The sequence below is a fragment of the Callithrix jacchus genome, chromosome 11 (assembly GCF_049354715.1).
Source record: "Callithrix jacchus isolate 240 chromosome 11, calJac240_pri, whole genome shotgun sequence".
NCBI classification, from domain to species: Eukaryota; Metazoa; Chordata; class Mammalia; order Primates; family Cebidae; genus Callithrix; species Callithrix jacchus.
In genome coordinates this window covers 77,325,042-77,397,130 of record NC_133512.1, presented here as the reverse complement: position 1 = coordinate 77,397,130, position 72,089 = coordinate 77,325,042, and the positions used below count along the sequence as shown (strand labels likewise).

At 39.6% G+C, this 72,089-nt stretch overlaps 1 protein-coding gene across 3 annotated transcripts; it reads right to left on the bottom strand.

Annotated features, from left to right (window-relative positions):
• Nucleotides 1-22,017: 22,017 nt before the first annotated feature.
• PIK3CG (phosphatidylinositol-4,5-bisphosphate 3-kinase catalytic subunit gamma) lies at nt 22,018-66,274 on the bottom strand. Of its 3 annotated transcripts, none has more exons than XM_078342096.1 (11): nt 66,150-66,274; nt 62,016-64,022; nt 58,994-59,059; nt 58,657-58,882; nt 56,803-56,906; nt 52,636-52,782; nt 50,148-50,238; nt 49,204-49,334; nt 48,106-48,217; nt 46,083-46,240; nt 22,018-26,666 (listed from the first exon to the last, which is right to left on the bottom strand). In XM_078342096.1, the coding sequence occupies exons 2-11, from the start codon at nt 64,008-64,010 to the stop codon at nt 26,388-26,390; spliced, it is 3,309 nt and encodes a 1,102-aa protein (XP_078198222.1). In that variant the 5' UTR covers nt 64,011-64,022; nt 66,150-66,274; the 3' UTR covers nt 22,018-26,387. The 3 variants fall into 3 exon arrangements, with proteins under 3 accessions (XP_078198222.1, XP_078198223.1, XP_035109965.1); XM_078342097.1 differs by having other exon boundaries at nt 66,226-66,274; XM_035254074.3 differs by lacking the exon at nt 66,150-66,274 and having other exon boundaries at nt 62,016-64,025.
• Nucleotides 66,275-72,089: the final 5,815 nt, after the last annotated feature.

The window sequence follows — 72,089 nt, the reverse complement described above, 5'->3', positions numbered from 1 at the left end:
GTTATCTTTATAGCCCTTTCCTTCACACCTTTCAGTAACTGGTTTTAGATTTTTAGAAGGCTGCGTGGTATTCAAAGGCCATGTGTGGTGGCTCACGCCTGTAATCCCAGTACTTTGGGAGGCTGAGGCAGGTGGATCACCAGGTCAAGAGATTGAGAATATCCTAGCCAGCATGGTGAAACTCCATCTCTACTATAAATACAAAAATCAGCTGGGCATGGTGGTATGCGCCTGTATTCCCAGCTACTCAGGAGACTGAGGCAGGAGAATCACTTGAACCCAGGAGGCAGAGGTGGCAGCGAGCTGAGATCACCCTACTGCACAGCCTGGTGACAGAGTGAGACTCCATCTTAAAAAAAAAAAAAAGGACTATGGTATTTAAAAATCTGCTGGTACCAAAGTGCTAAAGGCAATAGTCAAAAAGAAGTTAATAACCTCAAATTAAAGCACATAAAAACACCCATGGAAAGAAGAAAGGACCTTTTGGGTCTGGCAATATTGTAAAATAGTAGTCAATATCATACCTTTTTTATTTTTTTCCGAGATAGAGTCTTGCTCTGTCATTCAGGCTGGAATGCAGTGGCACCATCTTGGCTCACTGCAACCTCCACCTTCCAGGCTCAAGCAATTTTCCTGTCTCAGCCTCCTGAGTAGCTGGGATTACAGGTGTGCACCACCACACCTGGCTAGTATTTGTATTTTCAGTAGAGACAGGGTTTCACCATGTTGGCCAGGCTGGTCTCAAACTCCTGACATCAGTTGATTCACCTGCCTTGGCCTCCCAAAGTGCTGGGATTACAGGTGTGAGCCACTGCATCATACCATTTTTGAAAAAGATGTTGTTGATATTGAGCAATACTTTTCTTTTTGTATATGAGCTTATTTACCACATCGTAGCCCATGAACTTGTTAGGATCAGGTGATTTCATTTTAGAAATCACAGCAGAGAGAGATGAAAGCTCGGAGAAATTAACTCATTTGTATAGCATCACATTTGTCCAAATTAAGATGTGAGACTGAATCAATACTTGCTGTAAGTTAAGACCAGGGGAACAGAGGCATATTAATACCAGAGTCTTAGTTTTAGAATAGAAAGGGAAATACCCAGAAAAATAGGCAATGGTAATTACTATATTAATCTTTTCTTCTCAGGGACAATTAATCTTAGCTTACAATCTAACACGAGGTTGGTCTTAGGGAAGACTTGGTTGATTGAGGGAGTTGTTGAATTGGAATGGTTTATTGAAGACCTGATGGATTCACTTTTTCTTAAGGGTCTGCAAACAGAGCAGATTTTCATCTAGTGTTACTACATAGAAGTTGTACCTGAAAGCAACAAGGATAAGTTAACTTAAATTCTTGGTGAGTCTTCTGATCTTAGGGTTCAGTGGTAGAAGAATTGGTATTTCCTGGTATTGTCTCTGATTTACTTTAAGAAGAAAAGTTTTATTAAGATATAATTCATATACCACTCTTCATTTAAAATGAAGAGTTTTAGTGTATTCACAGAGTTGTGTAACCATCACAATCAATTTTAGAACGTGTATTACCCCTAAAATAAACCTCATAACCATTAGCAGTCACTCCCCATTTCCTTCCAATCACCCCCAGTCCCAGGCCTAGGCAAGCTCTAATCTACTTTCTGTCTATAGATTTACCAATTCTTGACATTTAATGTAAGTTGAGTCATACAACATGTGGTCTTCTGTGACTGGCTTCGTTTACTTAGCATATATTTTCGAAATTCACGGTGTAGCATGCATGAGTACCTCATTCTTTATTAATGAATATTTCATTGTATGATTATACTGTATTTTATTTACCCATTCATCAATTGGACTTTTTTGTTGCTTCCAGCTTATGTCTATTATGAATAATGCTGCTATTACTGTACCCGTTTTTGGGTGGACATAGGTTTTCATATCTCTTGGTATATATTTAAGAGTGGAATAGCTGGGTCACATAATAACTTGATGTTTAATCTTTTGAGGAGCTTCCAGACTGTTTTCCAAAGCAGCTGTGTCATTTTAACATTCCCACCAGCAGTGTATGAAGATCCCAATTTCTCTACATCTTTGCCAACACTCATTGTTCTCTGTTGACTACAGCCATCTCAGTGGGTATGATGTGGTATGTCATTGAGAGATTGATTTATATTTCTCTGATGGCTAATGTTGTTGGGCAACCTTTCATGTGCTTCTTTAATACTTTCTTTTCCTTTTTTTTTGAGACAGTCTTTCTCTGTCGCCCAGGCTGGAGTGCAGTGGTATGATCTCAGCTCACTGTAACCTCTGTCTTGTGGGTTCAAGCGATTCTCCTGCCTCAGCCTCCCAAGTAGCAGGGACTACAGTTTTACGCTACCATGCCTTGCTAATTTTATTGTATTTTTAGTAGACACATGGTTTCACCATGTTAGCCAGGATGGTCTCGATCTCCTGACCTCATGATCCGCCTGCCTTGGCCTCCCAAAGTGCTGTGATTACAAGCTTGAGCCACCGCACCCGGCCCCCGTGTGTGTATTTAATACTTTCTATGGAGAAATGTCTATTCAAATCCTTTGCTCATGTTAAAATTGAATTTTTGGCCAGGTGCAGTGGCTCACTTTAAAAAATATATATATTAAAAAATATATATATATATTTTGTAGACATGGGGGGGGTCTCACCATGTTGCCCAGGCTGGTCTTGAACTCCTGGCCTCAAGTGATCCTCATGCCTTGGTCTCCCAAAGTGCTGGAATTACAGGTGTGAGCCACTGCACCTGGCTTTATTTCTCTTTTTATTATTGAGTTATAAGCATTTTAAAATTTATCCTAAATATAAGTGTCTTATCAGATATATGATTTGAAAATATTTTTTTCATTCCGTGTGTTGTCTTTTTAATGTTCTTGATGGTGTCCTCAGAAGCAGAAAAGTTCGTAATTTTGATGAAGTTCAATTTATTTTTTTCTTCTGTTGCTTGTTCTTTTGGTATAATATCCAAAAACCCATTGCCTAATCCAATGTCATGAAGATTATATCTAACTTTCCTTCTAAGAGTTTTATGATTTTAGCTCTCAGATTTAGATCTTGTATCCATTTTTAGTTAATTTTTGCGTATGGTATGAGGTAGAGTCCAACTTTACTCTTTTGCTCATGGATATCCTGGTTATCCAGTTGTCCCAGCACAATTAGTTGAAAAGATTGTTCTTTCTCCATGGAATTGTCTTCGCACCCTTGTTGAAAATCACTTGATCATAAATGTAAACATTGACTGGGCACGGTGGGTGACTCATGCCTGTAACCCCAGCACTTTGGGAGGCTGAGGTGGGCGAATCACCTGAGGCCAGGAGTTCGAGACCAGCCTGGCCAACATGGTGAAACCCCGTCTCTACTAAAAACACAAAACTTAGCTGGGTGTGGCGGTGGACACTTGTAATCCCAGCTACCACTGCATTCCAGCCTGGGAGACAGAATGAGACTCCATCTCAAAAAAATAAAACAAAATAAAATAAAATAAAATAAAATAAATGTGATTGTTTATTTCTGGACTCTCAATTCTAGTCCATTCATCTGTGTGTCTGTCCTTATGCCAGTACCACATGGTCTTGATTATAGTATCTTTTAAAATAAGTTTTGGAATCGGGAAATTTGAATTCTCCAGTTTTGTTTTTTGTTTTTGAATATGCTTTAGCTACTCTGGGTCCCTTGCATTTCCATATTAGGATCAGCGTGTCAATTTCTGCAATGAAACCAGCTGGGATTTTTAAAAAATGGAAATTATGTAGAATCTGTAGATCCTTTCGCCAAGTATTGCTACCCTAACAATATTGAGTCTGATCCGTGTAAATGAATGTCTTTTCATTTATTTAGGTATTTATTTCAATAATATTTGGTGTTTTGCAGAGCACGTTTTGCACATCTTTTGTTAAGTTTATTAAGTATTTTATTCTTTTGACTATTGTAAATGAAATTTTTTAAAAATTTCTTTTTGAAAAATTTTATTTTCAGATTATACAATGCAAGTCTATAGAAATATAATTGATTTTTCTTGTTTGATTTACTTTTACATTAAGGTAATAAGCTGGTAACAAAATATCTAGCTGCAAGAAATACTGTTTGTTCTATATAGATTATGCTAATGATATAGAATATTATAGCATAAACCGTAGCTTTGTTTTGCCCTAAGGATGAAAATATCTCACTAAAAAGCAGATACATAATACAAAGACATTTAAATAAACTTAGCAATCCCATAGATAGCTTTTAATGTTCAAGTACTCCAGAATATGTGAATAACATAGTCTGTTTCTTTATTTACTTTATTTTTGCCAGCAGCAGTTAATAATTTAACTACTGGCACTCTAATTCTCTTCTTTTTTTTTTTTTGAGACGGAGTTTCGCTCTTGTTACCCAGGCTGGAGTGCAATGGCGCGATCTCGGCTCACCGCAACCTCCACCTCCTGGGTTCAGGCAATTCTCCTGCCTCAGCCTCCTGAGTAGCTGGGATTACAGGCACGCGCCACCATGCCCAGCTAATTTTTTGTATAGTAGAGACGGGGTTTCACCATGTTGACCACGATGGTCTCGATCTTTTGACCTCGTGATCCACCCGCCTCGGCCTCCCAAAGTGCTGGGATTACAGGCTTGAGCCACCGCGCCCGGCCTCTAATTCTCTTCTTTCACTCTCACCTCAGACATCAATTCCCCAGAAGGCCTTTACTGACTCACCTGTGTATGGTCGTGTTCCTGTATTTACTGGGTAACACATCATCTATTTCTTTAATGACACTTATTACAATCCGTAATTATCTTGTTGGTTTACTGTCTCTCTCTCTCCCACAGAGTGTAAGTCTATGAGATGTTTGTTGACTTCAGAATCTCTACTGACTGGCACACAGTGATCACTTATAACATTTTTTGTTATACAAGTGAATAAAGTGATTTTCCAACTACAAAACCATAAAAAGAAAACTACCTAACATGGCATAAAAATACTGACATCACACTTGTGTCTGCTTTTGATGTAACGACTTACATCAAAGTTTACAAGTTTTCTAAAATATGTTTTGCAATTATGTCTGGAGAAGCCAATTGTGTTTCTCATTTTGTTTTTAAACGGAGCCTATCAATTTATCACAGCCTAAGTTTACATATTACTTGACTCATTCATCATCACATTAAGTAATCTGAAAACATTTGAGAGTTACAACCAGAAGCCTCTAAAAGAAGCTTTGCCTCTATAATACAGGGAGAGCTAGATCCTTGGCACATTCAGATTTAAATGGTGGAATATTGAATATGGCCACAGACTTGGTCACATCACATATCTGAGCCAATGCTAAATTTAATTTTATATCTATATCTATAATTTTGGTTGATAACTATCACAACCTAAGTCTTCTTTACTTTTTACTTCCCACCCCAAGGACTAGTGTTTGGTATTCTTCAGGTGGCAATTTTTAACTTTAAAAATCCCAATTAAAAGACATTACTTCATGAAAAATGAAGTACACTCTAAAGAACTGTAGACAGATGAATATGATGGGTCAGGAAGACCCCTTCATTACCTAAATGCCTCAGCCCAACCCTCACATCAGCCTCAAAGCCTCGATTCAAAGTTGGTTTTCTTTAAAAAATGATCAGTTAGTACTAATCATAAACCTTCAGATTTGCTCTTCACTAGTTGGGTCTTGGCTGTTAGATCTGCAAGTGTCTATGCTGTACTTTGTGGTTGTCTCAGGGATGTTAATGAAAGGCTTTTAAAAATCGACATATATTTAGATTCTAATAATTCTAATTGTCATAATAATGTTAATATTTAATTATTTAGTCCAATTAATTAGACATCCAGAAATCTTTCATTCTATTTCATAGTTTCTATATCTAGATCTGTATAACTTCAAAATATTCTCAAGTCAATTGAAAAACTTAGTAAGCCAAGAGTGGTGGCTCATGCCTGTAATCCCAGCACTTTGGGAGGCTGAGGTGGGTGGATTGCTTGTGTTCAGGACTTTGAGACCACCCTGGACAACAGAGTGAGACCCCCATTTCTGCAAAACAACACAAACAAATTAGCCAGGTCTGGTGGTGCACACCTGTGTCCTAGCTACTCAGGAGGCTACTCAGCTACTCAGAAGGTGGGAGGATAGTTTGATCGCCGGAGGCAGAGGCGTCAGTGAGCCGAGATCCTGCCACTGCTCTCCAGCCTGGGTGACAGAGCCAAAACCTGTCTCAAAAAATAAAAAAAAAAAACACCTTAAAAAAGATCTTAGTAAAGACAAAATATTTCAAATATTCAACATATGCCTTACTTACATATTTACCCTACCATAAATATATCATTTTAGGAGCATTCCAGAAATTTTGAGAAAAAGGGAATGCAGCTTTTAGTTATGAACCAACACATTTCTTAATTGTGATTTGCAGACACAGAAAATTGGATTTAGAGGGCAGAGCCACTAACAAAATAATAAGCCTTCACTGATCTTTGCAGGAGAGTTGATGGCAGTTCTTGCTCATACAAATCCTATGTTAATTTAGATCTCTGGCTTTACTTTAGTGCTAAGAAAACCAAAGGCCAGGAAGGATAAGAATCATTCATCAGTGCTAAACACTGGAAGAACCTGAACTCTTGTGTTTTAGAAAAATTTAGAAAGCCAAGTTTATTTAAGAAAGTTTTTCCTAAATAACATTTCATCTAGACTAATTAGGGAACATGATTAAATTTTTCCTAAAAGTGAGCCAGGAAAAGATACAAGTAGAAGATATAAAATTACCCTATCTCTGAAGAAATTGTGTGTTATTAATTCTGAATTCCAAAGATTCCATGGTGTCTGGCATAGAAATGTTTGAAAATCATATTGAAAGAGAAGGGAGATTATTCTGAAAGTAGACTGGGTACTTTCAGCTTTGACCTCATGGCATCCTATGTGTTAAGGATAGTTTCAAGTGGAAACAGGGATGATGTTTTGGAGGCTTTGATTAGTAAGGGAGACTGGAGTAAGCATTGCTTGGGCTATGATTTCTTTCCCTGCCTATCCAAGACTTGTCAGTGTTACAGTTGTACTACCTGTTCTGATCTATTAAATGAAGTCATGCAGTCTCTTCCATATCTTACAATGATACCCCCTTGTTTTGTGTGATTTTCATCTGCTATATTGATGTTGGGCGTGGGAGAAGACCTTGATACAAAGATATAGGAGTAATGCCTCAAAATAGCAAGAGTTTCCAAGGAAGAAATAACATGGACTTTCCAAGATAAGCATCTTTAAATTAGAGGTTAGGATCACTGAGGCAGGCTGATTTCTTCCTGATAAAAACCCTGAATGTTATGGAGATGGACGTGAGGAAGAAACAGGAAGATGACTGTGAGACACTGCACTGGAAGAAAGGGTCCTAAATGTTCTGAACTAAATGCTTACATCTTCCCAAAATTCATATTTTGAAACCCTAATCCCCAGTGTGATGATTTTGGAGATGGGGCCTTGGGAGGTAATTAAGTCGTGAGAGTGGAGCCCAAGTGAATAAAATTAATACCCTTATAAAAGAGGCCCAAGAAAGACCCCTTGTCCCTTCTGCCATATGAGGACACAGCAAGAAGGTATTGTTTATAAAATAGGCCCTCACCAGACACTGAGTCTGTTGGGGTCTTGTTCTTGGACTTCCTAGCCTCCCAACAATAAGAAACAAATTTCTGTTGTTTGTAGATTACATAGTCGGAGGTATTTTGTTATATCAGCCCAAATGGACTTAGATGCTTATATAAGCCTGGTTGTGTATAATATTCTTAACCTAGCTCCCTTCGCACTTTGGGAATTAAGGAATCAATAATCTCTGAAATTCTGCAAACCTGATAGTTCTTTGCCTCCTTCCCTCCCTACCTCCCTCCCTTCCTCTTTCTTTTCTTTGTCTCTTTCTCTATATCTCTTTTTCTTTTCTTTCTTTCTGTTTTTTTTTTTTTTGAGACAGGATCTCGCTGTGCCACCCAGGCTGGAGTGCAGTGGTGCAATCTTGGCTCACTGCAACCTCTTTCTTCCAGGTTCAAGCAGTTCTCCTACCTGAGTCTCCCAAGCAGCTGGGACTACAGGTGTGTACCCCTACGCCTGGCTAATTTTTGTATTTTTTGGTAGAGACAGGTTTCACTATGTTGGCCAGGCTGGTCTCAAACTCCTGACCTCAAGTGATCTGCCCGCCTAGGTCTCCCAAAGTGCTGGGATCATAGGCGTGAGCCACCACACCCAGCTCTCTTTCTTTGTTTTCTTCTCTTCTCTTCTCCTCCCCCTCCCCCTCCTCCTCCCCTCCCCTCCCCTCCCCTCCCCTCCCCTCCCCTCCCCTCCCCTCCTCTCCCCTCTCCTCTCTGCTCCTCTTCTCTTCTCCTCTTCCCTCCTCCTCCTCCTCCTCCTCTTCTTCTTCTTCTTCTTCTTCATGTTCCTTCTTCTTTCTTCCTCTCTCTCTCTCTCTCCGCCCCCGCCCCCCTTTCTTTCTTACCTTACCCAAGACTCTGTAAGGTCACATCTATTGGAAAAGGCCCTGAGAGACCTGCCCTTTTATTCTAATCTGCAATGAGGTCTGAACATAACTGCACTGAGAATTCAGATTCAAATAATTTTTAATAATCAGTGAGCTATCTCCTCTTATTCCCTGAGAAATCCCCATCACCCATTCTGATATACACTATAGGACTTCCTCTGCTTCTCTTTGATAAGCCAAAACTTGCAAATGCTTCAAAAGATGTCAAAAGCTACCCGAGCATAATTTTCTCATTGAACAAGCTGCTAAAGAGAGACTTGACATTAAATAACCTTAAGCAAAATAAGCCCAAGCACTGTTCCTGGAGCTACAACTGAGGAACCCTGACCTTGACCCTTTAATGGACAGCCTAGGGCAGGGAGGAGTCCCCAGGCTGCAGCACTTGCTTCTTGAGAAGGTGCATGTGCAAACTCTTTAGAAAAGGTTTCCAGGGAAACCATATAACTTGTTTTTCTTTTCTGAAATTTATTAAGCACTAAACGTGCCTGCTAGTGCCTGGAGTTCTCATTTGAAGTCAGAAGCTGCTGAAGAAAAGCGTTTGCATGAAACACACCCACATACCCAGAAATCATTTTTATGCTTCCTTCACTAAATGTCAGCTGCATACTCCGCTGGGGAGAACTAACGACCTGAGTTCACTTAAGGGGTGAAAGAAAAGAGGATTAACTTCTGTTAGATGAATTGCTTTTCTTTTGTGTCATTGTGATGGCTATTAATGAATGATAGTGCTGTTCAGTTTGAGCAGTGGCGTCTTCCCAGTGAGACCCTATGTATTTAGGCTATGCAGAAAATGTGAATACCAGCGGAATGTCTTTTTTTTTTCAACTTGTATTTTAGATTCAGAGGGTACATGTTAGCTGAGTATATTGCATGTTGCTAAGGTTTGGTTTATAAATTATTCCATCACCCAGGTACTGTGCATGGTACCCAATAATTAGTTTTTCAACCCTCCCTCAACTCTCCTCTCCAGCTTCTACTGTTGCCATCTTTATGTCCATGAGCACCCAGTGTTTAGCTTCTACTTATAAGTAAGAACATGCAGTATTTGGCTTTCTGTACCTGTTTGTAATTCACTTAGGATAATACCCTCCTCCTGCATCCATGTTGCTGCAAAGGACATGATTTCATTCATTCTTTTCTTTTTTTTTGAAAGAGTCTCACTCTGTCACCCAAGCTGGAGAGCAATGGCACAATCTTGGCTCACTGCAACGTCCACCTCATGGGATCAAGCAATTCTCCTGCCTCAGCCTTCTGAGTAGGTGGGATTACAGGCATGTGCCACCATACCTGGCTGAGTTTTGTATTTTTATTAGAGATGGGGTTTCACCATTGGTCAGGCTAATCTTGAACTCCTGACCTTGTGATCTGCCCACCTCAACCTCCCAAAGTGCTGGGATTACAGGCTTGAGCCACCATGCCTGGCTGATTTCATTCTTTTCTATGGCTGCATAGTATTCCATGGTGTATATGTACTGTTTTTTAAAAATCCAATCCAGTCATTAGTACCTAGGTTGATTCCATATCTTTGCAATTATGAATAGTGCTGTGATGACCATGTGAGTGCATGAGTCTTGTTGGTAGAACAATTTGTTTTCTTATGGATATATACCCAGTCATGGGATTGCTGGGTCAAATGGTAGTTGTAGCTTAAGTTCTTTGAGAAATTTCCAAACTGCTTTTCATAGTGGTTGAACTAATTTATATTCTCACCAACACTGTATTCCCTTTTCTCTGCCTTACCAACATCTGCTGTTTTTTGAGTCTTTAGTAACAGCCATTCAGATGTGCGAGATGGTATTTCATTGTGCTTTTGATTTGCATTTCTCTGATGATTAGTGAAGATGAACAGTTTTTCAGGTGTGTTGGTTGCTTATATGTCTTCTTTTGAGAGGGTCTGTTCATGTCTTTTGCCCAACTTTTAATGACGTTGTTTGATTTTTGCTTGTTGAATTGTTAAAATTTCTTCTAGATATTAGATCTTTGTCAGATGTCTAGTTCGTGAATATCTTCTCCCATTCTATAGGTCGTGTGTTTACTGTGTTGATAGTTTCTTTTTTTTTTTTTTGAGATGGAGTCTCACTTTATCACCCAAGCTGGAGTGCAGTGGCGCAATCTCAGCTCACTGCAACCTCTGCCTCCCAGCTCAGCCTCCCGAGTAGCTGGAATTACAGGCACCCGCCACCATGCCTGGCTAATTTTTGTATTTTTAGTAGAGACAGGGTTTCACCATATTGGCCAGGCTGGTCTCGAACTCCTGACCTCAGGTGATCTGCCTGCCTTGATAGTTTCCTTTGCTCTGCAGAGGCTCTTTAGTTTAATAGGTCCTACTTGTCAATTTGTTTCTGTTGCAATTGCTTTGAGGACTTAGTCACAATTTTTTTCCCAAGCCCAATGTCTAGAATGTTTTGAGGACTTAGTCATAAATTGTTTCCCAAGCCTGGTGTTTCCTCTAGGATTTTTTTTTTCTTTTTAAGACAGAGTCTCCCTCTGTCACCCAGACTTGAGTGCAGTGGTGTGTTCTTGGCTCATTGCAACCTCCGTTTCCCTGAATCAAGTGATTCTTATGCCTCAGCCTCCTAAGTAGTTGGGACTACAGGTATGTGCCAGTGCACCTAGCTAATTTTTTTGTATTTTTAGTAGAAACAGGGTTTCATTATGTTGGCCAGGCTGGTCTCCAACTCCTGGCTTCAAGCGATCCTTCACATAGGCCTCCCAAAGTTCTGGGATTACAGGTGTGAGTCACTGTGCCTAGCCTAGGATTCTTATAGTTGGAAGTCTTACATTTAAATCATTAATCCTCTGTGAGTTAATTTTTGTGTATGGTAAAAGGTGGCATCCAGTATCATTCTTTTGCATATGGCTAGCCAGTTATGCCAGCACCATTTATTGAACAGGTAGTCCTTTCCCTATTGCTTAGTTTTGTCACCTTTGTTGAGGGGCAGTTGCCTTTAGATGTGCAGCTTTATTTCTGGGTTCTCTGTTCTGTTCCATCGCTCTATGTGTCTGTTTTTGTAGCAGTACTATGCTGTTTTGGTTACTATAGCCTTATAGTGTAGTTTGAAATTGGATGATGTGATGCTTCTGGCTTTGTTCTTTTTGCTTAGGATTGCTTTGGGTACTCATGCTCTTTTTTGGTTCCATATTAATTTTAGAGTAGCTTTTTCCAATTCTGTAAAAAATGATGTTGGTAGTTTGATAGGAATAGCATTGAATCTGTATATTGCTTTCGGCTTTTTGTTTGTTTATTTAGAGACAAGATCTTACTCTGCCATGCAGGCTAGGGTGCAGTGGTGATATCATAGTTCACTGCAGCCTTGAACACCGGGGCTCAAGTGCTCTCCAAGCCCAGCCACCTGAGTGGCTAGGAATACAGGTATGTGCAACCATGCTGTTAATTTTTTTTTGTAGTGATAGGGTCTGGCTCTGTTGCCAAGGTTGGCCTCAACTCCTGGCCTCAAGCAATCCTCCTGGCTTGGCCTCCCAAAGTGCTAGGAATAGTCATGAGCCACTGCTCCCAGCCCCAGAGAATAACTTGATGTACATTTTTTTTTCTTTTTTCTTTTTGAGATAAGGTCTCACCGTGTCACCCAAGCTGGAGTACAGTGGTGATCACAGCTCACTACACCGTCAACCTCCTGGGTATAAGTGATTCTCCTACCTCAGCCTACTGAGAGCTGGGACTGCAATTGTGTACCAACATGTTCGGCTAATTATTAGAAATTATTTTGTAGAGACAGAGTCTTACTGTGTTGCCCAGTTTGATCTCAGACTCCTGGGCTCAAGCAATCCACCTGCCTTGGCCTCCCAAAGTATTGAGATTATCGGTGTGAGCCACCTGTTGTACATCTTTTTAATATGCAAAGAAATATTTGAGTAAGAAAATGACAGACAATTAGGCTGAAATATTTCTATATCTACATATCTGCATTAATGGCCAGACTTTGAGATATTTTCATCCTTTGGTATCTTCAGGAGTTTGGTTCCAGGACCCCCTGCATAACCAAAATGTGCACATATTCAAGTTCCACAATCAGCCCTGCAGAACATGGGTACATGAAGAGTCAGCCTTCTATATTTGAGGATTTTGCATTTGTGAATACTGTTTTGTTGACAAAAAGCTGCATTAAAGTGACCCCATGCAATTCAAACCTATGTTATTCAAGGATCAACTGTACTTGGTCTGCCATGTTTCCAGTGCCATGGGGTAGATGGCAGTGGCCATGTCTCTACCATGTGGTCCCACATCCCTGATCATAACAGATGGCCCTGATGTGGACTTGTTACCAAAGCTCAGCCAATGCCATTGGAAGTCAAACACAAAGATTCCGGAAGTTTAAACTAGATAATCAACCCAGAGGAGAGCTGAGAGGCATCCGTGCTTAACCACCTACTTACCCAAAGAAGGAAAGCTGATATGCAGGGATAGAAAGAGATTAGATTTCACACAGAGAAAGATACAGCAGAGGAAGGGAGAGAGAGAAAAGAGAGACTGGAAGAACTTGTGTTGGCATTTTTTTTTTTTGAGATAGAGTTTCGTTCTTGTTGCCCGGTGCGATCTTGGCTCACTGAAACCTCCACTTCCTGGGTTCAAGTGATTCTCCTGCCTCAGCTTCCCAAGTAGCTGGGATTACAGGCATGCGCCACCATGCCCAGCTAAGTTTTGTATTTTTAGTAGAGATGGGGTTTCTCCATGTTAGTCAGGCTGGTCTCGAACTCCTGACCTCAGGTGATTCACCCTCCTCAGCCTCCCAAAGTGCTGGGATTACAGGCATGAGCCACTACGCCTGGCCTATGTTGGCTTTCTAGTCCCTGTTTCTTTGCCTGGGTGTACTCTCTGACACAGATTTTGTGAGACAGATTGATATCCTCAAAATAAATCCAGCTTTGTTCTTCATTAGAGTGATTTTCCATTACTTCCAACCAAAAGGCACCTCATAAAAACACAGCTTTGCTGGAACCATCCTTTACCCCATTTCTTTCCAAATGGGCAGGGCTTGCTGGTTGTTGGGCCTGTCATTTCGGAGCTAAGCTGTGCTATGGTCCATGTTCTACGTTATGGGACTGCAAGGGCAGTGTCCTCCTGCACTGACCATCTGAGGGGTGGGTGGCATAACTGTGGCAGTGCTCTTCACACTGGAGGTGGCTGGTGACCTATCTAGGAATGCTGCTCCTCAACCATGTGGTATTATATTTTTCTGATGACAGTTACCATGGGGCTTTTTGTAGAACTGACAGAGCAGGCCGGTTAGACAGGGAGACAGAGTGGAGGAGATTCAAAGTTTTCCCTGTGAGGGAGACTCACAGGTTTTGGGGAACTTTTGGGTTTAGAATCACCAAATGGTATACAAGAAAGGAACCTTTTGCAAGGTCCAGCTCTACTTCTTTTTCTAGATAAGAATTAGGAAGCCCAGGATGCTGGCATGTCTTGCCCCAGGATGGAGCCAGGACTCCCTATGTCCCAGGTTCTCTCCCCATCCTATCTGCTTCTAAACTTTCTTAATGAAAAGAGAATCCTGCATTCTTCCATTTTGAGCTATGAGAGTAATATACAGAATAGAATTACTGTGTCACATATATGGCTATGGATTTTATAATCCTCGTGTTGAAGTTTAAATCATTTCTTTTTAGAGCAAATTGAAGAGAAATGTGAATCCACAGGTAATATGAAAGAATAATTGTGTTTTTCTTTTCTTTTTGTAGACCTGTATATACAGTGTTTATCTAACTTCAACCCAAGTTGTCTTAGGCTGTGCTTGTTCTGATAGCCAGTAAACCATGACAACCCATCAAGGTCCCCCGAATTTAGTTAACATGGGTAGAAACATGCTGTATAAAAGAAATCTAAGTTTGGACTTTGTACCATATAACCCCCCAGATCGTATTTATTACAAAGATGATTCCCAACTCTACTTCTCTCTTGATCCCTAGACACTCTGTGTGAGGACCTGAACAACTATTTGGTCCATGCCATGCCCATGCTCCTGTCCTGATTCATACCATTTTGTCTACAAAGAGTTTTCCTTGTCTCTGGGATTGCCTTCTCTCTCTATTTTCTTTTCTTTTTGTTCCTTTTTTTTCAGACAGTCTTGCTCTGTTGCCCAGGCTGGAGTGCAATGGCACGATCTTGGCTCACTACAACCTTCGCCTCCTGGGTTCAAGTGATTCTCCGGCCCCAGCCTCCTTAGTACGTGGGATTTTAGGCATGTGCCACCATGCCCTGCTAATTTCTGTATTTTTAGTAGAGACAAGGTTTTGCCATATTGGCCAGGCTGGTCTCAAACTCCTGACCTCAGGTGATCCATCTGCCTCAGCCTCCCAAAGTGCTGGGATTACAGATATGAACCACCACTCCCAGCCTCTCTATTTTTTTTAACAGATTGCCTCTGGAATTTTTTTTTTCGATTTTGTAATGAGCAGTTTCTTTTGCCAGATTTGGAGCCATTTCTTCTTTGAAAACAGCACTTAGATTTTCCTTTAAGTATCACCCCCTTCCTGCTGTAAATGAGTGAATGGGGCTTCCATGGTGCTGACTCTACTCTCTGTTTCCAAGGTTGGGCAATGTATTCCCCTGGCCATGGTGTTCATATTTGTCCTGGGTGACAAAAGTTATCACGTGAGACTCAGCCCAGGCTCTTGATGGAACTACTGGGGAAGAAGCAATCTCTTCTCTCAAGGGAGTCTAAGCTGTTAGGATTTAAGCCTCAAGCTGTTGATTTGCCATCTTTGCCACATCTTTGGCAAGAACTCCCTTGAGAAAGAAATCAAGAAGAGGAAAGTAGAACCGAGAGATGACATCATTTATTCCTTGGCATCCGTTGAGCCTGGAGCCAGATGCATCTCTGAACTCTCCAGTTAAATCAACCAATACAGTCTTTGTTGCTTAAGCCAATTTGAATTAGGTTTCAGTTACTAGCAACCTAAAGTGTTCTTACTAATGGACGGCCATATCACTGTCATCCTTAACAATTATTCATGCCTTTCTATGACATGCAGAATAAATCCAGCCTCCTCTGCTAGTTTCAAGGCCCTGGTATCCTTTGCTTCTAGCCTTTGACATTAAGCTGGCCTTCCTGCCATAGTACCCTGTCGGTATTTCTGACTCACCTTGCATGTTCGCCCCTTGCTGCCTTTGTCTTGCTGCTCTCACTCTCACCCCATTTGGAATGCTCTAACCCACATGTTGAGATCCTACCCATACCTCAAGACCTACCTCAAATGTCACTTTCTCTAGGAAGCCTTTCCTGCTCCCTTAGTTGGAAGAACCCTTAACACCACTGTAATTTTTGGGGGGTCTTTATTTATACCTCGAATATAACACATCACGCTCTGTCTTGTGTTCCTAGTCAAGAGGTCATGTTTATATCCCTGTCCCCATGCTCAAGCCTAGAACAGAGTGGGCATCAGTAGATCATGATTTATCACAGATTTTCTTCTATTTTCATCAAGTGTGCATGAACCTGTTCCCTCCATCAGACAGTGCCTGACTTATTTTTGTTTCCTAGTTTTTGTTACACTACAGATGCCCTAGTGTAGGCCACATGCATAATAAACACTGAATAAATGTCTGCTGAATGTGGATTTGGTTTTAGAGGCTTTCACAGTCATTTTCATAGAGGTTTTGGTGGTACTGAGCCAGTTTCAACTACTGGTTTCAATGCTCACATCTGTGACTTCACTCTAGCCCTCAGTACCACCTTATTAGTTACCCTAGCCAGTTTTAGCTGCCTCTGAGTGATCTGTGGCAGTGTTTGCTAAAATCTAAATGAAGGCAGAAGCAAAAGCATGGCTAACATTTATTCAGGTCTTTCCAGGGCTTCTGCGGGAGCTGTCTGAATGCTGATCACTTTTTTCTTTCTAGATGAGGATGAATGGCTGTTATCACTCTTAAGAGAGTAGCAGCTCTAAGCCTGGGACTGACTTCCCTTAAATGTTTCTTGATAGTTTCCATTTGGCTTGATGCTTGCAATTGAACTTGCTTCTTTGAATAAACTAGAAGGTAGGAGAGGGAAAATGAGAAGAAAAAGTGGGATCATCATTTTACAAAACACAGCTGAGTGGGAGCTCCCCTTCCATCATCATCATCATCATCATCATCATCATCATCATCAATCTCATCATCATTGCCTGAGTGCCTGCTGGGGTACTAGATCCTGCTCTAAGATCTAGGAAAAAAAATCTTACATTTAAAAAGTGGGTTTGTCTACATGCATGTAAAATGATTATGGCCATTTAATTGTTTCTTGGTACTTATTTGTACCAGTCAGACTTTTGGGTCTGAAAGTTTCCTGACAAGGGGAAACTAGCAAACTATACACATGGATTATCCTTAGTTTACTGGCTGCAGGTGCTGTTTACAAGTCCTGGTGATGTTTGTGACTCGGCTGTTTTTAGATTTGACTGACATTATCAAGCAACTACCCTGTGCTAGCACTATGCTAAGTTCTATCACATACATTAATTCGTTTGTCTTCTTTAATCTTCAAAACAACTCTGAAATGTATTAGTTATCTATTGCCATGTAACAAATTATCCCCAGACTTGGTGGCCTAAAACCACAGTATTTATTATCTCAAAATTTCCATGGATCAGGAATCCAGGGATGACTTAGCAGGGTGAGATGGCTCTGGATCTCTTCCGGGTTCAACTTGAAAGGATACCCACCCTGACTCACCCATGCAGGTGCTGGCGGAATTCTATTCCCCATGAGCTGTCGGCTGGAGACCTCCCTGGGTTCATTGCCACATAGACCTCTCCACAGAGCATCTCACTACATGGCAAGGGCTTCCATGAAGCTGAGCAGGTTTGAAAGGAGCTAGAGAATGCCTGCAAGATGAAAGTCACAGGCTTTTATAACCTAATCTTGGAAGTGACATTGTATTGCCTTTGCCATGTTTTATTTGTTAGAAGCAAGTTGACAGGTCCAGTTCATGTTCAAGGGAAGGGGATCCCACAAGGGCATGAGTACTGGGAGGCTAAATCAGGAGGACCATATTAGAGGTCTACCCCTCACAGAGATAGGTATTATAATTCCTATTTTGTGGCTGAGAAAACTGAGGTGCAATTTGGAAAAAGAGATTGTTGATGTATGTATATGTAAGGTTCATCATGTATGATGAAGATACATGTCTCTGAGTAGTATTGCTCAACCACAGATTGGTACATATTTTCAGAGCTCTTGTTGATTTGACTTTCCTTACTCACTGAATCTGCGTCTGCTATGCAAAAGAGCCTTGCTATGCAAAGTGTGGCCTGGGGATGACCAGCATTGGCTTCACCTGGGAGCTTGTTGGACATGTAGAATCTCAGGCCCCATGCTAGATCTGTGGAATGAGAATCTGCAACCCCAGGTGATTCATGTGCATGGCAAAGTTTGAGAAACTGCTCCAGAAGGTCTCTTTAAGGCTCTCTGCTGACTTCAAGTGTTCCTGTGCTTTTCCGTCTGCTGGCCCTGTAAGGGGATTTTTTTTAGCAGTAGTGAAGGATGTGTTCTATTCTTACACTATTTTAAAACCAGAGCAGAGCCAGGCGTGATGGCTCATGCCTGTAATCCTGACACTTTGGGAGGCCAAGGTGAAAGAACTGCTTGAGCCCAGGAGTTTGAGAACAGCCTGCACAACACAGTGAGACCTCATCTCTACAAAAAATAAAAAAATTAGCCAAGTGTGGTGGTGCATGCCTGTGGTCCCAGCTACTTTGGAGGCTGAGGTGGGAGAACTACTTGAGCCCAGCAGGTTGAGACTAGAGTGAGCCATGATCACACCACTGCACTCCAGATTGGGCTGGAGCAAGAACCTGTCTCAAACCAAACCAAATCAAACCAAAGCAAAGCAAACCAAACCAGAGAAAATAAAGCCTCTGAAATGAAATCTTCTAATTGCCTACTGTTAACGTCTTGTATAAATAGCAACAAGGTAAGTGTAATAATAATGAAGTCTCTTAATACACTAAAATAGAGCAGGAGCCATTGGCATGGCTAATCATACACAGCAGATAATTAAAAGTGAAACTTGGCATTTGGCTCTAGACTGCAGCAAATCTGTCCAGAAACTGAGCCTTCCTAAATTATATTTTATTTAGGCAACATAGATGAATCTCAAAAGCATTATGCTATGTGAAAGAAGCTGGGCACAAAAGATCACATATTGTAGGATTCCATTTATATAAAATCCTAGAAAATGGAAAACTATAGTGATAGACAGTAATTCAGCAGTTTTTAGGGGTTAGAATTGGCTGCCAAGAGGTATGAGAGAACTTTCTGGAGCGATGGAATTGTTCTTTATCTTGAACATAGTGGTAGGTGCATGGGTTTATATATTTATTAAAACTCATCAAATTCCACATTTAAAATTAGTGAAATTTATTCATGCAATCTTCCATAAAGCTGATTCAAAAAACGGGAGTTGGTAGCATTGCCAATTGATTCTAGCTTCTCTAATTTTCTTTAGGCCAAGAACCCAGGAACTAATTTGCATTGATTAGAATAACTCATCAGAGAAGGATGCTATTTAGAAGATTCCTTGGTATCTGATGTTGACAGAGAATGAAAATTATTTCTCCTTTGAAGTCCTACTGAGGAGATACTGTACTTAGAAAATTGTTAAGATTTTTATCATTTACTCCTAAAAGTCACACTCCAAGGGTGATGCCATTGAACTTTTGGCTTTAATTTCTTGAGGTTTTTTTAGCCTTCTTTAAAAATAATATAGAAATGATAGTGATCACTTTTTTTTTTTGTTTTTTTGAGACGGAGTTTCGCTCTTGTTACCCAGGTTGGAGTGCAATGGCGCGATCTCGGCTCACCGCAACCTCCGTCTCCTGGGTTCAGGCAATTCTCCTGCCTCAGTCTCCTCAGTAGCTGGGATTACAGGCACGCACCACCATGCCCAGATAATTTTTGTACTTTTTTTTAGTAGAGACGGGCTTTCACCATGTTGACCAGGATGGTCTCGATTTCTTGACCTCGTGATCCACCCACGTCGGCCTCCCAAAGTGCTGGGATTATGGGCATGAGCCGCCGCGCCCGGCCAGTGATCACTTATTGAGCATTAACACTTGGCCAGAATTCTGCTTAATGCTTCGCTTTCATTATTTCAATTAATCACAGTAATTCTGTAAAATAGGTACTATACTGTCCTCCCCAGTTTACAGAGGAGAGGGCTGAAACTCAGATCAGACAACTTGTTCAAGTGACAACCGATACTTGACTTTGAAATGATCAAGTGCCAAAGCCTCTGAAACCACTCTTTACTTCTATCTTAGCTATTCTCAAATGCTCCTGCAGTGTCTTGCTCAGGCTCTAAAACAGATTTTCCCCAAGTTGTTGGCTTAAGGTCATCTTGTGTCCACAGCCACACGTGCTCACTCTGTGTTTTCTCCAGGATATCGCGAGTCTCAAACGCCTTTACATCTGTACAGATTAAAGTAATCAAATCCATCTACCTGCTGAAAGACTGGAGAACGTGCCCTGCCACTTTTAGCAAGCAGTGTCTGAGCAAGGATTTGCTTCAAAAATGAGGAACTGTCTTCTCTGAACTATAGATTGGGAAGAGCAGGTTCTGGGAGAGGTCGGGTTTTGGCAGTGATGTGTGGCCATGGGATTAGCTGAGGACGTCCTCAACAGTAACGGCTGTTTTGCTTGTTTGTTTTTGTTACTGTTGTTGTTGATTTTGTATAACAGGGTGCTTAGTGATGCAAAGGAGAGGTGCAGAGTAGAAGGTGCTGGGGACCAGTATAGCTTTGGCCACCATACACATCTGGTAATGGGAGGTGCTGTGTAGCCACACACCTTGCACACAGTAGTGGTAATGATGGGTGGATCTCTGCCAGATAGTAAGGACCCATTTTAACTCTTACGTGTAATTAAAAGATTCTGAGTTTGATTCTCTGAGTATAAAACTTCTCAGATGGCTGCTCATCTGCTGTGAGAGGCAGAGAATTGTCACTGAGGTGCTGCAAATGGACTCTGTGTTCCTTGGTATATCCCCGTGCCCCAAGATAGATGCCAAGTGCATTATGGACCCAGACTCAGAGTACAGCCCCAGAGGAAAAGTCTTACCCAAGCAGCAGGCAGTGAGCTTTACTCACTCATACTAATGAGCAAATGCTTAGAAAAGAATCTGACATTCATAGGAAGTGAAAATGAGGCTGTTTGCACCTCCAAGGGGGACCTCAGATGTGAGCTAGGGAGCTCAGCATGGCCAACTGGCTGCATGAGCTCTGCAGAGCTGAGAAGAGTTGCACCAGCCAAGGTATCTCAGACATCCTTAGAGGCCCTCCTTCTCCAAAAGCATTGCTATTTTAGGGGAAAAAATCAAGGCCAGCCTTAGTAGTACAACAGAACAAAACCAGGTGTGGCTGGGAAAGCAGGAAACTTTTACATGGACATTTGTACATCAAGAAGTTCTGACGATAGCTTTGATGACACTATGTACTTTACTTATTGAAGTATTAGTCCTTTTTATATATTAAGAATATTAGCACTTCATCACATATTTTGCATGAAATTAAATCTTTTTGTTAATAGCAGAAAGGAGATTGACTTACATAAACTCTGTGATCCTTCTGCTAAAAAATAAAAGCCTCCACAAAATTTCTGGTTATTGACACTATTTTAGTTCCCTAGGGATGGCAAAACAAAGTGCCACAAACTGGTGGCTTAAAACATTAGAAACGTGTTCTTTCAATTCCAGAGGCTAGAAGTCCAAAATCAAAGCACTGGCAGGGCGTGCGCTCTTGGAGCCTTCTAGGGGGGATCCTTCCTTACTTCTTCCAGCTGCTGGTAGCCCCAGGTGTTCTCTGGCTCGTAGATGCATCACTGCCTCCTAACATGGCACGCACTTGGATGTTACTTGGATTGGGGCCATTCTCATAACTTTGCCTTAACTTGATTATATCTGTGATAACTTTATTTGGAAAGAGTTTCCAAATAAGGTTACATGCACAGGCACCAGGATTGAGACTTCAACATATCTTTTTTGGGGACACAGTTCAACCCACGACAAACATCCACCCATTATGAAGTACCAGCTATCATTAGCATATTAGAAACATGGTATGGACTGGGATGAGGTCAGTCTTGCTTCATATTTGAATCCCCAGTACTTAGCACAGTATCTGGTAAGTAGTGTGTCCTCAATAGAGATTTTTTTTTTCTTTTGAGACAGGTTCCCACTCTGTTGCCCAGGCTGGAGTGCAGTGGCATAATCATACCTCACTCCAGCCTCGACCTCCTGGGCTCAAGCAGTCCTCCCGCTTCAGCTTCCTGAGTACCTAGGCCTACAGGCATGGACCAGTACACATGGCTGATTTTGTACTTTTTGTACAGTGTTTCACCATGTTGTTTCCTAGGCTGGTCTTGAACTCCTGGGCTCAAGCGATCTGCCTACCTTGGCCTCCCAAAATGCTGCAATTACAAGTATTAGCCACCATGCCTGGCCAAGGTGTGTGTTTTATGTTCCCCAGACACATGTCCTGAAATGAATCTTTGAGAATATGCAGACAAGCACCCAGACTACAACCAAATTTATTTACCAGAATTATTGGGTTGGATGAAACAGAAAATAAGCCAACAGAACACTTAAAAATACAAATTTATTTTCTTCATATTGTTCAATCTAATTATCAATTTATTTCAAAATCATGAAAAGCAAAGCCTGGCACACCAAATGCTAGGTCAGATTTGCTCTGGAGACGTACTTTCTAGATTATTTTTTGGACTTAACTTAAAAAATAATTAATTTGCATTAATATAGCACTACTACAAATATATTTGTGGTATAATACAAATTATACCACAGAATTCCTACAGGTAAACGTTTTAAAAACATAATTCATCACCTGAAAAAGATATATTCATCACCTGAAAAAGATATATTTATTACAGTTAAGTTTTTAAGTCAAGAGTTTTCTCTGAGAGTTGATATATTTTTTCTATAATGTCTCCACTTCCCCTTACTTTCATCGAAGTATCACTAAAGCCAGTCAAATGCAGTCCTGTGGGGCTAGGTCTACAACATCTGCTTAGGTTTATTTTAGTGGCCATAGTTCCAATCTAAGAGCAATGGGCCACTGTTCAGGTCCTAATGTACAGCCATAGAGATGAGGTATTTCGATTTGAACAGAAGCAACATTTCGACCCAGGCACTATATTTGCCACTCATGCAGACGTGGTAGACCATGTGTGCTAAAATGAGCATCAGAGCCATCATTCAGATGCACACAGTGCTGGTCTCATGGACCCATGCAGTCACACAGAGCCTCATGCTTGGAAGGGCACTGTGCTTGGTGTGACAACTGCTGTTGCCATCTTGAATTTCTTAATAACTTTTGAATGATGGGCCTGCATTTTCATTTTTCACTAGGCTCTGCAAATTATGTAGCCAGTCCTAGATACACACAAAAGTTGCTTGGCCTGATTCAGCTAACTTGGGATCTATGTTTTCATTTGGCATTGAAGGCAGAGCTGTGGGTAGTTCCCAGCAGCAGGATGATTCTAGTTCTAGAACATTTTTAAACGTATGGAAGTTGTTGGTCATGTAATTCACTGGGAACAGTAAAGGAAGGAAGCCCACAAAGATGATTTTTGTTTATGTGTAAGTCTATAGAAGTGAAATTATACTCCTTGGAATATGGAAGAATCAAGCCCAACTGTGAGATAGACATATATATATATATACACCTCCAGGTACTCAGGAGGCCATATATATATATATATGAGGCTGAGTGTGTGTATATGAGGCTGAGTGTGTGTATATATATATATGTATGTGTATGTATGTGGGGCTGTGTGTGTGTATATATATATGTATGTGTATGTATGTGAGGCTGAGTGTGTGTATATATATATATGTATGTGTATGTATGTGAGGCTGTGTGTATATATATATGTATGTGTATGTATGTGAGGCTGTGTGTGTGTATATATATATGTATGTGTATGTTATGTGTATGTATGTGAGGCTGAGTGTGTATATATATATGTATGTGTATGTATGTGAGGCTGTGTGTATATATATATGTATGTGTATGTATGTGAGGCTGTGTATATATATATATGTATGTGAGGCTGAGTGTGTGCATATATATATGTATATGTATGTGAGGCTGAGTGTGTGTATATATATATATATGTATGTGTATGTATGTGAGGCTGAGTGTGTGTATATATATATGTATGTGTATGTATGTGAGGCTGAGTGTGTGTGTATATATATATGCATGTGTAAGTATGTGAGGCTGAGTGTGTGTGTATATATGTATGTGTATGTACGTGAGGCTGAGTGTGTGCATATATATGTATATGTATGTGAGGCTGAGTGTGTGTATATATATATATGTATGTGTATGTATGTGAGGCTGAGTGTGTGTGTATATATATATATATGTATGTGTATGTATGTGACGCTGAGTGTGTGTTTATCCTCCTGAGTACCTTGGACTACAGGCACACAGCACTACACCTGGCTAATTTTTTTTTATAGAGATGGGGGTGTCACTGTGTTGCCCCAGCTGATAAGGGTGTTTTTAAAAAAAGTGTCCCTGTTGATTCTTCTTTGCAGCCAGGCTTAGGAGCCACTGAGATTAACTACAGGTAATTACAGGTGCCTAAGATAATATAAATAATTCCTCCCTAATCTATTTTTTTCATCATCAAGAACTTATTTCAGCAATTCAAATAAAAAGAAGAATCTGTACAAGGTCTGAGTTTGGCTATTGTTTATCAGAATAACGAAAACATTGTCTTCTGAATTAGAAAGCACTCTTCCTACCTTTCTTCAAAAGAATGGTAGGTAGTAGTTGGTCCAGAAGTGCCACAAAATGTCTATCTTCCATTTATAAAGAGGAATAAACATTTCATGATAGGGCATGGTCCTCTGTACAGGTGGATAGAGTGTGTGATTTTAAAAGGACAGGTTGCCCAAGAAGAGGAGTTTTTTTCTAGATACCTGTGAGACAGGGAAAAGCCCAAAGGGCAAAGAAGAGTCACCTAGACCTTCAAAGGCCACATAGGGCTTCCAACTCTGGCTGTGAATTAGAATCACCTAAAGTATCTAGAAAAAATATTGACATCTGGGCTTCATCCCACAGCAGTTAAATTACAACCTGGGAATGGAACTCAGGGAATGGTGTTTTTATTTTTTATTTTTATTTTTTGAGACAGGGTCTTACTCTATTGCCCAGGCTGGAGTGTAGGGGCATGATCATGACTGACTGCAGCCTCAACCTCCTGGGCTCAAGTAATCCTCCTGCCTCAGCCTCCTGAGTACCTGGGACTACAGGCACACACTACTACACCTGGCTAATTTTTTTTAAGAGATGGGGGTCTCACTCTCTTGCACCAGCTGCTAAGGGTGTTTTAAAAAAGTGTCCCTGTCGATTCTTCTTTGCAGCCAGGCTTAGGAACCACTGAGATTTTGCACACATTTAAAAAAAAATCTAGACTACCTCAAAGTCAAACAGGTATCTGTTTTGAAAATTTAAAAATTAGGTATATATTTATATCTGATTATATTTAAACACAGACACTGCTAACATAGTTTTTTCTATGTATGTAATGTATTAACTACAGGTAATTACAAAGTATTTTATAAATAATTTAATGGTCTCTGTCTCTCTAAGGTTGAACAATACCTCCAATAAATAACAAGACATTTAAGAGATAAAAATATTTTTAAAGTAAGATATTTCAATTATTTTTAGGAAATCTGAAGGATGTGTCAAAGTTTAAAAGTCCTTTAAATGGGAAATGGATAAGGCAAGTAGTGTCTTCCTAACTTGGAATATTTTAAAGATATTAAATATCTTCTTCCATTAAAAAAAGAACTGTTAAGGCCAAAGTTTAAAATTAAGGCATTTGGAAGCTAATTCATATTTTCTAGAATGCCTCCTTTAGTAAGACACTTCTAAAAAAGTCACTAAACATCTTTACAAAGAAGTACCTAAGAGTCTAATAATTCTTGAGAAGTAATTGTTTTTCAACGGATTTTTGAGTTCTAGAGTAAAGGTGTTCTTGGATATTTCACAAGTCTGTAAAGAGCTGTGGAAGCATCACAACTGATGAAAAAGAGAGGCAGGGAGAAAGGAAAGGAAGAAATGTACAGGCATAAAAGAGGCCCTGCAGTTACTTTCTGGTGCCATGCTGGAGAAAGCTATACTAACTAACTGTAATGGATAACTCACTCTTGTGGACAGAATTGACACAAAAGGTCTCATCTCTATTTTTTCATATTCATAACCGTGGAACCAGACCAGCAGAGTATGGTCAAGGCACAACAGTTCAGATTTCCCAGTTATGTTTGTGTGTCTCAGGTGTACATGACAAAAGAATGTAATTGCCAAAGACACTGAAAAGACTGACTTGCTTTCCTAGCTTTTAGCACACCACTAACACCTGCAGACACTAAGGGGTGTTTGGAAGCATCATTTAAGGAATGAAACAAAGTTTACAGTGATTACATCTTTTTCTTTAAAGAGCTTGAGGAACAAAAAGATAACCAAAATTGAGAGTAAACCCAGATGAAAATAGACGTCACCAATTATTCCAAAGAATTTCAAGAAGCACTCAACAGAAAGATAGTAAAAATATCAGGGACAATAAGGAAGTCAGTAGTCTGTTTAAACTGAGAATATTCTCCAATGCCACAGACAAATGAGAAAAAACAGACCTGCAAATAAGCCTAGTACTGAACATTACTTAACCGACCAATCAGGAATGCCAATATTATTTTTTCTCCAGGGAAGAGTTCAGCTAAGAAAAAAGGTATACTTCTGAAATGCCAGCTTTCACAATGTCTACTGCATTTGAAATCCAAGTTTGATGACTGATATGCTAATTTAAACCATAGGACACGAATTTGTTTTTAATTCTAGCCTAAAGTATTAGGCTGAATGTTTCTCTCCTTGTTTGATGCCAAGAACAAGATGTAGAAACCAATTAAATTGCACAGTCCATCCTTTGTCTCTGCAAACTTCGATCTGATCAAGAAAATACTTTTTAGCATCCTCCTCATTTTTCCCCACCGTGAGGGCATCCCGGATATATTCAATGTCTTCTTTGCTTGTTAACTGGGGCATTCCTGTCATCAGCATCATGGAGAACAGGATGATCAGTAGGTTTGTGTGATGACGAAGGGCTAGATAAGCCTTAACACAGATGTCCTGGATAAAGGAGAAGAGAATGCTGTTACTGTTGTTATGGTAACTAACACGTAGGCTGAAGACCACAGGCATATACTGAAATGTACATAGCATTACCTGTCCATGAGGAGAAACCACCACAAACAAGGTAGGTCCCTGACTTAGACAAAAAACTTGATGAGAAATTGTTTTTATAATCTCTTCAATACTTTAGTGTAGTCGCATATATCCGGGGAGTGTGTTCAAGGAAAACTAATTGATACAGACAAGTTTCATCTTATTTCTTACTCTACCTTTTTAATTCAGTTTCTTTCCCAAGAGATTGAGGGTAGAAATTTCTGTAATTTCTGAAGAGCAATTTGTCAGTTTTTGAACATCATACTAGAATCAATAAACTTTATGTAAGTGTAAATAATGTCTGCCAAGAGCTAATAAAGTCCAAAGAACTGAAGAAAATGTGTTTGAGATTTCATTTTCATCTTTATTTTACACTCTGTTCAATTCTAAGAAAACAGATGAATTAAGTTTTTACTGCCTGATTCTCAAAATTGCTGAATGAATTGAAATTTAACACAAATTCTGAACACAGAATGAGAGACAGGGCTTTAAAAAATGCTATGGCTGATGGCTCCCCAAAAAGCTTTGGAGCAGGTGAGTTAAGTCTGCTTATTAAGCAACAGGTATGATTATGCCATTTAAATTGTTCCAAAGCACAGAAACAATGCAAGGGTCTCAATTTTTACAGCATGAGAATAACCCAACCTTAATACCATAACTTGACAAAGATAGTATATTAAAGAAAACTAGTTAGTGATTATATATATACATATTTCAAATAATATTGAGTATAATGTTAAAAGAATAATATACCATAGCCAAATAAGGTTTATGCCAAAACTGAGAGATTAATTCACCATAAGGTACTGTATGAATATCTTTGATTTAAAAAATATATGACTTCATACGTCATTAAAATGTAATAATATGAAGAATTATCTGAAATTATAAAAATAATTTGACCCAGCAATCTCATTACTGGGTAAATACCCAAGGGATTATAAATCATTCTATTATAAAGACACATGTACATGTATGTTTACTGTGGCACTGTTCACAATAGCAAAGACTTGGAACCAACCCAAATGCCCATCAATGATAGACTGGATAAAGAAAACGTGGCACATATACACCATGGAATACTATGCAGCCATAAAATGGGATGAGTTCATGTCCTTTGCAGGGACATGGATGAAACTGGAAACCATCAATCTCAGCAAACTGACAGAACAGAAAACCAAACACTGCATGTTCTCACTCATAAGTGGGTGTTGAACAGTGAGAACACACGGACACAGGGAGGGGAACATCACATAATGGGGCCTGGGGGGTGGGGACTAGGGAGGAATAGTAGGGGTAGGGGGACTGGGGAGGGATAGCACTAGGAGAAATACCTAATGTAGATGACGGGGCAATGGATGCAGCAAACCACCACCATGGCATGTGTATACCTATGTACCAAACCTGCACAATCTGCACATGTACCCCAGAACTTAAAGTATGATAAAAAAAATTCTAAATAATGAAGTAACAGAAAACCAAATGAAGTATAAAATCAGAAAAGTGGGCCAGGCATGGTGGCTCACACTTGTAATCTCAGCACTTTGGGAGGCTGAGGTGGGTGGATCACTTGAGGTCAAGAGCTCAAGACCAGCCTGGCCAACATGGTAAAACTCTGTCTCTACTAAAAATACAAAAAAATTAGCTGGGCATAGTGGTGTGTGTCTGTAATCCCAGTTACTTGGGAGACTGAGGCAGGAGAATTGCTTGAACCTGGGGAGGTAGAGGTTGCCGTGAGCTGAGATCACACCACTGCACTCCAAACTGGGCGACAGAGTGAGACTCCATCTCAAAATAAATAAATAAATAAATAAAAATAAAAATAAAATAAAATCAGAAAGTGATGGTAAACTTATTATTTACAAATGACCTAATTGTCTTGCAACACTGAAGGGAAAAGGTTAAATATTACCATAACTAGTTTTTAATAAACTGGCTTTTTATAAAAATTAATAAAGAATGCTGTAAATAGGAGCCATAAGTTGGAAAGTAAAACGCAAAATCAGATGCTATAATCAATAGTAACAATAACATGATTCCTAGAATAAACACATAAAACATGCAGAACCTATGTTGTTATAATTTTTATAATTTACATTTATAATTTTTATAATCTTAAAAATTATAAAACTTTAATCTCTGAAGAGCAATGAGCCAGGTTTTGAACATCATACTGGAGTCAAATACACTTGAGTCATAAAAAAGAAAACAAGTACATGGAGCAAAATAGCATGTCCCTCAGTGACAAGACTGCTTATAATGATAAAAATATTCTTAATCTATAAACACAATTTCAACATAAATTCTTATTGGGTGTTTAAACTCAGGTATTGTTTTAAGTTCATCTGAAATAGAGTCTGAGAGAACATTTTGAAAAAGTATAATAATGAAAACTAGTGCTTGTCAAACCAGATATTAAACCACTATATAAAACTACATTATTAAAAACAGTGTGAACCATTATCTATTCTTTTCCCAAAAAGACAAGAAATTTTGTGGAACAGAAGTGAAACTTCAGAGACATACCTAAGTATATAAATATGATATACAATACATGTGACTTCTCAGATTGAGGGGGAAAAGATCTATTACTTGATAAATTGGACCAGGACAAGTGGCTCATCATTTGGGGGAGAAAATAAAATTCTACTCCATGTGATATACCAAAAATAAATTCCCAATGAACTAAATGTAAAAAGGTAGAATATTTAAATAATCATGGAGTGGGAAGGGACTTTATGAAGATGACTTCCATGGTAGACTCTATGAGGAAGAGATGGTGAGACTGCAGAAACTTAAAAATTTTGAGGAAAATAAAAAGCTATACATAAAAGAGGATTAATGACAAAAGAAACTGTGTTTGCAACATTCAGATCACTCTTTCAACCTCAGCTCCCTAATATTTCTTAAAAATCAGTAAGAAAGAGATAAATGGTTAGCTAGAAATACAGGCCAAAAACATAAGAAGATTCACACTGTAAGACATAAAAACAGATAAACCTAGAAAAAATGCAACCTCATTGATATTCAAATAAATGTAAAATGAAATGGAAATATTTACCTACAAACTAGACTTCTTTTTAGTCTTTTAAGGCTAATACCCAAGGTTCACGTTTTATAAGCTGATGGTAGATGGGCATACACATAATGTTACCAGCAGACAATTAGATTAACATGCATCAAAAGCTTTAAAGTGCTTATAAATGTTATATAACTTAATTGTGGTGGTGGTGACCTGACTGATGTATTTGTCAAAATTCATAAAACTGTACACCTAGAAACGGTGATTTTATACCTCCAGCAAGCTGCAGTAGACTACAGGCCCACAGCACAGACCCTCCACCCTGGGCTGATTGCACTGAGCCACAGCTGACCTGCATCTCTCTGGGGTAAAGTCCCCAGGTGACAAGCAAATGACCCTTGGCCACAACCACTACCAAAGTTCCTTCCTCTACTGCCTCCAAATTGGGGAAGGAACATAAACACTGAGATTACCTGAGAGCTGCAATGGGCATCCCAGGAGTGCCAAGTCATGATCTAAAGCCAGCACTCAAGCGGGAGAGAAACCCACACTTTCAGAGCATTGAAAAGGAACATAGCTGCAACTGTGAGGAAACATGGGGAGCATACAACAAAGCAAGAGTCTACCAACTGACCAATAAGCCTAAGTGCCAGCTGCTGGATCATACCCCAAAGCTTCAACACCAAAAATGCATCACTAATATCCTCCCTCTGAAACCAGGGACAAGAAATCAGCTTCAAATAAAGACCTTGCACAAAGCCTTGGCCTGATGAAAACATCCAGAAAATAATTCTATTATTAGCTGGGAATAGTGGAATATGCCTGTAATCCCAGCTACTCAGGAAGCTGAGCTATAAGAATTGCTTGAACCTAGGAGGTGGAGGCTGCAGTGAGCCGAGATCATGCCACTGCACTCTAGGCTGGGTGACAGAGCAAGACTCTGTCTCAAAGAAAAAAAAAAAAGAAAGAATTCTATTGACTGTACTCAGTCTATACTGTGGTTAAAGGAGCATCCACATGCAGACATGAGAAAGGACCAACACAAGAACTCTGGTGACTCAAATGGTCAAATTCTCATATGTCCAAACAATCACACCAGTTTTCCAACAAGAGTTCTTAACCAGGCTAAACTGGCAATAATGACAGACACAGAATTCAGAATTCAGCAACAAAGATCATCAAGATTCAGGAGGACGGCAAAACCTAATCCAAGGAAAGTAAGTATCACAATGAAGTGATGGAGGAACTGAAGGATGAAATAGCTGGTGTGAAAAAGAACCTATTGGGTCTGACAGAGCTGAATAATACAATACAAGAATTTCACAATGCAATCACAAGTATTAATAGCAGAATAAACCAAGCTGAGAAAATAAGCTCAGAACTTGAAGACTGGTTCTCTGAAATAAGACAGTCAGACAAAAATAAAGAAAAAAGAATAAAAAGAAATGAAAAAAAAAAGACAACACCTCTGAGAAGTATGGGGTTATGTAAATAAGCCAAATTTACGAATCACTGGTATCCCTGAAAGGGAGCAGGGAGAAAGCAAACAACTTGGAAACATATTTCAGTATATTGTCCATGAAAACTTCCCCAAGCTTACTAAAGAGGCTGATAGTCGAATTCAGGAAATACAGAGAACTGTAAGATTTTACACAAGAAGATCATCCTCAAGATACATAATCATCAGATTTTCCAAGGTCAAAATCAAAGAAAGAATGTTAAAGGCAGCTAGAGAGAAAGGACAGGTAACCTACAAGGGAAACCCATCAGGCTAACAGCAGATTTCTCCACTGAAACCCTACAAGCCAGAAGAGATTGGGGGTCTATATTCAGTATTCATAAAGAAAAAAATCTTCAACTAAGGATTTCATACCCAGCCAAACTAAGCTTCCTAAGTGAAGGAGATATAAAATCCTTTTCAGATAAGCAAATGTTGAGGGAATTCATTCCCATCAGACCTGCCTTACAAGAGATCTTGAAAGGAGCACTAAATATAGAAAGGAAAGGCCACTATCAGCTAATACAAAAACAGACTTAAACACACAGACTGGTGTCACTGTAAAGCAACCACACAAACAAGCCAACATAATAACCAGCTAACAGCACAATGACAGGATCAAATCCATACATATAAATACTGATCTTGAATGTAAATGGGATAAATAGCCACTTAAAAGACATAAAGCAGCAAGTTGGATAAAAAAGCAAGACCTGATGGTATGCTGTTTTTAAGAGACCCATCTCATGCATAATGACATTCATAGGCTCAAAATAAACAGATGGAGGAAAATATTCCAAGCAAATGGAAAACAGAAAAAAAGCAGGGGTTACAGTCCTAATTTCAGACAAAACAGATTTCAAACCAACAGAGATCAAAAAAGACAAAGAATGGCATTACACAATGATAATGGGTTCAATTCAACAAGAAAACTTAACTATCCTTAGTGTATATATATATAAACTATTCTAAATATATATATATATATAATCCAAATAAACACAATTAGAAATGAAAAAGAGAATGTTACTACTGACCCCACAGAAATAAAAACAACCATCAGAAACTACTACAAATACCTCTATACACACAAACTAGAAAACCTAGAAGAGATGGATACATTCCTGGACACATACACCCTCCCAAGACTGATCCAGGAAGAAAGTGATTCCCTGAACAGAACAATAAGAAAACCTAGAAGAGATGGATACATTCCTGGACACATACACCCTCCCAAGACTGATCCAGGAAGAAAGTGATTCCCTGAACAGAACAATAATGAGCTACAAAATTGAATCAGTAACAAATAGCCTACTAACCAAAAAAAAAAAAAAAAAAGTATCTAGGACCTGATCAAGTCACAGCTGGATTTTACCAGAGGTACAAAGAATAGCTGGTACTCTTCCTATACAAACTATTCCAAAAAACTGAGGAGTGACTCCTACCCCGGCTTGTTTTATGAGACCAGTATCATCTTGAAACCAAAATCTGGCAGAGACACAAAAAAAGAAAAATTCAGGAAATATCCTTGGTGAACATCAATACAAAAATCTTCAACTAAATACTTGCAAACAGAACCCAGTGGCACATTAAGAACTAATCCACCATGATCAAGTAAGCATCCCCAGGATGTAAGGTTGGTTCAACATATGCAAATCAATAAATGTGATTCTCACATAAATAGAACTAAAGACAAAACCACATGATTATCTCCACAGATGCAGAAAAGGCTTTTGATAAGATTCAACACCTCTTCATGTTAAAAATTCTCAATAAACTAGGTATTAAAGGACATACCATAAAATAATAAGAGCCATTTATGACAAACCCACAGCCAACATTATATTGAATGGACAAAATCTGGAAGCATTCCCCTTGAAAACTGCAAAAGATAAGGATGCCCTCTCTCACTACTTCTATTCAACACAGCATTGGAAGTCCTGGCCAGAGGAATCAGGCAAAAGGAAGAAATAAAGAGCATCTAAATAGTAAGAGAGGAAGTCAAACTATCTCTGTTTGCAGAGATGACATGATTTGATATCTAGAAAACCCTATAGTCTCTGCCCAAAAGCTCCTCCAGCTGATAAACCAATTTCAGCAAAGATGCAGGATCCAATATCAGTGTCCAAAAATCACTAGCATTCCTATACACCAACAACAGCCAAACCAAGAACCAAATCAGAAAGGCAATCCCATTTACAATTGCCATGAAAAGAATAAAATACCTAGGAATACAGCCAACCAAGGAGGTGAAAGATCTCTACAATGAGAATTATAAAACACAGCTCAAAGAAATCAGAGAAGACACACAAATGGAAAAACATGCCATACTCATGGATAGGAAAAGTTGATATCATTAAAATGGCTATGCTGCCCAAAGGAATTTACAGATTGAATGCTATTTCTATCAAACTACAAGGAAGATTCTTCACAGAACTAGAAAAAACTATTTTAAAATTCATATGGAACAGAAAAGAGCCCAAATACCCAAGGCAATCCTAAGCAAAAAGAACAAATCTGAAGGCATCATGTTACCTGACTTTAAACTATATTACAAGGCTATGGTAACAAAAACAGCATGGTAATGATGCAAAAACAGGCATGGAGACCCGTGGAACAGAACAGAGAGCCCAGAAATAAGACCACATATCTATGACCATCTAATCTTTGACAAAGCTGACAAAAACAAGCAATAGGGAAAAGACTCTATATTCAACAAATGGTGCTAGGATAACTGGCTAGTCATATGCAGAAAACTGAAACTGGACCCTTTCTTTCCTTATGCCATACACAAAAATCAACTCAAGATAGATTAAAGACTCACATATAAAACCAAAAACTATAAAAGCCCTGGAAGACAACATAGGCAATATCATCCTGGATGTAGAAATGGGCAAATATTTCATGATAAAGACACCAAAAGCAACTGCAATAAAAGGAAAAATTGACAAGTGGGATCTAATTAAACTTAAGAGCTTCTGCACTGCAAAAGAAATTATCAAGAGAGTAAACAGACAACCTAAGAATGGGAGGAAATATTTTCAAACTATGCTTCTCACCAAGGTCTAATATCCAGCATCTATAAAGAACTTAAATTTAAAAGAGAAAAACACACAATCCTATTAAAATATGGGCAAAGGACACGAACAGATACTTCTCAAAAGAAGATATACATGCAGCCTATGAGAAAAGCTTAACATCACTGATCATTAGAGAAATGCAAATCAAAAGCAAAGTGAGATACTATCTCACACCACTCAATGGCTGTTATTAAAAAGTCAAAAAATAACATGCTGGCGAGATTGTGGAGAAAAAGGAACACTTATATACTGTCGGTGGAGTGTAAATTAGTTCAACCATTGTGTAAGGCTGTGTGGTGATTCCTCAAACTGCTAACAGCAGGACTACCATTTTGATCTAGCAATCACATTGCTGGGTATATACCCAGAGGAATATAAATCATTCTCCCATGAAGACACATGTACAGAAATATTCTCTATAGCACTATTCACAATAGCAAATACATAGAAGCAACCTAAATGCCCATTAGTGATAGACTGGATAAAGAAAATGTGGTATATATACACCATGGAATACTATGCAGCCCTAAAAAATAATGAGATCATGTATTTTGCAGGAACATGGATGCAGCTGGGGGCCACTATTCTTAGCAAACTAGTGCAGGGACAGAAAAGCAAATACTGCATGTTCTACCTTAAAAGTGGGAGTTAAATGATAAGAACTTATTAACACAAAGGAGGAAACAACAGACACAAGCCAAAAATAAAAGTTAGAAGAAAGGGTGATTTTACTGTATGTGAACTATGCCTCAATAAACTTGGCTTTAAAAACATCTATATCCTGTACCCAGCATCTTCCATGCTAGGAATCTACCTTTAAAATTACTTAATAGGCTGGGTGCAGTGGCTCATGCCTATAATCCCAGCACTTTGGGATGCCAAGGCAGGCAGATTGCGAGGTCAAGAGATTGAGACCATCTTGGCCAACATGGTGAAACCCCGTATCTATTAAAAATACAAAAATTAGCTGGATATGGTGGTGCATGCCTGTAGTCCCACCTACTCAGGAGGCTCAGGCAGGAGAGTCACTTGAACCCATGAGCCGAGATGGTATCACTGCACTCCAGCCTAGGGACAGAGCAAGACTCTGTCTCAAAAAAACCTCCCAAAACTGAATAATTTTTCAGTGATTTATCTACAAGGATGTTCATTAGAACATCGTTTAAAACTGTGAAAACTTGAAAGCAATCTATTAATAAATGCCCTATAAGACTGATAAAAAATACACTGTGGAAGAATATTTAATAAACATATAAAAGTGTTTATGTTAAGAAGCAGGTACAAAACAACATATCCCATTTTGGTAAATTAACACAAAATACTTATATAGAAAAAATAGATACATTTATAGGACAAAATATTAATAGTGAGTTTTCTTTTGCTTTTAGCTACTATTATCCGTGACATCTGTATGTGGCAGAGTAGCTGCAACGCTAATTGAGGTCAGGCTTGTATTATTCTGCCTGTCAAGGCTGGGCAGGGTACACATCACCCTGTGCAATATAAAAGCCCATGTACTATTCTGGCATTTTCTAAGTGAGACGATATACATAAGGTGCCCAGCATGCAGGCTGGCACATGGTGAGGGTGCAATAAACGTCAGTCCTCTCCCTTGCCTACCATCCCCTCTGCATTTCCTCCCTGCTCACCAAGAAGCGGGAGACTTGTGTGGGCTCTTGCTGCTGCTGCCCAGTCATCACTTGTCCCCTTGAAGTAGTCCCAGTGCATTAGTGCTCTTGCATTCTTAATGACTCCACTTATGTCCGGAAATTATTTTCTTCTGCTCATCTATAGGACCCACTGAGGTCTCTCTCATTTCTTAGTAATTACACAGGCTAAGTGCAGACTTCACCCCAGGCAACAGCCTCATTAATTTGCCAACTTGCACAATTTTCACAAGGACATAGATGGGGATGCCTTTCGGTTTTGAATTAGAATATGTTCTGATTTTTAATTATTTTCCATCCTTCTATACACTGGGGGATCCACACAAATCCCCTGCTGTGTGAGCCCACCGTGTGGTCAAACTCTTTTTAATAGAAAATTTTTGAGGAGAGAAATTAACCCGGGGCCAAGTTATTATAACACCAATTGACTGGCGCTCGGTAAATACTTGTTAAGTGGTGACGCAGGAGTTCGCTGATCCCTGCTGGACCCAAGGAGAGGCCTTAAAGGAAAGAACTGCCCTGCTTTTCTTGAAGGCCTTTTCACTCACATTAAGAATTTCTGTTGATTCTAATTTATTCAGATAATTGTAATTTTCACACACAAGGATCTCTATGAGAAAGAATTTTCTTCCCCAGTTTAACTGCATGTCCCATTCTTGTCAAACAGTGTCTGGATTCTGACTGGCTGCACACACTGAGAGACTTGGTGCCACTTTAATCGCCCTTTTCTGAAAGCCAGTGTGTTGTGAACAACACAGATCCCCATCAAGCTGAATGAATTCCACTTTTGGCTTTATCACTGATGAACTATATGTCCCTGGAGAAGTCACTTAACCTCTTTTGAATGTAGATTGAGAAATATAAGAATGATACCCATTTCATATTGTTGTGGTGAGATTTAAGTGCTACATCTAAGTAGTTGGCTATGCTTACTAATCAACAGCACGAGGAGCTGCGTTATTGAATACACACACTGCTCAATGCTAAGGAGCTCATTGTCTATCTAGACCATCTGCCCATAAAGTCTTTCAGATAGTAAAGGCCTAGCCGGTGAGGGAGGTTGGAGTGGTGGATAAGCCACACTCCAAGCAGTGTCAAAGGGAGGCTGTCATGGTGCTGGCCCACTAAGGTGGGCAGGATGGAAGCATACAGCAACACTGGCTTCCTGCAGGTGGTTCTTTCACCATGGGGGCACAGCTGAGCACCTGCCTTGCCCACTCAGCCCCAGAAGTTTCATTTCTGCCCTTTGCATTCAGCCACAGGGTCTGTGGGAGCGTTCTGACACTACCTTGGCCTAGAGGCCTGTGGTTTCAGGGACTATGAGGATGTGGTCTGGGGAGCTCAGGTGAAAACACAGAACATAGGCGTTATTGGCTGTAATTTTCCCCTCTGCCAGGGCTGCCTCTCCTTGACCTCAAACATCCTCATTCTATCCTTCTCAACTGACTGTTGAAGGCTTTGTATTATTGAGAGAGAAGAGTAAGGGAAAAATCTGACAGTGGAGACTTGGTTTAATGCACTTGTTAATGAGTACAAGTGTGAGGAACATTATTATTAATGCCATTAGCTAGAACACTCTCCATTAGTAGCTAATAAATAGATTGAGCCTACGTAGTACAACTGCTCTCAATTCATTGTTGATTCAAATACCTTAATTATAGCATCTAGTACTAACAGAAAGAATTGTTTTTACAAAGCTACCGCCCTCAGAAGTCTTGGGAACAAAGGACTTCATTATCATTTCAGGGCTCAACTTTTACTTGATTTGCTAACTGCCCCAACTATCAGTTCACTAAAGTGAAAACGAACTACTTCTATATACAATCTACTGATTTATTAACCACTGATGAGCTGTGGCTGCTGCAGACTGTCTGAGGTCACATAAAACACTTTTTCTTTAGATAAAAATTCTCCATTTTCACCTAGAACTGAAGTGGAACCTCATTTACTTTTCCTAAAAAGTAATGCTGCCTCTGTCTGCTAGAGGAAGGAGACAGTGGATAAAAAACATTTCCGTCAAAGGCACAGGATTTTATTTTGTTTTATTATTATTATTTTAAACATTGGCTAGCCAAAGTCTTTAGGAATTATTTTGGCAGAACTAATAATCACTGATTATTAGACCTAATAGTGTATGAGAGCATACTTTCTGGTAAATCAGCAAGAGGAGTGTGTCTAGCATTTGGCCATGCATTTGTTGAGTTTGAATTAGGATTCTTATCTATAAGTTCTTGGAAAATGATTCTCAGACTAGTTCTGTTTACCAGGGGAAGGGCTCTATTGCCATCTTCTCAAATATTTAGTTAGAAGCACATTAGAAACCTAAAGGCTAGAATAAGTTATTCTACTTTAGTCAATATTGTGAATAGTATGTACGTACGTGTGTGTGTGTGTGTATGTGTGTGTGATACATCTTCCAGCCTTGTTCCAAAAAGGACTTAAGGTGGACTATCTGGAGATACAAAAGTCAAAATAACATTAGTTAGTTAGAAGTGGGTGAAAAAGGAAAGGAAATAACAAGGAAACAAACTACAATGGGTTGAAGAAGGAGACTAATTTAAAACTGTATATTCAAAAGTCCTATATACAGTCATGTACTGCCTAGCAATATTTTGGTCAACCATGGACTGCATATATCATAGCAGTTTCATCAGATTATAATTCTGTATTTTTACTGTACCATTTGTGTTCAGATATGTTTAGATCCACAAATGCACACCATTGTGTCACAACTGCCTACGGTATTCAGTAACATGCTGCACAGGTTTGCAGCCCGGGAGGAACAGGCTATGTCATATAGCTTAGGTGTGTAGTAGACTCCTTCTAGGTTTGTGTAAGTTCACTCTGTGATGTTTGTACAATGACAAAATTGCCTAATGATGCATTTCCGTATGTATCCCCACTGTTAAGCAATGCATAACAGTACTTGCCATGAGAAGTGTTCAAACAGATCTCTAGCTAAAAGGAAGCTAATCTGTTACTGCCGTCAGTATTCAGAAGATTTAAAAGACAAACCTCTTTATTTAGGAGAAGCACAGCTTTTTTAGAAACTAAGACCTATAGAAATTTCACAAGTTTTTGAAAGAAAGAAAGTGTGTTTGGTAACATGGAAAACAATGTCCTTGATAATATTCTATGTTAGACAAAATTTTCTGACAGGAACTAAATATTGAGAGAATGATGCCAGTTAAAAGGATATTCTCTATTAGTGTTTAAAAGTAACAGGGGTCTAATATCTTAGGCTGATAGATGAATGCATAAATCCAATCTAAGGAGATCTTTCTGGTTTTGGATTTATATCTTTTCCAGAATAGTGATTTAAATTTGACAAGCTTAATAAAATCCTAACAGTTTGACAACCCCACAAGTCTGCATATGGGGGAGATATCACACCAACATATTCAAACTCCTACAAATGGCTGATACTGGACCCTTCTTTGAGGATATCTCCCAGTGCATGACATGGAGAGATAATGAGTATTGAAAGTCTTCACTTTGAGACAGAGGGTGCTGAGCCTGGCCTAGTCAGTGGGTTGGGGTACAGATCCCAAGATTCCCAAGAGAGAATCCTTTATCAGCTCAGTCCATTATGGGTGATAGATGAACTGGTCATCTCCTGCTTGACCTATAATAGACCTTAATTATGGTAATTTGTGATTAATTGAGTGAGCGCCAAATGACTGCTTTGCTTTGTGCTACCCTCCGCCCCTCTAATCCGGCCTATGTGCTGTGACTCAAATTCTGCTACACCTCAGAAATATCTATGTTCTATCCACACCAGGTGAATGTACTTCTTGTTTCTAAATACCAATTGTATGTCCTTTTCTAACTTCATGCACTTGCTCCTGCTGTTTTTTCTATCTGGATGTTCCCTCCTTTCCCTGTGTCTGCCTGGAAAATGGAAACTGAATTCATCCTTTAAGCCCTGAGAAAAACTCATGCTTCTCTGAATAGCCCTTTTCTATCCTCTAGGGCAGGATTAATTGCTCTCTCTGCAAACCACTGTGGACACTCTTAGCACAAAGTATTCCTTAGCACAAAGTTGTGTAAGTAGCTCTCTTGCCATGTACAGGGTCTGATACCCTATAGATAATCTGCATATATATGATGCATGACTGCTTAATGTTCAGAAGCCAAGTTCAATTTCAGACAAGATTCATTACTTTAAAATCAGGATAAATTAGGGAACAATTGTATTTGAAAGAGACCAAACTAGGAAAATATCCTGCCTTGCCAAAGGTGGTACCTGACCCTTCTTTGTGCCTGTCATGGTGTCTAAAATGTAGTAGGTATTTAGTCAGGATGTGTTGAATTAGTGTCCTGTTTTGGTTATGGTGAATAAGCCCTAGTAACTACAATGGACTAAAGCATCCAGCCTAGCAGGTTATAGGTATAGACAGGCACGAGGGCTACCACACAAAGGAAGGGGAGATACAGAATAGTAACAGGAAATGATGCTAGATGGCCACAATCCTGGAAGAGTGCCAGATAACAAGGTCTCTGTGGTCCCTGTGGGTAGGCTTGGGAGAATACTTGAGTCTCTAGCAAGAAAAATGACTGGAGGGATTAGGGTCCTTGTTCTAGCAGCTGGGTAACAAGCAGAGGGACCTCTGCAGCAGGAACTGAAGCAGAAGGAGTTAATACAGTGTGGGACCCAAGAGTAGAGCTAGACCACGGAAGAGATGGACTCTGGTTGAATAAAGGTCCTTAAAAACTTGCTGAGTCAACCCTGCATAGAGACTGGGCATGTGGCTGAGCCTCCAGGTTGGAGGCTTAGGTATATCCTAGTATGGGGATAAGACTGCAGACCTGGAAACAGGGAGGGCTGGATAAAACTGGCAAGAAAATTTCCACAGTCATCCTAGATTAAAATAACACAATGAATGGGCTCCAGACTTTCCTCCTATAAAATGCTTCTTAAGAGTGACATCTAGGGGCAAGTGCCTTTTAAAGACACTCCTCAAATGACGTGCTTTGCATGGATGGGTCTGTGGACTGTTATTTGGCTCCTCTGATGACTTCAGATTTGCTTGGTGCCTACTGTGTGCACAGAACATCTCCAAAATGCTTGTTTATAAAAGAACAAGTTGTTCCTGGTCTTTGACCACTGCCCTGTGTTGAATGCATACTATATGTATATATTCCATGCCCTGTTCTCTTGGCAAAGGGTACTGCTCTGACTGGAAAGAATTATGTAAGATTTATGTCAATAAGGAAATCTCCACAAAAATGTGAATATGTACCATATTACACTCACTTATTTGTATTATTTAATGAAACATTAGATTTCACAATCAGATTTAGTTCCTCAATGTACACATGTTAAACCTGCCTCCTGAAGGTTTATTACCTCCATGTGATGATGGTCTGTCCATCTGGGCCTGAGTTACTGTGAGTCCATAACTCACAGAACACAATGTATGATATGGAAGGAAGTCACCCCAGAGGTTACCCAGTCTAATCCAGCTCCTCCCCTATTAGGTGCTATCCTTTTACTGCTCCACTCAGTAAACACCTACTGAGTGCTTACTGTGGCTCAGGCCCCTTGTGAGGGACACAGGACACATGTGGCCCTGCTGCACAGAGCTCACTGTTGGGATAGGGAAAGACAAACAGCAAACTGGTACAAATAACTGTATTTTATGATACATGCAATGAAGGACCTGATAGGGGACTGTGGCAAAGAGTGACAGGAGGGAACCCGATTTAGAAGACTGCTCTGAGGAATAACATTTATGCTGAGACCACAAGGCAACACAGAGCATTCTGGGAAGAAGGCAGTAGGTAGCTGGGATCAGGGAAGATGTGGAGGAAGGGCGCAGTGATGAGGGAGCAAGTGAGGGGGACAGTGTAGGGTGAGGCTGGAGGGGTAGGGCCTCCTCACACAGGGCCTTGCAGGTCAAGCTTGGATATTTAGAATTTTTTTTTTTTTGAGACAGAGTCTCACTCCTTGCTAGGATGGAGTGCAGTGCAACCTCGGCTCACTGCAACCTCTGCCTCTCGGGTTCAAGTGATTCTCCTGCCTCAGTCTCCCAAGTAGCTGGGATTACAGGCATGTGCCACCACGCCCAGCTAATTTTTATATTTTTAGTACAGACAGGGTTTCACCATGTTGGGCAGGATGGTCTTGATCTCTTGACCTTGTGATCTGCTTGCCTCTGCATCCCCAAGTGCTGGGATTACAGTTGTGAGCCACTGTGCCCGCCCAGATATTTGGATTTAATTCAAAATGACAAACTACCATCCCATGGATGTTAATCAGCCGCACTCAGTTTGAAGAGATGAACATTATATCTATTTCTTAAGTTCAGTTTTTAAGCAAATTCTGATTAATTTACAATCTTCTAAGAGACTAAGAGTTAACTGAATGAAGGAGGAACTTTTAAATGTTGACAGTATTATCTGTGGAGAGCAGAATAACGGATTTTTATATCTTTTGGTATTTTTAATATTTTGCTGGCTCTTGATTTTAATAAACAGCATTTACTAGTTTAAAAATTTAAAAGAAACAACACATTCTCACGTTAAAAAATTAGAAGCCAAATTGCATTTGCCAATGATATATTTGTGTATTACATATATTCTATAACTGTTCAGTGAAATTTAAAATAATGTGGCCTAGAATAAATTACCAATGAGTAAAAACTCTTTTCTTTTTTATTCCTCCCATGAGGAAGAATTTTCTATGGAGAATTTATCAAAATTGTCATCGTTGAAATGTATTTGTTTAGCCTCTGTGTGTAGCATACTGCTCCAAAGGCTAACAGATACTCCTGAGCTCAAATGCTAGGCCTTGGTTTGTGTTTCTCTATCTAACTGTAGCTTGTTTCTGAACTCTCCCCTATTCTAGAAGTAATTGTGACTATGGTCCTAGACTAAAGTAGCTCCCTTGGGAAGCAGAGAGGTGGAATGCAGTAGAGCTTCTTTCAATTCCTCTTACTTCCCTGCTCAAGCCACTAGTTAGGTATGTTTTCCTTTGTGGACCAGGTTTACCTCACCCTTAACAAAAAAGTGAGTCAACTTTTCTCCATTGTTCCTAACAGGTTATTCAAATATGCAGCATGTATTAGTTAACCTCATCAATTCAAAATAAGTGATTCACTGGAAATGAGGACGCCTTTAATTCAAAATGCAAATGTATACAACATTTCCCAGCTTCCCTAAAAATGGCAGCTTTATTATACAAGATTCTGAGACACTATTTGGAGAGTTTAGAGATGTGCTCCCTAATCTTGAAGAACTTCAATTCTTAAAGAAAACATAAAACCAAGAAACAGAAAATCCTTTTGGAAGGCTTAGCAGTATGTAAAAGAAAAAAAAAATCACAAGGTCAGAGTCAAATGATGAAAATATCTGCTGCCCATCTTTGTCAACGTGTAAACTTTGGAAATTCTGCATATATATAATTTAAAGCTGTGGCATTCAGGATTTTTCCTGTTGTGACAGATGAGGGAACACAGGGAGACAGTGAGCAGAGAGGGGGTGGGAAGGGGAAGCAGAATATGTGGAGCTGGAACTCCACTTGCTCTTTAAGCAGAGCATGCTACTTTGTGTTGTTTTATATATCACCTGAGGTGTCATTTCAAAAATGGTTTCTCAACTTAAAAGTTTTCAAAGTTTGAAGACACACTGTGATGACCACAACAATGGCGGCTGCCATTTATTGATTCTCTGCTGTGGTCTAGGCACTGGGCTAAGCATTCTGGATTTTTCACTTAAGTAATCTTTCACTAGAAGAACCATGGGAAGTAGGTCTTATTATTCCTACTTTACAGATGAAGAAACTGATGTTATGAAAGGATAATTATTATATATGTGGTTCTTATGTAGCAAGGCTAGGAATCAAACTCAAATTTCTTTGCTCCAAAGTCCATCCTTTCTACCACCATGCTGAATATGTGCTCCACCTGCACAGATTCACAGGCATTTAACATGTAAGCCAGCACTCCTAAACACACACACACACACACACACACACACACACAAACACACACACAAGTACAACAAATGTACTAAAGTGCGTTGTTAGGAGAGCACACTGCCTAAACATTGCTTTAGTAAAAAAGGTTTAAATGGCTTGAGAAACAAGCTTTGGTCACTAAGGATGGTGAGATATTTCAGACTGAGAAGACAGACTGCGCAAAGGCCCCCTGCAAAGGTTTGTTGCTTTGGGTGGAAGCTGCCGATAGGGGGAAGCAACCTCTCCCTGGCCTCCCCATACTGCAAATCTTTTTGTGAAAGAATATTTTGAAACTTAAAAATAATAACAACATCAAAGAAAAAGAAATACTCCTGGGGTTTGACAGGGTGACATGGGCACCAAGGGGTCTATGGGAATGTCATCAGCAACAGGACAGATGTACAGTAATTCTAGGAAAAACTACTGGCAAAAAGGAAGAGAACATATATACAAAAAGAAGGAGAGCCTGTCACTGAGGCCAAATTCCTGTGTTGTCTGAATCTTTAAGTTGCAGTTTATTGCTGCTCTGTTTGAAGCTAGTTGGATGAACCTCCTGGACAGGAGAGAAGAACTCAGTATTTTCCCCCTTTAAATGGTGAAATTCTTCTAGGGTTTTTTTTTTTTGGAACCATTTCTTTGTTCCAGGAAGTTGTCAAAACATGTGATTTTTAATTTTAAAGAAAAACAGGACTGAAATGTGTCAAGTCCCTGGAAATAGTCTGAAACTCAATTGAGTTTATGCAGAAAAACACACACTAAAAATCACAAGACCATCTGGTCACAGAGATCTCAGTTTCTCTGACAACACCACTGGAACTGTGGGAGGGTAAGTCTTATAATCACCAAATGGAAAATCAGTCAGGAGAACAAACGAGAACAGACAGGTTTCAAAACAAGGTATCCTTGTTCCTGTTCCACTAAACTTCAAGGGGCATGTCATCTCCCAAGGGTAACCTTGGACTCAAGAAGAGACTCAGGGAAAACAGAGCAAGTCTGAGATGTGGAGTGCAAAGCAAATCATGTTGAAGATGTACTAAGGGAGGTGGCTGTTTAAAGAGTACTCAAGGCAAAAGTACATATAAAGTAGTTATTCTTTGTCTTTGTTTTGTGTTTGTATTGCTATAAAATAGGACTATTACAGTAGTAGTTATAATTCTTCTGAATGTTCATTAATAGTTATTAATTTTGCCAGTGTTAAATTCTATTGAGTATTTGAAGTATCTGATAGTCAAAACTGGATACAGACCAGAAAAGAATGAAAAGCAGGTAGAATCTACACTAAGCTTGTCTAACCCACATGCAGCCCAGGATGGCTTTGAATGTGGCCCGATGCAAATTCGTAAACTTTCTTAAAACAGTGTGAGGCTTTTTTTGTGATTTTAAAATTTTTTTAGTTCATCAGCTCTCCAGTGTATTTTATGTGTGGCCCAAGACAATTCTTCTTCCAATGTGGCCCAGGACAGCCAAAAGATTGGACTCCCCTGATGTACACACTCACTGGGAGATGGGCAGACTCATGTAGGAGCTTGTTTACAGGTGAGAGGGAAACGCTACTGGTCTTAGCAGAACCTGTGGTCAAGCCAACAGGATTTCAAATGAAATCTTGTGCACTCTGCCTTATAGAAATGCAGTAAGCGCAGGTGGCGCATCAAGAATTCATCTGTAGGAAAAACCAAGAGAAGCTCACAAACTGTTTGTGAGTTCTGAAAAATATGTGTAAAATTTGAGTCTTTTAGATAAGGTCTTGAATAGATAAATATCCAGCGGCTAACCTGCTCAGCAGACACCCTTCCTGAAAGCCCTCTTTAGTGCCAGCATCATCCCAGTGTTCCATATTTGCCCATACCACTGCTTATGAAATATTTCTCCTTTTGTTTAGTTTTAGGTGGGAGGATTACTGAGAAGTCATTTTGCACTTGGGAAGGAATGAATGGAAGTGACGTGGGGAGGTAGGGTTGGCCACATCAGAAGAGGGTAGGAGGAGAAGTTGGACTGACCTCCAAGCTGAGTGAGAGGTGAGGGCTGCGGTGTGCTGCAGACACCATCTGCTTGGCTGCTATTCTCAGCAGGCGATGAAGAGGGAGTTGACTTACCTGAAATTTCTGGAAGTGTGGGCTTGTCTTCTTTCCAGAAGTTCCCATCACAAAGAGGAAGTCAGGGGTTAGCACAAATGGCACTCTCTCTTTATTAATGCCCAGGAAACTTTTGTAATTCCCAAGAATGTGCCCGAAGTCAATATGAAATAGGTTTCCTTAAGAGAACAAAGTATCTGACATCATTACAGTGGCATAGCACTTTGTTCCTTAAAATAGTTTTGAGTTGCCTAAAAATGAGTTATCTTGGGTTGAAAGCATTTTTTACAATGTTTTGTCAGCTTATGGTATTTTTTGTCTTAGCAGGTGTGTGAAAGTCGTAGCCACAAAATATTCTTTGAACCAAGTATGTTTTTGATATCCTTCTTGTGTTCTTTAGATGACAGCCAGATGCCACTACAAAATTCTCATCTCAAAATTATCCTTAGAAACATAAATCAAGCTCTCTGGCCAGTATGTCATCATTGTCTCTAAGACTCTCTTATGCTCTTTACATAACTCAGGATAGACTGATGTTTCACTCTGCTTGGGGGCAGGGGTATTCATCTTTTTCTTTTGAGTAGCCATCTATGGCCATGTCACCCTGAATATACCTAAGCTCATCTGATCTCAGAAACTTGGGTAGCATGATAGAAGCAGAACACTGTGAGTCTCCTTTGGGTCAATTTCTATGCCTACTACTATCACCATCACAATTATCATCATCTTACTTGTTTGGCCCTTTATCATTTCTATTGTCCATAAGTACAGTATCTCTTTTCATTCTCACAGAAAGTAAGCAATCTGTCCCCATCTGATGCTTTTTCCAGACTCTACTGTTAAAATGGCCCAAATTCCTAGAGAAAAATCTTATGCTGTGGTGGCCACTACTGACTATTTTCAGAGTGGACAGTAAACCACGGAAGTGGAGTGGGTTATGGAGATTTAAAGATATCTATGAGTTCTTTCTGTTGCTTCTCTGCCACATCTGTCACTGGTAATCCCTCCCAGCTTCTGGGATATGACCCTCTCCTAGTTTCCCAGCTGTCACTCTAACTTTGCCTTCTTAAGACTCATTTCCTGCCTCTTCTTCCCTCACTCACACCTCAGTCCTAAAGTGAGGTGGTCTCTCTAAAGCAGGGGTTCCCAACCACTGGGCCATGGACTAGACCATGGCCTCTTAGGAACTGGGCTACACAGCAGGAAGTGAGTGATGGGCAAGTGAGCAACTTCATCTGTATTTACAGATTCTCCCCATCGCTTGAATTACTGACTGAGCTGCACCTCCTGTCAGATCAGTGGTGGCATTAGCTTCTCATAAGAACGCACACCCTATTCTGAGCTATGCATGAGAGAGACCTAGTTTGTACACCCCTTTTGAGAATCTAATGCCTGATGATCTGAGGTGGAGTTGAGGTGGTGATGCCAGTGCTGGGGAGTGGCTGCAGATACAGATTAACATTAGCAGAGAGGTTTCACTGCACTGAGACCATAATAAATCAATTCCTTGCAGACTCATATCAAAACCCTCTCAGTGAGTGGCAAGTGACAATTGAGCTGCATCTGGTGGCAGGCTTTATAGTGGCAAGTGAGTGGAAAAAACAGTGTGTAATAAAGGTAATGCTCTTGCTCCCCCACCCCTGTCTGTGGAAAAGTTGTCTTCCAAGAAACTGGTCCCTGGTGCCAAAGAAGCTGGGGGCCCCTGTTCTAGAATAATTGAAGCACCAGTGTCTCTACACGACTTCTAAATATGTGCTCCAGTCTTAAACTCCATTTAAAGACTACTATGTTCTGAAAGGAGGTGGTGGATGGGGAGTTAGCATTTAATGGTTAAAGAGTTACAGCTGGGGAAGATGAAAAAATTCTGGGGATGAATGGGGATGATGGTTGTACAACAAGGTGAACATACTTAATATCACTGAACTGTAAGTATTAACTACAGTTAATTAACTGTAACTGTCAGTGGTTAATTGCAGCTAAAATAAATGTTATGTTACATATATTTTACCACAATAAAAATTTATTCTGCACTAAATAAACTCACCTGTCTCTGTGATCATAATATTGTCATTGTGTCTGTCGCCTATTCCAAGAACAAAGGTGGCCACACAATAGCCTGCACAGGAATAAACAAATCTCTCCACTGCTGCCTGAAACTAATTAAAATGCATTTGAATATTAGTTGTCTTCTAACTACAAAAAGCAGCATGAATCTACAAATGACTTCTAAAAAGAGACTATTCTGGAAACCATTTTCAGAGAGCAAGTTATCTGTGTCTGATTTCATTAGCATCATATCTATAAATCGCCAACTTTCTCATTGCTCTGCTTATATTTTAGGTGAATATTCAGTGGATCACAATGGCAGGAGGAAGAAACAAGAGTCAAAGGGTAACAGTAATTTAATCAAAGGGTTCACTTCCTCTCCATGCATCACCTGCTAACAACTATACGGAACACGTGGTAATTTTGCTTCATTTGTGAACATGCTTTGCTTGTGACCACTGAGAGCATGCTTGGGTTCACAGATCCACATATATAACAGATTAATAAGTGCCACTCATTACATTTCCTCCCCAAAAGGCTGCTAACCATGCAAATGAGAAGTGCTAATCCTGTGCAGCAGAACTTTAAACGACAGCAAACAGCCTAACCACACAGCTTGTGAAGGATTGAGCATATGCACTTCCAAGGAATGGTGGAACTGACATTTTCAGCATCCATGATTTACCATTTAGATTAGAGTTCAGCAGTAAATTATAAATTACTTTGTTGGGTATGCTGTATTTCCCAGGTACATAAGAATTTATACATGGTAACTAAATCTTTTGGCTGAACAACAAAAATAGCCATAAAAAGCACTAAGAGATTATTTTATAGAACCAAATTTTAAGCAAAGCATGCCTGATAATCAAAAGAGAAGCAAATGCTCATGGAGTCCTGAACTGAGTGCCTCTGTTTTATACACATATGCTGTCACCATGGGAGAGCACTTAAAACCTCCATTATTTCACAAATAGAAACTTCACGAATATGTCAGGAGGCAAGAGATTGGCAGATTCTTTGAAAACGTGAAACCAATATTGCTATATAAATGACAACTTGTAAGGAGCCATTAGACTGGGAAAAAGCATGAGCTCACCTTTTCCTCGGTAGGGGATTTTTCTTTGAGCCAGTGATTCAGGACTTCGTCTTTAAATGCTCCCGTGTTGCCAACTGTGCTTTGCTGAATTTTGGCAATTGTCGTGGCATCTTTCACAATCTCGATCATTCCTACAGAAGGATGCACGGAGTCTGATGGAGATTGGGGGCCAGTGCCTCACCCAGAGGAGAAAAGACTATGCCTTTGTTGAGTGAAGGGCAGAGGTTTTTTTTTTGACCAGAGAGCTATTTTCCAGGTCTATGCTGGTGGTTTTCTCATGAGGAATAGAAAGAAAAGGAGGAGGATATGGAAGTTGTGTGGGATATGCTTTCAATATCCCTGAATGACAAGAGGAAAGGGCTGGTTTTGAATAGCAATAAATAAAAGCATTTATGTGCTGAGCATATCCTTCCTCAGATGGCAATCTGTGCCTTTTCCTTTTTTAAATTACAGGGTCAAATGTAAATGGTTTTGTAGAGTTCTCAGATCAGAAACTTGAATAAACATATGTATGACTGAAACTAATTAAAAATACGTGATAGTAGAGTGTGTAATAGCTTTGATAATGTGAGTTCTGCAATGGTAAAATAAGCGACAGATCTTTCTATCTATTTTTAAATGTTATTTGTGAGAGAAAAGTTTAAAGTGTAATGAAATGAGTTAAAGTTTAGAGGTGGAGATGGAAAGAGGAGGGAACAAGTTCTTACTAAAATCATTTCCATGTATAATCACAAGGATTTGAATCATGCATTCATGTATTTTCAACAGATCCACATCAAATTGAGAGTCACATTCCTTTTGTGAAAAGGAAGAAAACACTTCTTCCTTTTCACAAAGATTACAATTGTGATTTTTCAGTTAGTAAATGTCTACACTGAAGGAATTATAATCTTCTCAAACTAGCTACTCAGCTAGTCTATTCATCTTCTGAGGTAACTACATACCTATTTTGTCACCAGTTGAAATGCAACCATATGGCAGGAGGCACAGATCCAAAGATTCAGTCTCCCAAATGGACTCCATGATTCGCAGAATCTGGGCATCAAAACACAGAAATGTTTATATTATAAATATATATATATATTAATGTAATATATTTTTCTTTTCCCTTAAAAATAGCAATCATATTTAGTAACACAAAATATAAAAGTAAATGTAAAACATATAAGCAACAACTGTATGTTTATTGGTCAATCTGGCACTCTAAAGTTTTTCTTCTTTGTGAGCTTGTTAATTTTGGTTTCTGAAATGTACCTTGGGGAAAAGGATAAGTAAATTTCTTTTGGAGTAGGTTTTAGCTGTGGTTCATCACCTCTCTGTTCAAGATGATCTGCTCTAGTTGTGTCTATTTTACCACAAAACTCTAACATCCTTACACATATTTATCACTCAAAGGCAACAAACAAAGCAGCAGTAACTACAATGATGATAATGATAGCGAATATATACTGAGTGCTACTTTATGTGTGATCCTTGCATTGCTCTATAATGAAGACAGGATTATTATTCCTATTCTATAGGTGAAGGAACAAAGCCTTGAAGAGCTTCAACAACTTGTCCTCAGCTGCCAAACTATGTGCCCCAACAAATAAACAAAGTAGGCTGGGCATGATGGCTCACACCTAGACTCTCCAATTCTGGCAACTAGCTGGTTCATGCCTAGAATCCCAGCAATCTTGGCAATTGTCATAGTGTCTTTCACAATCTTGATCATTCCTATAGAAGGATGCAGAGTCTAATGGAGACTGGGGGCCAGTGCCTGGTCCAGAGAAGAAAAGGCTATGTCTTTGTTGAGTGAAGGACAAAGAGGTTTTTTTGATTGGAGACCTATTTTCCAGGTCCGCGCTGTTGGACTTCTTCCTCTTAGGAGGAAGAGAAAGAAAAGGAGAAGAATATGAAAGTTGTGTGGGAGGATTGATTGAGTCCAGGAGTTCGAGACCAGCATGGGCAACATGGTAAGACCTCATCTCTACAAAAAATAAAATTTTCCAGGTATGGTGGTGCACACCTATAGTCCTAGCTACTTCACAGGCTAAGGCAGGAGGATTGCTTGAGCTCAGGTGTTTGAGGCTGCAGTGAGCCATGATCATGCCACCATACTCCAACCTCGGCAATAAAGCAAGACCTCATCTTTAAAAAATTTTAAAATACTGGGTGTGGTGGCTCACACCTGTAATCTCAGCACTTTGTGAGGCTGAGGAGGGCAGATCATGAGGTCAGGAGATCGAGACCATCCTGGCTAACATGGTGAAACCCCATCTCTACTAAAAATACAAAAAGTAAGCTGGGTGTAGTGGCATGCACCTGTAGTCCCAGCTACTTAGGAGGCTGAGGCAAAAGAATCGCTTGAATCCGGGAGGTGGAGGTTGTAGTGAGCTGAGATTGAGCCACTGCATTCCAGCCTGGGCAACAGAGTGAGACTCTGTCTCAAACAAACAAACAAACAAACAAAAAAAACCACACACACAAAGTACATAAAGGGCAAAGGCAAACTTTCACTCAAAATGAGAAGACCAACAGAATAAATTTTGAGTTTTTAAAATGTCTATCTTTGAACAATTGAAAATATTCTACAATTTTATTTGAAATTTAATAAACTTGCAAATAGTTCGATTTCTCTTTTTCTTTTCTAAAATACCTCCTGGACAATACATAGACCATTCCTGAAATGAAAGCAAAGCAAAAGTATTCCTGTTTCTATATTAGAAATAAATAAAAACTGAAACTTAGAATTAGAAACATGACCAGTTTATAATAGGCTACCTTTAAGTCAATGTGATTTGTCTACTTTAAACAAACCATATTAAGTATTAGAAATTATCACATCTACAACATTGAACAACTAAAATCTGGAGAATATTACTTTGTAAACTTGTGAAGCTAAAGTTTATCTAGAAATGTTAGAAAATATGAAAATAATTAGCACTGATGCTTTCACCGTTCTCCTTCTGCGGTAATAATACTTTACTCTTGTCACTAACCTGCAGGATTTCTCTTGTGACCTACTTGTTCACCTTCTCTCTCCTTCCCATCAAATCATTCGCTTGATTTGTGTATGTATGTCAGGGGAGATGTATCTAAAAAGAGTGCCTAGAAATGTGCAGACATGTCTATGAACTAGAATGAATATGGGGAATAAATATGGCTTGGAATGGGGTATATAAAAAAAGACATTAGGTGAGGCAGGTGTATCTGGCTACTTGGGAGTGTTGGATATGCATATTGGACAGAAATATAATACTCATTAGACTGCATATTTAATAGTCTGCAGCCATGCTCCCCAAGTGAAAACTCTCTATTATGTAATATTTGATCATAATTCATCATATGAAAGAAGAGAGCGGGAATACGGCCAGTAGTAGAAGGCATGTTTTTGATGTAATACAGAATTGTGTTTTCAGATAATTGGAAACATTCTTAAAACTAGCATACCTGTAAAATAAGCATGTCTTGGCGCAGATCATCACCATGCTTAAAGATAATTCCAATTGTTTCCTTTGATAGGGCTGTAGGATCAGCACATTTAAACTCAAGCCACAGTGGTTTTTTCTTGGAAGCCATTACTTTACATTTTTCAATCTGTAAGGAAGCAGTCACATGTTCCCCCCACACAATGAATAATCAATATATATGGTGGAGACACAAATACTCTTGCAAAACATCACTGTAAACAAGGACAAAGTCCTAGTTGGAAAATGATTTTCAATATTTGGGTAAAAATACAGATGTTGTTTTCAATAAATCTGGAAACGTCATGTGAGAGTGAATTCACAACTCTTAAACCAGTGCCTCTCAAACTGTGCTCCAAAGAACTGCAAGAGTCTTTGGAGGTGCCTAAGAGGTATGGCAGATCTTATGCTCTCCATGCACACAGAGCTCTGGCACTCCCACACTCTTTTTTTTTTTTTTTTGAGACAGAGTTTTGCTCTTGTTACCCAGGCTGGAGTGCAATGGCACAATCTGGGCTCTCTGCAACCTCTGCCTTCTGGGTTCAGGCAATTCTCCTGCCTCAGCCTCCCGAGTAGCTGGGACTACAGGTGTGTACCACCATGCCCAGCTAATTTTTGTATTTTTAGTAGAGACGGGGTTTCACCTTGTTGACCAGGATGGTCTCGATCTCTTGACCTCGTGATCCACTCGCCTCGGCCTCCCAAAGTGCTGGGATTATAGGCGTAAGCCACCGTGCCCGGCCCATACTCTCTTTGATATACAGCAATCTGGCTATTATATTTAGCCTCCTTCTGAGATTTAATTTGAAAAACTAATTCTAATGGTACCACAATGTCAAAAAACACTATTATTTCAGAATCAGATGCAATAGGCTACAGCTAAGAAGATGAAATTTAATAGAGATAAATGGAAAATCTGGCATTTAGGTACAAAGCACCCTCCCCCTAAACCTCATACATCTAAATAAATTCAAGGTAGGAGAAATGTGGCTTGGCAGTCACTCACTTAAACATAAAAAAGTAGGGGTTTCAGGCAAAGTTGAGTTTACCACAGATCAAAATTGTGATCAGTCTTTTAAAAAAGCAAACACAATTTGAAGCTGTATTAATATGTCATAATTCCTATCAATCCCTAAATAATGGACAGTGGATAGTGTGTGCTTTTGCTACAGGGCCAGTTTGCTGGTAATTGTATATAAAATCAAACATTCAGGGGAAGAACTTCCTCATCTTTTCATGTGGCTTAACTGCTACGGGAGTTGCTGCCCTGCCATAAACAACTAGAAAACTATGTAAAATATAGAAAACTCTTTTCAGACATTGAACAACAGGCAGGGTAGTTTCATGACCCCTGAGGAAAGGAAGACAAATGAAGTGAGCTCTGTAATTGCCCCAGATTACTGCCTGGGGGGCTTTTTCTTAGCTACAGCACAGAGAAAGGAAATCCAGACTGAGCCCACAGTCCAGCAGTCTAAATTACTGTAACTGACGTCTCAGTGAAAAGAGAAAGAGGAAACAAAAAAAATTGGCTGAAAAATTTCCAAATTGGAGAGACCATAAGCTCACAAATCCACGGAGCTCCATAAACGCCAGCAGGCTAAACACAAAGGAAACCATACCAGGGTACATCATAATCAAATTGCTGAAAACCAGAAATAAAAGAGAATCTTAAAAACAGCCTGGGGAAAAAAAAAGGCATGTTATGCAGACATAATCAATGATAAGACTCATCATCAGAAAACATGCAAGCCAGAAAAAAGAAACGCAGTCAACCTAGAATTCCATATTTAGGCAAAATATTTTTCAAAAATGAAAGCAGAATAAAAAGTGTTTCAGACAAAAGCTGAAAGAATTTATTGTCAGCAAACTTGCAGTAGAAAAGATGTTAGAAGCTCAAGAAAATCTGGAACTATGTAAGGCAATAAAGAGTACCAAAAATGGTAAACATGTAGGCAAACAGTTAAAAATTATTTCATCTATTAAGTCTGTTAAGCCTATTCTTAAAAAATTGTTTAGGGCAAAAGTAATAATATATTGTGGTGTTTATATTATACGTAGAAGTTAAAATCATAATAAAAATAATGTGAAGGATACAGGGGGTTAATGGAAGTATACTGTTACCCGTGTAATTACATGTATATTAAGTACTTTGTTATTTAAACATAATCAAGAGTGTGTGGTATTGATGTAAGGACAGACATTTAGATCAGCGGAACAAAACAGAGAGGATCTAGGTGTAGACCCACACATATACGGTCAGTCGATATTTGACAAAGGTGCCAAAACAGTTCAACAGGGAAAAAAAAACCAGTCTTTTCAACACATGGTGCTGAAAAATCTTGACACTGACATCAAAAAATGAACTCTTTCACCTCACACTGTATACAGATGTTAACTCAAATTGGATTGCAGACTTCAATGTGAGAATTAAAACCATAATCCTTCTAGGAAAAAATATCTCCCACATTGAGTTAAACCAGAATTTCTTAACCTTGGCACTGTTTCCATTTTGGGGTGGCTAGTGTTTGTTCTGGGGTACTATCCTGTACCTTTCAGAGTATTTAGCAGCATCTGTGGCCTCTACCCCCTAGATGCCAGTAGCATTCTCCCAGTTATAACCATTAGGAATGTCTCTACACATTGCCAAAAGTCCCTTGGCAGACAGAGGGATCACCACAGGCTGAGGCACTGGATTAGACAGATTTCTTGTTTTTTTTTGAAACAGGATCTTGCTCTGTAGCCCAGGTTGGAATGCAGTGGCAAAAACACAGCTCGCTGCAGTATCAAACTCCTGAGCTCAAGCGATCCTCCCACCTCAGCCTTCAAAGTAGTGGGGACTACGGCACATGCCACCATGCCCGGTAAATTTTTTAATTTTTGTAGAGATGAAATCTCGCCATGTTGCCCAGTCTCGTCTCGTACTCCTTGGCTCAAGTGATCCTCCTGCCTTGGCTTCCCAAAGTGCTGGAATTACAGGTGTCAGATACTGTGCTAGGCCTAGACAGATTTTTTAGATAAGACACTAAAAGCACAAACCATTAAAGAAAAAGTTGCAAATTGGACTTAATCAAAATTGAAACCTTCTGCTCTTTGAAAGACACTTCTGAGAAATTAAAAAGGCAAGCCATGGCCTAAGAGAAAATATTTCTAAAATGTATACCTGATAAAGAGTTTGCATACAGTTTATATAAGTAACTCTCAGAAATAAAAACAAGAAGGCAACCCACCTAAAAACTGGTGAAAGATTTGAATAAAAAATTTTCAGAAGAAGGTACTCTAATGAAAAATAAGCACACAGAAAGGTAATCAGCCTCATTATGGAAACACAAATAAAAACAACAGTGATATTCGACTTCATACTCATGTGAGGACTGATAATAACAAGTGCTTACTAGGATGTGGAACAACTAGTGTGTAGAACTCATACACATTGCTGGTGGGAATTTAAATGTACAACTACTTTGGAAGAATGGCTTCTTGTAAAATTATACACATACACCATCTGACCCAACTATCCCACTGTTAAACATTTACTCAAAAATGAATGGAAAACAAACTGTGGTATATCCATATAAGGGACTACTACTCTGTCATAAAAAGAAACAAATTACTGATACATACAATAACATGGATGAATCTTAAAAGCATTATGGAAAGTAAAATAATTTAGATATAAAACTATATACTGTATGATTCCTCTTACCGAAATTCTAGAAAAGGCATTTTATGATAGAAAGTAGATCTGTGGTATTAGTAGAGAGAATGAGAGGAGAAAAGGACTAACTGCAATGGGACATGACAGAACTTTTTCTATAACATTTCTATGGAAATGTTCTAGATTTTGATTATGGTGGTAGTTATATAACTATACATTTGTGAAAACTTATTGAATTCTACATTTAAAATGGACAATTTTTATTGTGTATAAAGAATATCTCAAGCTGATTTAAAATAATATGGAAGGGAAACTGTCTGGTATTAAGGCTTTTATAACCAGTGATCAGACAAGGGCTTAAGAGAAACCGATTCATAGACTCTACAGTTTCCCTATCTCTGCACAAACATTAGCTTTTAAGTATTGGAACCCAGCAAGCATGTCAGACATCTTCAAGACATAAAGACCACATGGAGATATCCAAATGATACCTACTGCCAGTGCTCCTGCTTTCAGTCCAGGATCATATGGAACTCTAAAGCTTTTGGGGAGATGAGAATTCTGCAGGTTTTCAAGCTTTTGTTTAAGTTGTGCAATAACTGTAATTGTCAAAAGTACACAAGAGTTATGTGAGTTCAAGAAATCATCAATATTATCTATAACATTTTCTGAGAACACACTTATTCACAGCATTCTATATATTTGTTTTGGTGTGGAGCAGGAGAAAAGTGGGTGGGCCCTGCCTTTGAGGAACTAACCACACGAAGTGGCAAGATATGTCAGGCTTATTGTGATCAACATAACCATGTAGACCTACTACAACAGGGGACAGAAATATGTGAATATATGTGGGATAACACATAGACACCAACACAATCAAGTAGAGAAGAATGCTCTGCGGGTAATGTTAAGGAGTTTACACTGTAGTTTTCTTTCTAGCATGTGAAACGTTACCATCTGATTTGAGGAGCAGACAGTTGAAGAAAATAATAAATGGAATTTGGTTAGGGTTCTGTAATTTCTTTTCAAAAAAGGAACTTAGGTTCTGTAGAGAAGTAGAGAAGATGGATGTGACAGTATTAACAGTCTAAAGGCAAACTACATGAATTAAAAATTACTGGGTAATCGACAGAATGAGGGTCCATACAAATGTTTTCCTTTCTTAAAATACAAGTAAAATATTATTATTACCATTATCATTCTTAGGAGGAAGCATTGTAAGAATCAAAGGGAGAAAGGAGAAATTTAAAATATTCAGAAGTTTAAAATACTGACTGAGTACATGAAGTGTCTATGTAATGAGCCATAGCGCTAGGTCTAGGTACATAAAAATGAAAGAGATATTCTCTACATTCAAGGTTCATACAGTTTACCAGGCCAGTTAAGGACTTTAATTTAATGTAGTGTCAATCAAAATCTATAGAAATACAGAGGAGTGACTAATTTTCCTAGGGCAGGGGCAGATTTTCTTAGGGTATGGAGAATATATTAGAAATCTCTTGAGAGAGAAGACAGGGTCTGTGTGTGTGTTTATTACCTTTACACACACACACACACACATACAGAGTCATCTCTGGTCTCTGTAACGATTGGTTCCAAGACCTCCTGCAGATACCAAAATCCATGAATGCTCAAGCCCCTGATATAAAATGGTGTAGTATTTGCATATAACCTATGCACTTCCTCCCATATACTGTAAATCATCTCTATATACCTAAAATATCTGAAACAATGTAAATGCTATGTAAATAGTTATTATACTATACTGTTTAGGGAATAATGACAAGAAAAAAATTCTGTACATGTTCAATGCATATGTAATTTTTTCCCAAATGTTTTCTATCTGTGCTTGGTTGAATTTACAGATGTAGGACCCCAGATAGGAAAGAATGACTGTATCTCTATATATTACTCTGAGATATATACACAAAGAAATGCCAAAAATTTAAAATAGCCTCTCAACAATTCATCATTTTATAAAACTGAAAACTTGAAAACTATATGTGCATATAGTTTTCTTCACATCTTCAGAGATGTGAGGAAAAAGGTAAAGATTTGGAAATATCTAATCTTTGTGTATGCAGTTCTTCTTAAAAAATACATATTATATCTGCATAATGCTATTTAATTCTTCAGTTAAGAATATGTAAATATAAAGTTAAAAATTATGAACTTGTAAAATGAGAACTTTAATGTGCTTACTCTATGCAGACAGAAGACTAAAAATTGCGTTCTTGGTGCCTTCAGAAGGATGCAACTTGGATTCCAGAAAAAAAAGAATTATAGGAACAATGGCATTTGGAGACGAAGGCATTTGGAAAGAGAACCAAGAAAATATAGCCACTGTACCTTGGGAACTGACGTCATATTTTTCAGCAGAGAGCGATTTAATATCAAGGGTGACTTTCTGTAACATCTCAATTACTTGAACTTGTTGGGTAAAGTCATGCAGCATGGCTGTGCCACAGCCCCTCAGATAAGCTTCCAGGATCACGGCGAACCTCTGCTGATAGTGTCTGGACTGGGCTATCTCACTTCTCAAGAACCAAAACAAAAAGTGACCAATTCTTTTGTTCTGAGGGCAGGTACAAGAAAGTTGAAATTATTATGACTAATGCTTTAGGTCTAACTAGTTAATTCTCAGCAACTTAAAATTTTATGCTATTATCAAAATGGAAGTACTTACCCTTAAACCACGCTTCAGCAGAAATCTGGCAAGGGCACTATCATGGTATGGTTCAAATTTCACAGCCTAAAGGAAGAATCATATTGGCATTTGTAGGACTGTACTCTATGTTGTTGAATTAGGGAAAAGGAAATGGAGAAGAACTGGTACTCTGCTTTAGTGGGTCTTCATGGCTAGAAAGATGAAAACCTTAACAGTCACTTAAGTTTAATCCTCTCTTTTAGAAGACACTTAGGACCAGACTGAACCACTTGCTTAAGATCATAGAGTAGCCGATGACATAAGCGGGATTAGAGGCTGAAACTCTTGACTCACAGTCATGTGCTGTTGGTAAATTCAAAGGTGAAGAGGTGAGGGAATTTGCTCTAATTAGGTCTTACTGGTTTTGCTGGAAGGGTAGAGAGGAAAGATGGAGACACTGTAACAAATCTATAAAGTGGAAGGTAAGAGAGGATGTGAGAAAGAAAATGGACAGTGGAGATACAGTATAATACACGTAAGGAGAAAAATATTCATTAGCTGGGAAGATCCTAAAAGCCCTGTAACTTCCCTTTTTGGCATATCACTGGCAAGTTACTGTACTGTCTCATACGTTCTTAACTACAAGTAAACAGTGGGTCTAGGTCAATCCACACAGAGCAATCACTACCCCCTGCCACAATTTGGTGTGCACAGAGCTTCCTGTCCCAAAGTCCCTGATTTTATGTTTTCTTAAGTATAATTTGATCTTCATTTTTAGTGTTTAGTAATTTTCATATCACTGGGCTGATGTTAGAGAATATTGTCTTGGTATAGCTCCATTACTGAACAGGAAGAACCAATACAATTGGTAAAAACACAATTAAATATTTTGAGTGCATGGGTGTTTCATTGTTCTCTGTGCTTTTCTGAAATTTGAAATAGTTCATAATTTCAAAAGCAGAAACACTAACAAACATTGTTCAGATTATTATAAAAGCATGTATAGAGGATAGATGTCATATGTATACATGAAGAGAGACTTAATACTAAATGTCTCTGAGTATGCCCTTTATGAATAGAAATGGCATATCCTTTATCCTGAGGAATGGAAGAAATTCCCATTCTAGTTTATATTTTAGGAATGGGGGCTTCTTGGAAGGATTTACAATTCCTCCTCTGGAGTTCCAGTTTGGAAATGATCAATAGTGACTTCGTTATGTTTCAATTATACAAGTGTTTACAAAAATGCTTTCAAAGGTATTGTCAAATAGGTGCCACTGTAGCTGCATCAAAGGGCTTAATTCTGAGAATGTGGTCATTTAGTCACCAGTACTCATTTTTGAAATGTTTTAAGTTTCTAATCCAGATGTGAGTCTTTTTGACCTTCTTCAGGTTTCACTTCTGTAAAGACAGTACAGATCTCAACTAGGAGACCATTTTAATCAGGAATGAGTCATTCAGCCATTCAAAATGTCTCAAGTAGTTTTACAAATGACTACTCTTCTTCAGATTTAAGACCACAAATTCAATGTTAATATTATTTATTGACCTTTTTCATTTAACACATTTCTAAAAAGAACATTATTCATTTTCCAGCTCTTTAAAATTTACTTGTGAAAACTAATTCATGGTAGTCTTGGGATTTACAATAGAGCTCATCCAAATTTATGTTGTTTTTATTAAGGAGAGCTAGAAAACTGAAAATTCTTTAATTATTCTAAAATTGTTTAGTGTTATACAAATATCTAAACTAGTGAAACAAACTATTGAATATATTTAATGGATGAAAACAAAGCCAAATGTAATGTTTCAAGTATCTGACTAACAGGAAGGTGAAGATTCAGAGTTAAAGTTGAGGCTATCCAAAATGCTTATCAGAAAACTCCAGAGCTTCCTATAAATAATAGATAGTGATTAGACAGCTTAGTGTGTAAAATTTAGCCTGGTTAATTCTAAAGATCTCAGGTTAAACATCACTTACTCAGAACACTCCCTGGGCCCCTTAATCAAAATTATGTGTCCTTTGGATCCCTGGACTGCTTTCTCATAATATGGTATGGTTTACCCTGAAGTATTTGTCACAATTTGGTATTAAACATCTGTTTGTGTGTGTACTCATTTAATGCCAGTCTTCTCAGTACATGTTGTTGAATTAATGAGTAAATAGGTCTGTGCTCTAAAATAGCATTTCTATTCAAATTCATTTACTTCCTTTTCCTTGTCAAGCAGTACAATATAATTTGAGAACTGCTAAAGTGAGCAGGAGAACTGTTTCCCCTTCTTTCTTTAAATTCTTAGCTAAACCTTAGAAAAATCACTTGTCCTCTCAGGATCCCAAGGAATGTCATGAGAAAAAGAGTAGTAATACATACAGTCCTATACCTGTCTGCAGAGAGGAGCTTTCAAGATTCTACCCAGATATGAGATGTTATTCTGTGAACTGTAATAAACAGAGAGAGTAAGACCTTTTCTCTCTAGCCCCAGATTCCTGAGACCAGACTGATGAAGGATATGGTGGTGGGTTTGTGAAAGGTTTGGGGCAGTGAAAAGAGCAGGATCTGGAGGCAGACCTCCTGGGTTTGAATTCTGGTCTGCCTCATTCAGAGTATGTGACCTGGGGCACCTTACTTAGCCTCTTTGTAGCTCAGTTTCCTCATGTACAAAGTGCAAATATTAATTTGACTTCCATCATAGTTATTGGAAGAGTTAAATGAGATAACATTGAAAGCATGTCAGTCACTTGGAGTCACAAGAAGCATTCAGTAAGTGGAATCTATCATTAAAGTAATAAATGAGAACAAAGTATTCTCACAGGGCCAATTCTCGTAAAAACGTGAAGTACTACTGTCTTCAAAATACTTGTCAGCAAACCCTCCAAGACAGTAAAAATGTGCATGGAACAGTTTACTACTTTTTGAGGCTGCTTCATCAGATCTACTTTGGCCAGTGATGAAGCTCTGAACAAAGGGCATTTGATGACAACTGAATGGGGTGCTTGTGCACATGCAAATAAATTCCTTTTGAGAAGGTTTCCATTGATAACAACACCACCACCCCCTACCTGGACCAGCTGTAGAAGGTAATGCAGAACATCATCGTCCTCCAGACTCTCCAGTTTCTGAACTGCAATGGCTCTTACATTTTCATCTGAGAAATTGCAGTCCAGGAGTTGCATTGTTAAGCCAACATCCAAAGCACTTTGATCCCAGACTTCCCTTCTGGCCAACAATTGGTATGTTTTGGCCACAATTTCTTGCTGTCCCCATTTCACTGAGCTAAATAGCTTAGGATATGCTTTTGGGTGCTTAAGGCTCTCATATCTAAAGTGCCAGAGCAATTCTTTGTCCTCTGCTGTGAGAGGGTTAAGTGGATCAGTGGCTATGATTGCCTCCAACTGCTTGCGAAGCTGGTTAGGCATTTCTGCTCGAACTCGGTCACCTTCCGGGTCAGGGGTGGGCTGATGCTTAGGCAGGGCTATTGGGTAGCAGTAATTATCCAGAAGAATGGAGATGGACATTGAGTTCTCCTTGTCTGGGTTGGTTGCAGATGTGAGTTTGTCAGCATTGAAGCTTCCTTGGTCTTCTCCTTTCCCGGATATCTGCCACATGTGGAGAACGTATTCTCCACGGCGCAGGAGGAACCGGTGGTCTATTAGCAGCAGGTTCACATAATAGAGAAGCTGAGCTTTGCCCTTGGACTCAGAACTGGGGGACTCCGCAGGGACCTTGCTGGACAGTGCTGGAGCTTTACCGCAGTAGATCTGGAGGTTCAGTAGAGCCCCTTTGGGCAAGTCTTTGATTTTGATACTGAACTCAAGCCACACATTCCAGAGCACCTCCTCTGTGAAGGGTTTAGGGCTGGTTCTCCTTTGGCAAAGGACTTGCTGTCCATGTTGGATGTTTGCCTCCACAAAAACTGTGAGGTCGGTGTTCCGTGGCAGGACTGGGATATCAATGCCTCTGATCTTCACCCTGAACTTGCGGTCACAGTCCCACAGGGACACAGTGAACACACTCTCATGGTCCTTGCCATGGATGGTCAACTGCTCATGGTAGCCGGTGACTCCCGTGCAGTCGTCCACGAGCGGCCACTCTTCCTTCCTCACCTCATCTAGGGCCGGATCTGGAGGCGTGTCCAGCACCAGGTGAATCTCTTCTCCGTTCTTGAGGCAGTGCCTCACCCACTGGAAGTTTTTGATGGGCGTTTCGCCCACCAGGTACTCATCGCGGCCACAGACGCGCAGCACAAAATCCCGTTCGCTTTGGCTTTCGGGGATATCCATCAGATATTTCTTCTTGGCCATCTTGGTGAAGAAGCTCTGCAGGATGGTGCCAGGGGTGTCGTCGGCCGATACCTTGATGGTCTGGCTGGTGGTGCTGCGGTGAATGACGATGAAGATGCAGTTGTTGGCAATCTTCTTCCAGAGGTACTCTGGGAGGGGCTTGGACGTCACCCAGGGGTGCATGGCGTAGAGCCTGGGGTCGCGGCTGGCCACCTCCGCCATGCGTGGGGTCACCAGGCCACGGCGCGTGAACTCCAGCTCGTCGTCGTGCACGTTGCTGACGTCGGTGACGTCATAGCCAATCAGCGCGGTGAGCTGCCGCTGGAAGGCCTGCGACTCCTCAGAGGGCGCACGCCGCTGCACCAGGTGGATCTGGCCCGGGCTCCGGTGCGTGGCCTTCCAGTAGCGCAGGCAGTCCAGAGTCTGCACCACCTGGTATTTGTCGTAGATCTCGTACCACTGCCCCTTCTTCTGGTAGAGCAGGAGGAAGTGGTCCGGGCCCAGCCGGTGGTAGAAGTCCGCCGCCACGCTCGTCTCCAGTGCGCGCAGCCACACCTGGGCCTTCATCTGCTCCACGTTGCCGTGACCCGCCACGTGCAGCAGCGCGGTTTCGGGGCTCTTGCAGTTGCGCTGGCTGGTGGGCAGCACAAACTCGATGGGGATGAGCTCCATGGGGGACAGGCTGGCCGCAGCGCTGCGCGGCTTCATCCTCCGGCGCCTACGGCGGTTGTCCTCTCTCAGCACCACAGGCTGTTCATAGTTCTCCAGCTCCATGCCCTATGTGACCTGGGAGCGGAGGGACACAGGGTTTTGTCACAAGAAAGGCATTTTCACTTTAATTTTTTCTGGTGAGATGAGGGGAAGAGGAGGTATAATCGGCAGACATGTGCACAGGGACCCAGAGAGACCAAGGCTTTTAAGCTGGAAGCACTACAGCCTTTCAAAACGTGGGCTTTGGAGTCGGGCGGTGAGTCTTGGCCCCGCCAATTACATTCTGGGTCACTTGGGGGCTGTTTAATATCTGAGACTGTTTCTTATCCCTCAAAGGAGTTAGTAATGCCTCAGAGGGTGGAGGTAAGAGTTAAATAAAGTAATACTTGTTCAATATGGGTGACAGACACATGGAGGTTTATTGATTATTCTACTTTGGTATACTTTTGACAGTTTTAAAGAGGTGGGTAAAACACTCATCCTGCAGAGTGTGTGACACGTTATATAGCTCAGAAAGGAAATTGTTCTTAAACATACTGAAACGTATAGATGACTAAAATAGTACAGTTAAGGATCAAGTCCAGGTTTACAAGGTGCAAGATGAGATGCCAGAAAACCTCACTTTGAAAACAGGCCCTTAATTTACTTCCTCTTTGTTCAGTCTCACACTTCTTGGAACCCAGACACTTCACCCAACTTTGCTTCACGTTCCCTGTTCTCAAACTGCCTGGGCCCAGGATCTACTCCCTAGTCAATTTCCTGTCTCTTGGATTCATTTTTTTTTTCTAATTAGGAAAGCAAGTCATTTCATTCATAAAGCTAAAGAATGTTGGAATTGGTAAAGTTACAGTCAAAACTGTTTGCAGATATGTAAAATTTTGAATCATAGAATTTGTCAATATTCTGGCTGTCACTGCTATATTATGGTAGTATCTGAGAAGAGTCACCCAAGACTGTACTCTCCTAATAGGAACATTTAGATAATTTTAGCTTTGTACCAATTAATTTGATCTGTCTCTACTTAATAGTGAGGAAGCCACAGGATGGAGAGCAGGATTTCTGGAATCCAGTGACCTTATGTTTAGATCCCCAATCAATTATTTAACTTTTTTTTTTGCTCTAGTATTTTCATTTTTATAACACATATTCACAAATTTATTCTCATTAACCTACTATTTCCACAAAATTCAATAAGTACCTACCCTTCACAAAGCAAGTAAGCATAAATGTGACATACTGCAATATGAAATCCTTCAAATAATGACTGAAATTGGAAAGGCATTAACACTGAAAGATGAATAGTTAGGTATTTTGCTTTTAATATTTAGTGTTATTATATTGTAATGCATTATACTCTAAACAGGAATCAACTATTGAAACAAAAAATATTTCAGAAAATATCATTTACTCTTTTAAATAACTAATGTTAGACTGACAACTACATTATTTCCTTAAGAAAGAGTGGAGCATTTGATGTATACCAAAAAAGAGAGCTTGATTAAAAGATAAGAAAGACAAATTTCATTTGATCCAAACTTATGTTCAAATCTTGGCTTAACTTTTAAAACCAATATTCCCTCTCTTAAAATATCAACTTATATTTAGTACGTGAGACCAACTGTCCCAAAGAACTGTCTCTTGTGGCTTAAAGCATTCATTTTGGTCTTGTGCTGCATTATAGAATAACTAACAAAGAAGAGAACTGTAAGATATATTGATATTGACACTAACTTGAAATAAAACATATCCAAATTTAGGCAGCATATAAATACACAGCAATAACTTCTGCCTCGGTGATACCAAACGATCTTAAAAGATGCAGAGGAAAACAGGCTGACTAATACTCACTGGTTTCCTTCATAGTTGAGCTATGAAGCTTTCTCCTTTTATGAGAAGATGTTGGAAACACTGTAAGTACAGTAATCTTTAAGCATGCACTTGTAGGAATATGGAGCCTGGCTGCCGTGCCTTCCCTTTTCCTCCCCAAACAAAAACAAAGATCTGATGCACCTGCAAAACTATTGCCGGAACCTAGTGGATATCCACAATACAGGTTGGACTAGACAATGAAACAAAGACATTCAGTGGTAGTATCATCTCAAGAATCGACAACAGTTCCAGATAAAAATAATCTAGCCCAGAAGGAAGTGCCACTATTCCGAGTCAGACCCAACAAAGAGCAAAAATAGAAGGAAGCAATACCTGATAAAGCAGCGGAGGCGATGATGCCGAAGGATCATTTGTTTAATTTTTGAAAACAAAACAAATTCAAACCTACCCAGTGTGCCTGTAAACTCTTCCGCTTTTCTGGGGCTCCCTTCATATCCAGATGCAGAGGAAGTGTTGCAGTTACCAGGAAGGAAGTTTTAACCAAGTTGATTATACGTGTGATTGCTCATTTTAAAAGTGTCAGAAATGCATTTCCTGTTTTAGCATAGGGCAAGAGTATGAGACTGAGCAGTGTTTACCATGGTTTTTTTTTCTTTTTCTTTTTTTTTTAACTCTTTGAACTAATTTTTCAAAAGTTGTGATACTGAGACAAAATGACATAAATCCAAACCAAAAATATCCATTATGAGACATAAACATATGATCTATCTTTGTAGCTGGTTCTAAGTAGAAGAAAAGGCCTGAGAGCTACAGTATTAGATATACTATTAGGAAGACTTTTACCAGTCAAATTAAACTCATTCCCTTCCTGGGAATTCAAATGAATCCTTGTTTGTACACTAACTGGGGAGTGGGGGAAGAGAAACCTAGTCATCTTGAGGACTAAGTTATCAAGCTGAATATTTTTAAAGGCACAGTCTGGGAGCTCACTTCCTTAGCTTGGTGAGAGCTTTCTCTATTTTTTCAGAGCATTTGGGGCCTAAAATATCACTGGCTCAGACTGAAAGCACTGCAGCATGTGCATGTGTATGTATATAAATGTGACATACTGCAGTAAGTAACCCTTCAAATAATGGTTGAAATGCTAAAAGTATTAAAATTGAAAGATGAATAATAAGGTATTTTGATTTTAATGCTTAGTACCACTACATTGTAATACAGTATATTCCAAACAAGTATCAACTATTGAAACAAAAATTAATGCTTCAGAAAATGTCATGTGTTGAGGATGGAGCCTTACTGTCAACAATGATTGATCAATTGACTGCAGACAAAATATCTGGTATCAAGGGGGCAATATTTAGTGTCATGGGAAAATATCTGGTATCCTTGGGAAATATTTGGTATCATGGGGAAATTGGGGAACTGAACACTGTTATACCATCAGGCAGTTTCCATTTTGGGAGATGGCTCCTGATTCCTATGGGAGTAGAGAATGAATAGAAAGGCCATCCTAAATCATGTTTAGGGTAGCTTTGTATTGTTCAGGTGACCTCAGTTCTTTGCAGAACCTCTAAGCAACCTGAACCAGTGCCCCCTCCCCTCCAGCTCAAGAGTTTCCTATACTAGAGTTCATCCTGCAACCTGGGTGTTCAAGGACTCCAGCTGAGCTTCAAGGACAGCAGATAGGATGGAGATGGCCTCACAAGTCTCTTGGAGGTATGTAACTAAGAGTTCCTCTGAATTACTCTGATATCAAGGTAAATGATTGATTTGACTTAATTCCTTTTACATATGCCCCGTGGATTTTAACTTTTAAATAGCACTCTAATAGTTGACATTAGCAGGCAAATCATTTAATTCAAAGGCTGCCTCTCAAATATTTAGAAGGGGCTTATCAGCTTCCCAAAGTATATTCCTATATAGGAATACTCCCTTAGGAGGCTGGCAGCTTTAGAAGTGTCAATGCTTGCCTTCTGTGTTGGTCCAGAGGGAAGATCAACACACTGTAGCCACCAAGTCATGATGTGAGAGCTTGTCAAACTGTGTTTTACCGAGAATGTGTGGGAGGGTTTATTGGGGTGGGTGGAGTGGGAGGAGGTTTGAGAGTAGAAGGGCTGACTTCAGAGAGACCATGAGTTTGGCCAGCTTTGTCCCCAAACCATTCAGCAGATCCCTTCCCTGTCCTGGCTCAGTCACTTCCAGGGGGCCAAGTCCCAATCTGGCACTGGACACACACACACACACACACACACACACACACACACACACACACTTATTCCAGAAATGATAGCCTCAGCCTCTTGGCCCTTCCTGATTCTGAAGGAACAGTTCAGCTAAGTTTGATTATGCAAAGGATTTTCTGTTCTATGATAAACTTGCAAATACGTCAGGTTTATTGGTGGTTTGAGATTAAAAGTACCCTGCTCTTCCCTAAATCTTAATATAGCCGCTAAAATTTGACTATCTGTAGTAAATGCTCCCAGGGTGAAGTAATGGCAAAGATTTCCTTCCTCTGTGGATACTTCCTTCAGGCAGAGTCATCCTTTACAAGTAAGAATATTTTATATCTCCATCTCCAGAATATTTAGAAGATCCTCAGTCCTCATTAATATCCTGTTTTAATAATATATTTATTATTTTTCCCTTCTGTGAATCTGTAGACATACAGTGCACTGTGGCTGGGGAAAAAACACAAAGGCTCTCACCTTCTATATCACATAAATTATCACAGCAATGACAAGATAGAACAGTTAAGAAAATAAGAACACAGTAGGAAGTATTGATAAATAGACATGAGAAGTGAATTATTTGTTATGAGCAAGGCTCTTTGCAATGGCCTTCAGAGAAATTATTTATGTTATACTTGGAGAGACAAAACATGCAGAGGACAGAATTACATGTGCAATGTGTTAGCATATGCAGTCCAAGTGGTTTAACTGTATGATATAACTTTCATTATGTAAGTTTATTGGAGGAGTTCACTTTGGGTGGGATTTTAAAATTTTTGTTTTAAATATGTAGGGGAAGATCTGAGTTTCAAGGCAAGAGGAATCACAGGGGCAGGTCCTCAAGCCAGAAGGCAAGTAGGGAACAGTGAACAGGTCAGTTCACTGAAATGGAGAGTTTGTGAAAGAGCAGTATGAGAGATGGGGAGACACATGACAAGACAAGTGTGTGTTTCCCATATGAATTTCACGTCTTGGCACGTGTAAATAGTAGTGGTATGTGTATGCACACTGGGGTGACTTGAGAAGGCCCCACAAAGAGTGAGACAACAGCTGCATCCCCAAAGCCCTCACCCCTTTGGCATGCTGGCTGGGAAGCTCTGTTACTGGTTATTTACTATTGGAGTAGCTATGTCGCTCAGACTTGAGGGAATCTTTCATACTGAAAAAACATAATCATCCATCTTTTCATATATATATTTTTAGCTCAGCTTCAGATGGTTTATATATTGTGATAAAAATGCAAAAAGGCATTTTAATCTAATGTAACAGTTGAGTTCACCTTCATACCTTGCTTTGTTGTCTGGGCACAAAGGCAAACCTTTATGAAGCTGTGCCTGATATTTTTTGGTCTGTATTTGGTAAGATTTAGGAGAAACATCCTGGTATTGTAGAAACACACATATTCATGAGACCTAGGTTTATTCCTTCACATTCTTTAGGCCTCATATATGCCAGTTACATTTGTCAAACATTTCTTTTGGCTTCCTAATCTACCAAAGGATAGCAACCACCCTACATATTTCATAGGAAGTTGTTATAAATCTTCAATTTTCAATGGAACAAAAACTTACCTTACTGTACTATGTAAGATATTATGTTAGATGACTCTAGAAGGTACACAATTCCAGGTATCACACACCAACATGACACAGAGGAAGAAGAGTCATGTCATCTTGTGTGTTTCTTTTTCAGAGAGAGGAAGACTTTCCCAAAGGTCTTCTAGTTTCCCTTATGTCTCTGGCCAGAATTGCAGCAAGTGCCCATCGATACCTCAGCCAATCAGTAGGAAAGGGGATAGAATTATGTGAATGGTTTAAGCTAATCAGGATTTGCCCCTTGAGTTCCAGGCTGGCTAGAGAGTGTGGATACCAGAACCAATTGTCAGGGCTCTGACTGTAAGGACAAATGGGCTTAGGGAGGATTGTAGGAGACTCTACCACAGCCTTGATGCCGTTAGGAATGTAGGCTATTATTAACCTGAAGTGGAAGGGAGCCACTTCAGGTTCTGAGAAAAGAAGCTATGGGAAATCAGTCACAGTCAACACAACTCTGTGGACCTTCAGCCAGATCTAGGTCCCTGTGGGACCTTCCACTTCGTTCTCCATTCTTAGTATCAGAAACTGACCATTGAGCACATTTTTCTGTTTCCTTGTTTAGTTAAACTTTGCCAATACATAGTAATAAGTTTAACTTACTTTTCCAAATCCTGGAAAAGATTTCTATAAATTAGTTGTTAAAAATCCAAATTCCTTTGCATGATACTTTATTTTTATTAAATTTTAATTTTTTATTTTTCAGACAGAGTCTAGCTCTGTCACCCAGGCTGGAGTGCAGTGGTATGATTTTGACTCATCGCAACCTCCATCTGCCGGGTTCAAGTGATTCGCCTGCCTCAGCATCCTGAGTAGCTGGGATTATAGGCATGCACCACCATGCCTGACTAATTTTTCTATTTTTAGTAGAGACAGGGTTTCACCATATTGGCCAGGCTGTCTTGAACTTCCGACCTCAAGTGATCTACCAGCCACAGCCTCCCAAAGTGCTGGGATTACAGGTGTGAGCCACCGTGCCTGGCCTGCATAGTACTTCAGACCTTTTATGATTTATTCCTTATGAACTATCCTTAACCCTCTCTTCCAGATTCTCCTCTTCCAAATCCCTTTCATGATTGAATTCCACCAATTTCTACTCTCATACCTTCTGTGTTCCTCCACACCTCTGTGTCTCTGTGTCCTATCCCTATATTCTATCCCCTTCCTCATTCTCTCTCCTTTCCCTTCCCCTTCTTTCACCCCCTCAGCCGTTTGACCAGCTCTTGCTTCATTGGTCCTCAGAGTGAGTAACCTCTAAGAGGGCTTTCTGGTCAGGAAAGCATACGGTTAGGGAAGCTTTCACCCAGTAGTAACCACTATGATAATAATATCTTTACCAACAAGTACAAACTCTTTTTTAGGGAAGGATCTCACTCTGTCACCCAGGCTGGAATGCAATAGTGCAATCTCAGCTCGCTGCAGCCTTGACCTCCCGGGCACGTGATCCTCCCATCTCAGCCTCCTTAGTGGTGAGCTACCACCTAATTTTTTTGTATATTTAGTAGAGATGGGATATTGCCAGGTTGCCTGAGCTGGTCTAGGCTCGAGTCATCTGCCTGCCTTGGCCTCCCAAAGTGTTGAGATTACAGGCGTGAACCATGTGCCTGGCTCATAAACTCTTTCTGTGAATCTTACATTGATCTAAGAACCTTAGTACATTCCTTTATTTGATCCTCACATCCTTCTAAGGAGAGGGGCACTACATATTATCCCTACTTACAGGTGCTAAAAGAAGAAGTTAAGTGGCTTGTCCTAGGTCCCACAGCTGGTAAGTGGCAGACATCATGGCACTTCTCCCTGGGAGAGGATAGCTGGTGACTTCGCTGCCTCCTCTACCAGACTAGATTCTCTGAGTGACTGCTCTCTATTCACTCACTGCATTCCCCAGAGCTTAATACAGTGCTTGGCACATACAAAGCTAGGGCCTTGATAAATTTTGGTGGGATGGTTAGTTTGTATATAGTTTCTCTTTTTGGAAGCCAGTGGACTCCTTTGTATTTACAGGAAGCAATGGGAGTACTAAGTGATATTTCCAAAGTCTCCTAGGCTAACCGAAACCCAGACAGCCTCTCCCTTCTATTTAACCACCTAAATTAAAACTCTCCAATCTGCCTCTTATGCAAATCTTGCAGTGTGAAAATTGGGAGGAAAATGGTCTGTATGGTGTGGAATTTAGGAGGGAACCTAGTTTGATTAACATTATAAGGAATCACAGTGCTTTAGAAACATTTCCTTTATAGCTCTTATTTGGTCCAATTTAGTAGTTTTCTTTGTTGTTTCCATTCTAATATTGATGGAAATATAAGACCAAAGACTGCCAGTACCATGTCCTGTGAACAAGAAATCCTCCCATAGAATGGACATCCAGACCCGTCCCTGAGTCCCTGCCTTCAGAACTACCTACATGCTGCTAAGGAATTTTATCTACCTACCTATGCACCTATCTAATCACTTACCTACCTGTCTCATCCACCTCTCTCACACACACC

Excerpts from the sequence above, each read along its gene's own strand:
- PIK3CG (XM_078342096.1), bottom strand. The coding sequence starts at position 64,010 with ATGGAGCTGGAGAACTATGAACAGCCTGTGGTGCTGAGAGAGGACAAC. Across the intron at positions 50,239-52,635 it reads AAGACATGCTTATTTTACAG|ATTCTGCGAATCATGGAGTC; the intron begins GTATGCTAGTTT and ends TTTGATGCCCAG. Across the intron at positions 46,241-48,105 it reads TATTATGATCACAGAGACAG|GAAACCTATTTCATATTGAC; the intron begins GTGAGTTTATTT and ends TGTTCTCTTAAG.